Source organism: Canis lupus, chromosome 5 (genome assembly GCF_011100685.1).
Source record: "Canis lupus familiaris isolate Mischka breed German Shepherd chromosome 5, alternate assembly UU_Cfam_GSD_1.0, whole genome shotgun sequence".
Taxonomy (NCBI): Eukaryota; Metazoa; Chordata; class Mammalia; order Carnivora; family Canidae; genus Canis; species Canis lupus.
The window spans coordinates 66,583,955-66,655,137 of NC_049226.1; the positions used below are offsets into that span (position 1 = coordinate 66,583,955).

The following is a 71,183-nucleotide window of genomic DNA, read 5'->3' on the forward strand; positions in this document are numbered from 1 at the left end:
AGTATAGCGTTCACAGGAATCCAGCCTTTGTTGAAAGCTGGGCCTGGGTGGATGCTGGAAGCACACGAGCACAATGCAAACAGCCATAATTGACTTGCAAGGTCAGGCTCTGGGTAGAACTCGGGGACAGAGGTGAAGCTACAGCTGGTGCATAAAATGCTGGGCTCCTGGTTACCTATAACTGTGTAAAGAGAAGCCAAAGAGAAAGGTGCACATTTATGAGGTTCCCCGCTGGGCCTGCCCCTGTTGACATGTCTCACGCAGCTTTAGAATTGCATGGTTACTCTGGGTTCTTGTTGACATTAATCATAGTCATCATAATGATGACACCCATGATGATAATTATGGTGATGATGTTGGTGATGGTGGTGATGATGATGGTGGTAATGATGGTTTTGATGATGATGGTGATGAAGGTGATGGTGATGATGGTGGTGGTGGTAATGGTGGTGGTGATGATGATGGTGGTGGTGATAATGATGGTGATGATGATGGTGGTAGTGGTGATGGTGGTGGTGGTGGTGATGGTGGTGATAAGGATGGTGATGATGATGGTGGTAGTAGTAATGTGATATTGGTGATGACAATGATGACAATGGCGATGATGAAGTTATCAACTTCAGACAAGCTACACAAAGCACATGGAGCATTTCTACATCAAAGTGCTACAGTGTTAAAAAAAAGTGCTACAGTGTTAATGCTGTGAGAGTTGTAACCTCGAAAACATAAATTCAATAACTTTTCTTTTTTTCCTTGTGATTTATCTATTTTATTTATTTTTAAAGATTTTATTTATTTATTCATGAGAGACAGAGAGAGAGAGAGAGAGAGAGAGAGAGGCAGAGACACAGGCAGAGGGAAAAGCAGGCTCCATGCATGTAGCCTGATGTGGGACTCGATCCCAGGTCTCCAGGATCATGCCCTGGACTAAAGGCAGTGCTAAACTGCTGAGCCACCTGGGCTGCCCGTGATTTATCTATTTTAAACACTTTTTCCCCTTAACAAAGAAACTGGCATCTGAATTCTAGAAATGGAACATACACACTTGCCACCCCTAATCCCCTTCCTGTCTCTAATCAGCTCAATGGGTCCACCCTTTGGAAAATTGTGAAACATTAGGAGGGTCTGTAGGGTATTTTTAGCACTTGACACCATTCTACCTCTTTCTCTTCCTGCAGGGTTCTGAGATATGTACCTTGTTTAACAAATATGCTTTAATTTTATACATAGATTTTTAAAACATTTCTGCTAATAAGTTGAGATCCGCAGAGGGTTCATCATCATGGTTGGGACTGCCAGTCTAGACCTGGGGCCAGAGCACGCTCTACTCATTTGCTTTTACTAACTGTCTTACACAGAATCTGCAGCTAGAGTCATATTTCTTCTTGACATGGAGTATCTGGGATTCAGTACCAATTACTGGAAGTCAGTGAGATGAAATCGATCTATCATTCCTGGAGATGTTATAATAAAAATAATACCAGGTCTTTCCATTTCGAGCTCAATCCCTTGGCTTCCCCTGACCCTGTAATGCAAGTATGGAATTGATTAGGGTGCGTTACATTTCTACATCATGAACATAGAAAGATTTAACCATTCTCGTGGTTAGCAGTCTGTACTCTGCTCATTAAACCCATTCAGGAAAACTGCTGTTTGGAATCATACAGTGGATTCACTTATCTTTGGCTGTCGAGACGGCCATGTGTCTGCTCTGCTCACAGACTCTTGCTGAGAAAAACACCCCCTCCAGAGCACTACCTCTCCCTGGCATTGTGCTACACACCGCTTTGCTGTTGGAATGTAAGCTCCCTGAGGGCAGGGACTGCATTTGTCTCATTCCCTGCCATGCCTCATTGTCTTGGACAGTACCTGGTGCAAAGATGCTCAATGTATTTATTGAATCAATGAACGAATGGGGGGCACCTCCAGATTTCTAAGTCCCTGGTTAGAAGGGTGACATTCTCTTCAGAAATAGGTCCACCTGTGGTATCTCTTTGACTGTCTCCTTGCATATAGTGAGAACAGCATGGAGAGGAAACCCCAATTTCCAATAAGAAATACATGATTTTTAAAATTTAATTTTGTGACCATAGGGAGCCCCTTCTGTGGTGGAGGTACAGCTATGGAAATCAGGGTGCCCAATGACTACAGTATGAATTTCCATACCATATTTGGAGACTGCACCTAGGAAGAGGAGGTTGAGGGTTTTACAAGGAAATGCAACAGAGTGTGTCTGGGGTCTGACTTGCTTTCATGGCATGTTCCTCCTTGCTCTGCTAAGGCAATGAAAAAATCAGAGTTCCTGTCTCACGAGTCAGGCCTCTTGGCATTTTCTGGCTCCAATTTGGGCACAGTGTCCGGACCTGGCTCCATGGCAACCTGGAGAGGAAGGTACAGAGCCGTGTGTGTCTTCAGGGCAGCATGACAGGGACATAATGGTCTGTGGCTTCCAGACAGAAGGACAAACATATTCTTAGGCAGGGGCATGTCTCCAGCTAGTGGACAACCACTGGGGACCTCTTTACAGTGTCCTTAGGAGGACTTTCCTAGGCCTGACGATTACAGTGGGTTTCCTTGGCATGTCTAATGGATTCCAAAGCTGTGAATTTGGCTTGCTGAATGTTCTCTGAAGTGACAAGGGCTGTCTTCTCTCAATGAACAGGATGTGCTGGAGAATTTCCTTCTCATTAGACATGATCCTCAATGCCCCAGAGGACTCCGTGTTGGGGAGGGGGGTATTGAAGGACAACAGGACCCTAGTGGCTGAACCCTCATGAATGAAGGTCCTTTCCACACCCCCAATCCTACACTGAACTAGGAAAGGTATCCCAGTGGATCACTGCAGAGAATTTGGATCCCCACTTGGGAATGAAGAGGACTGCAAGACTTTTCTTGCCTTCAGAAAAGACACAGCTCTCTGTGTCTATACTCCTGACCTTCCCTCCAGATGTACTTTTTAATATCGTGGTCCCCAAAGGGAAAGTGAGACCACAGCCTAGCTCAAGAAGGCCCTCAGTGGGGAAGTCTGGGCCATAGTAATGTTAGACGACACAAACTGCAAACCAGCATCATTCTTTGACTGTCAAAAGGAGTATCAATATCAATGAACTCACCTCCATTCTTCCTAAAGGGATACAGGTTTTATGCAAAGGGGCAAGGTGCCCAGCTAACAGACTGTCATTTCCAGACTCCGTCAGCACCATGGATCTAGGGCCACCACCGCCATTCCCTTCATTAACCCTGTCTTGGGGGGAACCGAGGACAGAGTAGGAGGTGCTGACATAGCCCCTCAAGCTGCCCCATGGTGCTAAAACTGGTATGGAAACACCTGTGACCAAATGTGTTAGCCGTGTAGCCTGGATTCAAATCCCAGCCTGCCCAAGCTGTGGATCCTGGGAGGAGTTAGCCTTTCTGCTTCCCTATGTGCACGGGAGGGGCAGTAACAGTCCCTGGTGTAGGGATGATGGGAGGGTTAGAAGATCAGGTGATGGTGGAGCTACTGATGGTTTTATCACCGTGACCATCACTAGGAATAACAAAGTCACTTGGTCTACACTTAGCCTGTCACCCAGGTGTTCCTGGCAGGTATACCATTCCTTTTCTAGAGTATGTCCTCACCCTAAATCCAGGAAGATGCTAAACAGAAACCCATTGCCTAACACTGATCAGTGTGGGTCCGGGAAGGAAATGGCCCTGAAGCAAACGAAAGATTAACTTGTTCCAGATTAGCCGAGGGGAGCTGGGAGAGGCACCAGTTCCCGGAAGCTGCAGAGCACACACCATGTAGGCGGGTCATACTCTTCCCAGCACACGCACGCGCATACCTGCCAGATGGCCTTTGCTTTGTTTCACCCCACCACCTCCATTTTGCAGAGAAGAAAACTGAGGTATAGAGAAGGGGATTCGTTTGCCCAAAGTCACCCAACCCAGTATACAGCAGGCACCCCAGTCCCTTCTCCTCACAGGCTCCTTGAGGCATTTGAGGGTTCTTGGGAACCCAGTTTGAAGACCACTGCCCTAGCCACTCCCCGGGGCTTTTCTAGTGTGCAGGGCGGTTACAAGTAGGACTTTGGTCATCTTTTGTAGTTCAGTGGTAAGAGGCAGAGAAAATTCAGCTTGCACTGTACCCAACAGGGATCACCAGGTGCTCTGACAGCAAAATGTTTTCCTTCCTAAATCTGGAAATGGCTGGTCCTCCTCACAGGCGCATTCTTGCCCACCCACAAAGGCTGCAGCCGAAAATTCTCTGATGAACAAACCACCGAGGGCACTGTGCTGAGCGGAGCGGGTACTTTTCAGGCAGCTGGTTGGAGCCCAATGTGAACTTTCCACTGGCGCATCGGAAGGGGCAGCTTGGCTCGGTCTCCATGGTGACAGCATCAACAGGAAAAGGAGCAGGGGGCCTCTGCCGTCCTTGGCGGGACAGTTCCCCATTTCCCTTTAGGTCTGGCACTGCTTCACCAATGGAATAAAAATGGAACGCGGGATATATTTACACTTGCCGAGTTAGCAGCTGAAAAGTTCATGTGTTTGCTTAAATGTGCACAAGAGTGAAATCTCAACTCCACCACAGGCCCTGCCCCCATTCAAACAGGGTGTTTTCTGATCATTAAATGTGTATTTGATAGAAGATCTGACAGCTATCTGGTCCCAGATGCGGAGCTACAAGTTAATTCAGAGTCCCAGGTGATGCCTTCATATCTGTCTGTCGTCATTTAGTGGTGATGGCCCATCTCCCCTGGAGGAAGAGGTCCCCTCCTGATGCAGGAGGCGCAGAAGAGATATTTGCATGGAGACAGTGGGGGTGGTACTTGTGGGCTCCCCCTACTTCTAGGTGCTGCTGGAGGCTGGGCATTGGTCAAACCAAAGAGATATCGAAAATGGATCCTACACAGCCTTCCAGGACACCCCTAAGTATTCAAGCACAGACTAGAGCTGAAGATTCATGCATGGAAAGGAGCCAGATCCAACTTCCTGACTGTCCCTTAACTTACCAAAGTCTATGCTCTGAGAGGGGTACAGGTGGGCTGGATGGCGTTTATTGGAACTTTGTTATATTAGGGCCCTAGTTACTACCCTTCCTTAAGCTTAAAGATCACCCGGGAAGCTATTGGTGAGATGTAGGTCCGTCTCCCAACTGTCTGTAAAATGTGAGAATCTACCCCCGGCCCCAAGGCTCTGAGTCATTTGCACTGGAAAGGGGTTCAGGAATCTACATGTTCACAAAATCTGGCATTTCTAATGCAGCTGTGAATGAGTAATTCTTTGAAAAACAGCCTGTAGAGCTACGGTTCTTAAACTCTAGCACACTCTGGATCCCCTGCAGGTCAGGTTAGAACCAGATGCCCAGTTTGCTGGCTATCCACGACCTGGAGATCAAGAGTCACATGTTCCACCAACTGAGGCAGCTGGGTGCATTTCTGCATTTCTAGCAAGTTCTAAGGTGAGGCTTTGCTGCTGCTCCTGGAACCCCACTTTGAAAACTACTCTTTTTCTGTCTTGGAGAAAAAAAATCAGCTGGGTCATGTCAGGCCTCAAAGGAAGGGCAACCAGGCCTTACCCATGTCTGAGTCCCCCAGCAAGGATGAGTGAGCTTATCCTTGGCTAATTAAATTCATCTTGAGAACTTTTAGAAAGTTCTACTGATATTTTATTTCAGAGAAGGGGAGGTCCCACCATCAGTATTTTTAAAGAACTGTCCTCCCCACCATGCAGCCAGAACTGAGAACCACAGCCCCACCATCCTTAGCACTGAAACCAATTTCAGTTTTTGTGTTGGTGTTTGTCGAGTGCTCACTGTATCCTTTTATTTGGTAGTTATCAATAGTTATTGATAGTTATCACGTTGTCAAGTGCCTACTGTTTTCCAAGTATTGTGTAAGAGGTGGTGAGGGCAGAAGAAGGACCTGTCTGCTCCTCGAGCAGCTCACAGCCCACTGGAGATGACAGGTGTGCAACACACCCAGAAGCTGAGTTTGAAGGAAAGCAGGTGACGTCGAACCATGGAGCTGAGAGGACTGTTTTTGCGGGAGTTGGGGCAGGAGGTGAAAACCTTCCAGAAAAAGGCAGAGTCTGAACTAAATGGGGCAGCAAAGGCCAGAAGCTCATTCCAGGCTGATGGGACAGTATTCTGGTGCTTAACCCTGAAACGGTATAGAATATTCAGGAAATCTTAGTGGGGGGGTTGCTGGAGGATTGGAGGGTGAGGCAGGAGTGGCGGGAGATGAGGAAGGAGGGTTTATTTTATTTTATTTTATTTTATTTATTTTATTTTATTTAGTTCAATTTGCCAACATTTAGCATAACACCCAGTGTTCATCCCGCCAAGTGCCCCCCCTCAAGGAGGGTTTAGAACTGAATTGCCTTTGGAGATCGGATTATATAGTTCATGTCCCTGCACGGAGAGCTAGAGGTGTGGCCACCAGCCCCTTGTGGCCGCAGAGTGGGATGGGTCCTCACCACTCCTGTCTCCGGGGGTGGGGGGTGGGGGGAAGCCAGCTCTTTGAGTCTGCATTCCTTTAAAAAGCATGACTCTGATCCCTTCCTGTGAGCATTTGATGCCAGGGTCCCAGCTAGAGTCCCAGCTCCACCTCCTCCTTCGAGAAACAAATAGGAAGATGGGGAGAGATGGGACAGCTGGTCCCTGGTCCTGTTCCTGTCTCCCATATGGGTCCCCTCTCATGGCTGCATGTAAGAAGTGACCTTGGGCAGGAAGTCTGAAGGCCTCTCTAGCTCTTTCTTTAGAAAGTTGTCTTCAGGGAAAACCTGGAGGCCACAGGGTCCCATGGCTCTTCTCTGGGGCGCCAGGCTCTTGCCCAACCCAGCTTGTAAAACCCCCTCCCCAAACTCTGTCCGATGAGTCTGGGTGTCCCAGAGCAAGGCGCTGGCCATCTGCCACCTCCATAGCATCTAGCATAGACAGCCCCGCTCTGGGTCACCGATCCCTGAAGAGAAACCCATTTATTCACTAGTGTTTCGAAATTAAAACCAGGGCCTTGCTCTTGTCTTTGGCGAGTGGGATGGGAAAAGTCAGACTTGGAAGAAGGAACCTGGACATCTTGAGTGTGGAGGCTCCTGGGGGAAGGGGGCTGGCTTGAGAAGTAGGGGCCAAGCAGAGCCTTGGACCCCTGGACACCAGAATGGGGTTCTGGGGTGCTTAGTTCATCCATGGGCTGCCACACTGTCCTCTGGTTGCTCTCAGCAATATCCTGTCACTGGTGAGGCTAATTTCCTGTATTTATTCTGTTTTCAATATTCAGAGTATTTTTGGCTCTCCTGTTTGGACCCTAAATGGGTATCCTCTTGTGTCATGGTGGTAAAAGAGCACAGGGACATTCGGGGGCCGACGATATGTTCAGATTACTGGGGGAGAGTGGCGGGGGCAGAGCCCGATCAGACAGGGCCCATCAGCCTCAGGGAGGACGGTGGCCATGACCTGAGGGCAGGGGCAGCCCCTGCTCCACTTCCAGAAGGACTAGGGGTGGCGTGATCTGAATGTCCCCAGTAGGGGAGGCATGAGACTCAGAAACACACAGCAGATGCTGGAACGTGTCCTGAAATGAGGACTTGGCTTTTACAGGCCAGCACGTGCCAGGGGCCCAGAGAAATGTGATCCCAAACTTCCAGGGAGCTCGTACTCATGGACTCACAGATTTCAAAGGCCAATCTCTTTGGGGGCTCTTCTCGCCCCTCAAGTGAAACGGAACAGTGTATTAGGGCCTGGCTGTAGAGGGGAGAGGACTCCAGGAGGCAGCGAGGCGGAGGGGGCCGGGGGGCTTCGGCAAAACCGGCAACAAAGAGCCCAGTGACCCAGCGAAGCCTGAAGCAGCCCAGACATGAAAGGAATATGCTGGAAAAATTAACTCAGTGTTTGCTTTGGGAACCAGTCTGACGGCTCTTAATCCAGTGGGTGTGTGTGTATTGCAGCTCACGGGACGTCCCAGAGCCCCGGCAGGGCGACAAAGAGCCGTTTGTGAGGTTTCCATCCACACCCTGGCCGCCGGGACCGCGCCCCCGCCACCGCGCAGTGGTCCTGCCCCAGGGGGCTTCCAGGCTTCTCCAAGCGGCCTGCTCCAAGGCTGCCTCCTTGTTGACTTCCTCCTCTTCCCACCCTGATGTTCCCCCTTTGGAAAGATGGATGGCAAGGAGAAGTCACCAAGCCCGGAGGCTAAACATGCATGGCAAGTCTGTGATTCCAGAGTGCGTCCCTTAGATCCAGAAGGATGCCCTGGTCCTGGAAGGGGGCCTGGGGGCGCGAAGGGCCAGCGAGCCTGAAGGGATGGGAGCCGAGGCAGCGGGGTCACTGCCTCGTCAAGCCTGCTCAGTGGGATCCCAGTGCACACACGCGCAGACATTTCTCGTACCGGAATCTGATTAGATGTGCTTGAAAAGAAGTCATATTTCAAATTCCTTTCCCCTTGTTTTAACCAGACCAGCCCCAGGGAAACGGAAGCCATGGCCAAAATTCAGACAAACAAAAGAAGCGACTTAGATTTCTGAGCTTCCCGAGCATTCAAGTCCCGCCTTTCAAGGGCGTGTTCAACGTCCATCCAGGGCACCCTTGGCCACATGTGGCTTTTGCCTTACCACGCAATTTGGAAGGGACCCCGCTCCGTATGTTGACCCACAGACGTAGTACATACAAAGCCAACACCCATGAGGTCCAGTCTTGGGGCAATGCGGTCACTAGAGAAGCCGCATCTGGCAACCAGAGCAAATTTTAAAGCAACCCAAGTGCTAGCTTGCGTCTACCTGCCAACACGAAGGGCATAAGTGGGCCAAAGCAATCTGTTTTAGTGTCCCCTTTGCTCCCCAGTCCATCCCCTCCCACATCACAGCCGCTCCCCTGCCTCGCTCCCAAAACAGAAACAAGACCGCTTCTCTATTCTCTTGGTAACTGAAATGCTGATCTGGGAAATTGAGATCCTCCTTGGGGATGATGCTGAATCCTCTTCATCGGGTGCGTGTGGGTCAGGGTGAGCATGAGCAATAGCTACCCTAGGTGCCGTAGATTGGTCAGAGTCACCAAAAAGAGGGTTTATGAATGGCGTCTGTCTGGTTTTCCTTCCTCCTCACCCTCAGGCTGGAGCAGACGCTCCCCACTCAGCCGTCAACCCAACTCTTGAGTCTAATGTCCCATGTAAACCCTTGGACTCTTGTCTCCAGCCAGACAGGACATGCCCTCATCCCGCTCTTGCCTGTGGGTCCTCAAGCCCCCAGAGCATGCCTTTCATTCCTTCCCCACCTGTGTGCACAGCTCCAAACTCCTCCATCCTGCTCAGAAACCGGGGTATTGACAAGCATCATGGAGCCACCATGGCTGCCCAGGTGGGAAGAGAGAAGAGACTCTCAGTTCATTTCATCTAAGCCATTTTCATCTAAGACCTGTGTTACCAGCTGTAAGAATGCAGTTCAGTTCTAACTAAGGTCAGTTATGATTATTGCTTTAATGTAAATACGATGTTTGTAACAACTCACCATGGAGCAAAGGGGTGGTCTGGAAATAAGCATCGTCACTCTCCCAGGGGCCCTGTCCCCAGCCTACCGTGTCCCTCTCGATCTGCACGGCTCAGAGTGAGAAGCCAGGTGCAGTGGGCACCACAGTGCACGCATCCCTGTATTGTCCCTCCCTAGCTCCGCCATCTGCTCTTTCAGTGGGACAAGCATCTGGAGTACCACCAGACCTGCAGACCCAGATTTGCTCTGGCCCAGGTTTGGAGTGGTTGCTCGTCAAGCTCTTAGAGGTCAGCCTGGTGCTGTGGGGAAATGAGCCTTGGCGGTGACCTGGGTCCTTACGTGCACTTGGCTGCTCCTGGGCCAGGTGCCCTCCACACATTCTCAGACCTCTTGGGGCACTCTTGACTTCCTTTGTGCATTGGGGGGTTGAAGCAGGTGTGCCCTGCTTGAGACACAAGTTCATCAGGGGTGATGTAATGAATTGGGGCTTTGTGTTCGGAGAGAGTTAGGTTCAAATCCAGGCAGTATTGTTCACTTGCTATTTGATCTCAGGAAAGTCACTTAGCTTCATTCATTTCTACAGCCATAAAATTGTCTCTTTGGCACTCTATCCATCTGACAAATCACCACAAACTGGGCGGCTTGTGTAACGGAGCCATACCCTCCCACAGCTCTGGAGACCACAAATCTGAAATCAAGGCATCGCCGGGGTCAGCTTCTTTTGAAGGTCGTGAGGGAGAATCTCTCTCCTGGCTTCTGGTAACCTCTGGCTTGAGGGTGCCATCCAGCCCATGTCTTCACACTCTACCTCTATGTGTCCAAATTCACCCTTTTTATAAGGACACCTGTCATACTGGATCAGAGCCCACCCTGATGACTTCATCTTAGCTCCATCACCTGCAAAGACCATGTTTCCAAATAAGGTCTCACTCACAGGTGCTGGGGGGTTAGGACTCCAACATCTCTGAATGAGATGGGGGAGGGACACAATTCGGCTCAGTAACAGGAGCTGATGGAGAAAATTCAAGTCGAGAAAGCACTTTCCTGCAACATCTGCAAACACTCGCCTCTCCACCTCTCGGCAAAATTCGATAATGCTGCTATTTTGAGGTCATCTTACTTTTCCATGAACCGTGAGACTTTGCCAGGAGTTCAGTCCTGAGATTTCAGGTGACTGTTGGTGGGGAGCCTCATCGATCTGCTCTCATCATCCTGTGATCCAAGCTGACTGCGTGGGAGCTCAAGCTGACCTCCTCATGGCCACCAGTTGGACAGACAGACCCAGTCAAGGAGTCAAAAGTTTCAAATCTCCCCAGATTCCTCCAACCTCGAGATTGGGTTTTTACCACGGAATGAGATGCATTCAAAGGCATCTTCATTTTCCATAGAACTTGCCAGCAGCAGAGAGGCAAGGCAGAAAGTGTGGCTGGAAATTCCAGCTCTGCCGTCCTTGAAATCGGACCTTGTCTTCTCTCTCATTCTCTTCCTCTCCTTCGGTCTGTGGGAGAGAAATGCAAGTACGCAGGGCTCTCACCCGCTGTCCCCAACCCGAGGTTAAGAGCTCCCTGAGAAGTGCCCCAGAGGACAGGCACGGCAGGTGAGCGGAGAGAGTCCAGTCGTGTTTCTTTTACAGCTTGCTGAGTTTCTCCCACCATCCCTAATCAATAAATCTTCTTTAAATGAAATAATCTCCAAATAGCTGAGTGGTGACCTAAAAAATTAATGCTAATAGGAAATGGGAAACACATCCGACGCTGAGTAATAGGTTCTTTTTTTCATACACGAGTTGAATCTGTGTGAAATTCCTTCCCTCAAATTATAAATAGAAACCAATGTTTCGGTTGGGCTTTTCTCTTTTTGTGAGGTTTTTCCCACAGACAAAAGGGATTTTCACTTTCGGGAGAAGTGAATGCCAAAGGCAAGAGGGTTTTCAGTGGCCGTGGAGCAGGGTCCCCGCTTCCTCGCCAGAGCCAGCGTGATGGACCGTCCTCAGCCTGACACCCTGAGCTCTTTTCTCTCTTAAAGAAAAAGGCTCCAAAGCAGGAGCCAGAAGATGCAGTCCCACCCTGGCTGGCCGTGGCGTGCTGGGTGACCCGGCACGGGACCTGCCTCGGCTCCTGTGGTATCAGTTTGCTCATCTGGTGCTGATACTCGAAATTGGCGGCTCGCCTGGCCCTTGCACTCAGAGTCTGGATACCGCACAACATGCAGAGAGAGAGAAAACACATCTACAGCTCTCAGGAGCCCGGATGGAAATGTGATAGAGACGGGGAACAGAAGGGGTGCTTCAGCGGGAGGAGACGGCCCGTAGTCTCTGCCACAGGCCACAGAAACCAGACCAATGGCAACCGGAGCCACGGGCTGACAGGGATCTGCCTGGAAGGCTGAGAATCCCCAGCAACACAGACCTCTGATAGCGTTTCAGCAATTCCGATGTCCTGAAAGCTGAAAAACCTAAATTTGATCTTCCCCGAACATGCATGTGGCAATATTTCATCTCTGTTTAAGCCACTTTGTTAAATGCCTAAACCTGCTGGTGTGTGGTGTAGGCACCACGTTTCCTTTCTGAAATCCATAAAAGTTCTGAATTCTGCCTACATCTGCCCCCCAACAGTTTCAATGTAAGGGACTAGGGGACCTGAAATCATCTCATTTAGAATTGCCACCAGCAAGGAGATGTCCCCATGCAACGCTTGAGAGTCTACAGACTGGCAGCTAGCAGAAAGACCTGGAGATCTTTCCACTCAGCGGCCACCATGGAACCAACCTCAGTGTGTTTGGTTGGGAGCAAAGTCACGCCTAAACTCTTACTGTTTCTTTCCTTTGAGCCACCTGCCTGCCCCCGAAGACTTCCAGGCTGACCACCTGCCAAATGGTCATCCTCATGAAACAGTGTCCTTGTAGGAAGAGACTCGATGATGGACACGGGCTCCCCAGATTGCTAGACCTGGGCTCATTCATTCATTCATTCACTCATACATTCATTCAGCCAGTAACGGTGGAGCTTACGATATTGTCAAGGACAGCAACAGTTCCATAGTAAGTAACAGTGCGTTAGTCAGCGGTTCTCTAGAAACAGAAGCAACAGGACATTGGATCCATAGATACTAAGGGGAGATTCAATACAGGAAGTGCTCACACGGTTCTGGAGGCTGAGACGTCCTGTGGTCTGCCGCCTGTAGGCTGGAGAGCCAGGCAAGCCGGTGGTGTGGTGCGGTCCGCGTATGAAGCCCGAACGGGCACTGCTGAGGGTGTGCGTCACCATCGGAGCCCAGACGCCCGAGGACGGGAGTGTCAGCTGTCTGGGGGCAGGAGAAGATGGGTGTCCCAGCTCACCTGGAGAGCAGATATACCTTCCCGCCCATTTTCGTTCTGTTCCTCCTTCAGTGGATGGCCAGGGTGAGCCGTTTCACTCTGTCTCCGACCCCAGTACTAACAACCTCCTCCAGAAACACCCTCCCACACATGCCCAGAAATGACACCTCCCTGCTGCCTAGGCCCCCTGAGCCCCGTCAAGTGGCTGCACAGGCTTACCCACCGTAGGGAGTAAGCACCGGGCAGTGCTGTTACTCACATAGCTGAAATGTTCCTCAGCTGGTGTTTGCTGAGCCCCGCTCTGGTCCAGGCACTGGGTTATGCTTTAGCTTTGTCCTTGGTGCTCAGAGCCGCCCAGTGACATGGCACTGCCATTAGACCCATGTTACAGATGTGGAAACTGAGGCTCAGACACTTCTCTCGTCCCTTGTCCCGGGTTCTCCAGCCAAAACAAGACAGATTCCAACCTAGCTGTCTGTCCTTGGCTCCTTCATAGCTTGTGTGGAATAGCAGTGTCTCCACGTGAGACCCCCAGATGGTGTACGTGTCTTTGGTACTTATGACTCTTCTGGAGGGAGATGGACAACAGGAAAGGGTTCGCTCCACCTGGACCTTGTGAACTTAACATCCAGCAGAGTGAACCAGATGTGAAAGAAGCTATGGAAGGAATGAAGGAACTCATTTCAGATTGTGGGGAATGAGAATGATCCAGGTGAATGAGGAAGGGCACTGCACCCGTTTACCTTGGGAGGCCCCAGGAGGGCCTAGTAGCCCCTGAGAACCCAGGGTGGAGCCTGAAATGTGGGAAGGTCCTGCGGGTGAGGGGTGGCATATGCCAAGGCCTGGGGCCCAGGGCAGGTCTCCCAGGGTGCCCTCATCCTGCTGGATATGGATGTTTGATCTCACTCTACGAGGCAGGTAGGACAGGTATTACCCCTGAAACCCAAGCTATGCCCTTCCTTATGTTATGGCGGGAAATTAAAAAGAAGTGCTGAAAGAACTTTCCAAAGGAGTTCAAACGCCAAAGACACCGAGGACTCCAGTCCCGTTCAGCTGCTTACTCTGAACAAGTCCCTCATGGACATATATTTTTCAAGTGTGTTTCCTCTCCTGTAAGAGGGACCACCGACACCTCCTCACCAGGGTTCTTGTGAGAACTACTTTCATGAAGAAAGACCATCGTACGCCGTGAAGTACAAGATGGACAGGCCCATCAGTATTAGCGCTGTTGTTGTTGCTACAGATCATGACGAAAGGGCCCCGACAGTGGTATCCTGAGTGCTGAAAACAGAGATAACTGGACAATCTCAAAATGACATCCCAGAAACCACAGCAGTGATGAGCTCAGATGACAAACCTGAGCACCCACTCTGGGTCCACCTGACAACTATGGTTCTGAAGGTTCCCATGAAGAAGCAGATTTCCAATCAACACTTCGCCATCCAGATGTCATGGTGACTTTGAACAAGGTGCCAATGCTCGGCAGCAGTTCTATCGGTCTTCTGGCACGTGAGAAATGTGTGGAGGACCAGTTCCCGCCGTCCTGGCTGGCGTCGCATCTGCAGGCCGCAGCACAGGGTTGTCCCCAGCCATCCCCAGCCCTCTCCCCACAATCCCCGGGCCCCCTCCCCGTCTCTGAAACCACCTGGCTCGTAAGGCCCCGTCCTCGCCCCTGTGGACAGGAGCGCTGACCGCAGCTCGCCGCTGCTCTAGGTGGACTCCTCCTTGTGGGAGATGCCAGCTCTCATAAACGCAGTTCCTACTCTCCTGACCCTCTGCCCTTCTTCAAACGAGCTTTTAAACCTTTAAAAACCATGTGGTTTCACTTTCAAGTGTATCAGAGCTTAGAGCATGTTATTTTGGCTCAAGGACAGAGGCTGGGTGGGGGGCTCGTTTTCCCAGATGTGAGCTCGGTGATACTAATGAGCAGGCCGCTTGCAAAGGCCTCCGGGGCCGCGACCTACCCTGCGACCTACCCTCCGAGCTGCGGTGGCCCAGCCGGGCCCGCCAGGGCTCCAGCCCCCAGCGCCGCAGCCCGGCTACCTGCTAGCCGTCCTGCAGTGAATGACCTCGGGCTGGCCTAGAGGTACAAAGGTACGTTCCTGGCACCTCTGGTGGACTCGAGTTTGCTGGACTCAAATCTTACACAATCTGGAGACCTCTCTTTAAGAAAAATAATTCAAAATTGAAAAGATAAAAGCAGTTACAAAAGTGAGGATTCAGAAAAGAAACCCTAACAAATGCCAGATTTTAAAAAGCATCCCTAAACCCACAAATAGTGTTGCTCATGAGCAGCCCGACACACATCTATAATGCTTCTACTTTCCCGTCTTTCTGGGGCTGTGTATTCTTTGAGCTCCTCCTGCATGAGACCCGTTGGGTCACGTCTACAGAGAGGAGGAGGAGGAGAGCCAGTCCCAGTGGCCTCTGTGCGTGTGCTGGCAGTTCAGGGAAAAGTCTCTTCTCTCCACGACGGTGTCCTTTACTTCCACCTGGACTGCAGCCCGCACCTGCGACTGTGGTGCGAAATTTCAAAACTGTCGTCAAACTGAGGGAAACTTCTGTGGGATTTCCATCATATAGGAAGGAGCCTTTGTTACGACCTGGACATTGTCCATTCTAACTCCCTTCTCAACCTCCGGATTTGCTCTCTTGCCTTATGGGTGTCATTTGTGTTCCAGGTGTCAGTATCTTAGCTCCATTTGTCTCCTGGTTCTTTAATAAGGGAATTTAACCACAAAGAGGAGTGTCCTTTAGATCTGTCCAAATTAGGAGTTTGTAATTTCTTACTTGTTTTATTAAAATATTCCAACATGCTTTTCCAAACTCCAGTTATAATGGCATGCTCGGACTTTACCGACTCTACCATTCCCACCAAAAATGATTTAAAAGGCTGTGGTTCACGCATAAGGTGTCCACAGTACCCCTGGTGGAAATGAACCTTCCATTTGACTGTGAGTCCAAGAAAACTGAATCCTCCACCCACAACCACGTGCCTCTGTTTGGAGAGATGTTCCAGACTGGCATCTGGGTCTGTGCGTCCCAAACCTGGGATGCCCTCCACCGCCACACTCATCTTCTGTGCGGCATCACGGGCATCTTTGTCTCCCCGGTCCAGCCTTTGGTTCTGCACCTCCAAGTTGCGGAGGCAGGTGACTCAGCACAGGGCAGCGTGCATATCCCAGGAGAATGCCGACGCCAGGAGGCCAGATATGTCCCAGCCGTCCCCTGTGACGCTGGCACCTCTGTCTTTCACAACACAGACACCACTCACCGACTCTTACTTAGCCACATGCCAAGACTGCCGTGCCCCCAACACCGGTGACAGGTGGCTGGTCAGAGGGGGAAGGCAGAAAAGTAAATCCTCCGTTCTGCCTCGAGCACTCTTGCTCACCCCTTTATCTGACAGACTCCAGCTCCACTTTCAGTTTGCCCAGCACCTCCTCCAGGAAGCCTTCCCTGACCTGCCCATCCCCTAGACTTGGTTGACAATCCCTTGGATCCTGGCCCTGCCAAAGGCTTCAAGCCAAAGCCTGTCCCAGCTTGTTAACAGGGGCAATCTGTGCATATTAGAGATGCCCTCCACCACTGCAGGCATGCTCCTGAGGTCGTATGTTAGTTAGAAGAGCAACACCAGGTGACTTTGTCTGACCCTGGATGTTCCAATAACGTCGTCTCATTGGTGGGATGTGTCCCAGCCTGGGCATCACTGGCTGGAATGTCTCAGGGCCTCAGCTGGGAGCTGTCGGGCTGATGGCCTCCGGGTGGGCATCCACTCTGTGTGTCATGGGCTAAATTCTCAGCCACATCGTGAAACTCTGTCTGCTAGGAGCTCCCCTCCTGCCCCGGGACTGCAGTAGAAACTCCGCTTCCCACCCCTGGCATCGGAAGAGCTGGACTAGCCCCTGACTTTCTGGTTGTCCTGCTTGGGTTCTGTCCTGCGGCTGTGCTATGTTCATCCCCTCCGGGGGGGAGAGAAATAGCCCATCCCTGCACTGCTGTGGCCTCAGACAAGGCGGGATAGGCCTGGGTGTCCTGCAAATGAAGGGAAGGGCATGGCGGGGGCGGGAACAGGGGCGGGAGTGTCTGGGAGCTGGGTCAGCTCCTGCTAGCTCCCTTCTTCTCTGTTTGTCCGAAGTCTCATGTTAGGTGAAAAATATGCTCTTGCCAGCCCGATTTCTGATTCTGTAAATGAACGTCTTCTTACCATTTTGTGCATGATGGGTTTTGTTTCAGAAGGAGAACTTCTTCTTTCATAGACGATAGAGCCAATCCGCTCACCATCCCCTTGGTGTGTGGGTCCCAAGGCCACCACTTCCCCATGTCCACTGCCCTGAGACCCAGGGTGCCTTCCCCACGTCAGAACCAGGTTCCACCTTCTTGCTGAGCATGTCTGCCTCACATGTGTGACTTCGTTGGGAGTCGGGAAAGGCCGTCATCAGGGCCAGGGCACTGTGCACTGGGGCTTCTTTGGGCATCGATTGGTTGACATTGTTCAGGTCCCAGTGAAATGCAGTGCCAGCCGCCAGGTGGAGGCAAATGCCATGTGGCTTCCTGCCTGGGGACGAGGAGAAGGTGGTGGGAAGGGAGGGCCATTGCCTTCAATGTGCCTGGTATGGAGGGTTGGGTGGTAGGCAACCCAAGAGAAGAGGAAGAGGGGGCTTTCCCACGTACATCCCCAGCCTCCACCATCCCCGGATTCACTCTCCTCCCTGGGATGCCCACCCCTGTACCTAGAAGACTGGTCTCTGCTCAGCACTCAGCTCTGGCTCTGGCTCCCAGTTGGAGGGCGAGAGTAGAGAGGGGTCAGGACGTTCGTTGCTCCCACTTCTTGCCATGGCAGCTCCCAGCTGTCGCCAGTCCCAGGGGCATCATCCCTCACTGCCCTCCCCTTCCTGAGGGTTGGCCTGACAGACAAGGTGAGAAACACCACCATGCTCTCCTCCCACCTCCTCTTGGTCTCCTTCTTCTCCATCACCATCAGCAATTATTGAGCACTAACTGCATGCCTGAGCGCTTGCTGTATGCATGACCTCACGTAACCCCATGAAGCATGTGTTTATCTGATCTCATTTCACAAATGAAGAAATGGAAGTTCAGAGACTCAAGACACCTGCCCGAGGTCACACAGCCCAAAAGCATGAAGGCTCTGACCTGAATTGAGGTCTGATTCCAGTACCCAGTTTCCTGATGTCCTGGGCGAGGCTGAGTAGGTGTTCCCAACTAAGATAGAATTCCAACGTTTCTTCCGGGTTAAGGCGCTGCTAGCTAAGATGTAACTATCCTACCAGGGAGATAATCACAAATGTCTGGCAAAATTGAAACAAAATCATTCAGAGGCGATGCTGCCAATCAGCTAATCTGCAAAGAGCCTTTCCCAGCTTGGAGATGGCTGTCATGCTCATTGCCCCGCTGAGCAATATTACTCAGAGCTCTGCTGTACGTATATTGCTTTATTCCCATTTTGTAGATGGCGAAGTTGAGAGTCAATGGTGAAGCGCTTGCCCAAGAACTTGTGTGGTAGAGAGGTCGGAGTAAGAGCATAAACCTAACCTGAGAACGTGCCTCCCCACCAGGCCCCACTCTTCCCAGGAGCATGGCTCTCCCAGGTGTGGAGCTGGAGGCAGCATGCAGGGGCTCTGGGGATGTGGGAGTTGCAGCTGGAAGGCTAGGGAGATGCTGGGGAGGACACCTGCCTGCTCCTTGGATTGTTCGTTTGAGAGTCTTCGATGTCACAAGGGCAATGGAGGGAAGTGCAATGTCTAGATGTCAAATTACCTGGCTAGGAAAATCCCCAGAGGAACGTGCTCTGCATGTGTGATGACCTGACGCCGTATTCACCTGGGCTGGGCCTACAGCTGGGTGCCGGGCTGGTGGAGGTGGGGGGGTAGACCTGGTCTGGCCCAGATGTGCCGCCTTGCAGCTGGAGAGCCTGGGCGGCCGTGCTGGTTTGTTTTGGACCTCCTGGAGTCTCCGTGTGTCGTGCACAGAACACACTGCCCATACTGAGCGTCTGCCGTGCTTGCAGCTTAACCAGCAACATTCAAGCAGCACCTCACTTTGTGTCCTGCTCCCGGGATACACGTCTCCCAACCGCCCCTTGTGGAGCCTGAGCGTGTGAAGGAAGGAAGCAAGCAAGCAGCGTAGGAGGGGGGCCAGGCCAGGGCACTAGTGGAAGGTCTGGCTATGGGGGCAGTAGCATCACACTTTCTGTCCCTACCGCCCAGCGCTGGCCTCTGAGCTGAGGTACCATCTCCCGGAGGCCTCAGAGCTGAGCTGCACATCAGGCTGGTTGCGGGGCCTCCAGGCCGGATTCTGGCCCTCCCAGAGTACAGGAGAGTTCTAAAATATACTCCCTTCTGCATAGCTTCTAAGATGGGCGGTGTTGTCTGCATCAACTGTTGACTTAGATACTGTCTTATAGGGTCATTCCAAAGACTAAAGCGTGACATTCAGCACATAGTAGGTACTCAATATAAAGTTACTGAGTGATGGGACGCTTCAGCTCAGGGAATGATCCTGGGGTCCTGGGATAGAGTCCCGCATCGGGATCCCCGCAGGGACCCTGATTCTCCATCTGCCTGTGTCTCTACCTCTCTTTGTCTCTCATGAATAAATAAATAAAATCTTTAAAAAAAAAAAAAAAGTAAAACTACTAAGTGAGTGAAAGAATGGATTCGTGGCACACACACGGCCAGGAATTGTACACCTGATAACCACCTGCTAAATATGTGTTATTATGATCATGACTTGAATTATAAAACAGTAATACTGTGGCCGTGGCAACAGCCTCCGGCCTCTGTGCATCTGGGAGCCAAAGGAAAGGCCAGTGAGTCTGGGGAGGGGGTCCCAGCTTCCAGGCGCATGCAGGTCTGTAGCTCTCTGTGTCCCCAGGGAGAGGTCAGTTAGATGGGGGCAGGTGTAGCGTATCTTCCGACTGTAAGCTTTAAAGTCCGTAGTGAGCGTTACTGTGGCTCCTTCTTCCTGGGTGGTGGAGGCTGATAACAAGGGCAGTGGGTTCACAGTCAGCCCCTGGGGGATTACACCGCCTGGAAGAGACACCAGCCTTTGTCGTCTATGTCACCAAGTCTCATCATGGCAGCAGCCCTAGCCTGTCCTGCCGGCTGAGTGACCCGAAGGCAACTGGCATGTCAGGTGGAGGGATGCAAACTTTGTCCACGATCTGCTTTCCTTTTCTCTGATGTACGTGGGTTTTGAAAGGGGATCTGTCTCTGGTTTCCGCCAGCCAGCTCGATGTCTGCGTCCGCTTTGCTGGGCTGGTGACCCAGAGCAGAACGGGCACTGGGGCGGGGCATCTCCCCAGTTGCACGTGAGCCGGCTTTGTGGGGCTGCCTCTAACAGCCCTGAGAAAGCTCTCAGGACAAACCTTCCTCTGCTTTGCCCATTCCTCTTAATCACCAAAGAGCACTTTTCTGGGGCCATCTGTGATGGCTTACATGGAACTCAGTGCAACACCAAGTCGAGGCTCTGTCCCTTTAAACTTTCTATTCATGTCATTTTGGTGTGAAGGATTTACTCGTGAGAACCAGGTGGTGCAGATAAGGGAGCTGCTATCTCCACTGGGTGCTTTGGCCACTTTCCAGATGTGTCAACTTGCAAGCGGACGAGGTGTTCCGTCCTGCTCCGGGGACTGTGTGGGCAGTGGGGTGGTGGCTTTCGCCATTGCCATGGCTGGGTGGAGGGAGAGCTTGCAGGGCGCTGTCCCATGAGTTCTGGCAGGGCTGTTTGTGACTGTCACTCATCTAGAACCAGGTTCCCATGCGATGGCAGACCTCCAGGAGCACATTGGTTAGTCTGTTCATTTCGTGCCTTGGAGGCGCCATGGCCAGACTGTCCACGAGTGCTGGTGACTGCTTTGCCCGAGCGCATTTGTTGAAAGGCCACAGGGATCTGAAAAAAATGAATTTCAACCTCATTTGGGAAAATGTTTGGGGATTTTGCAGACAAACCCCATGGCCAGTGAGCAGTTGCCTTCCCTACACTGCTGCCCCTGTGCATGTGAATGGGTCTTCTGAAGCAAAGGAATGGGTCAGAAGCAGAAGTCTCATTCCGGAAGGTTCAGAGCATACACCGGCCAGTGGGAAAGCCTGTCAGCACCCATCAGTACCATCATCTGTGTACCTCTGGTTTCTCCCATTCACCTGCTCCCACCCCCAGTCTATCTTGTCTCAGAAAATACCACCTCCACTCTTCCCACTGCGTCAGCAGCCCTGTCAGCCCCACCCTCAGACTCCATCTGGAGCACCTCACTTCTCATCACCTGCAAGCCACACCTGGCCAAGCTCTGCTGTGTCCCCCTGGACTGTTGCTGTCATCTCCTCCCTGACTCTCCAGCCCCATTCTTAACCTCCTCCTCCACTGCCTTCTCACCTGGCAGCAAGAGATGCTGGGAAAACGCTAGGTACGCCCTGGTCCTCCCCAGTTTCAAATCCCATAAAGGCTCCATATCACTGAGTTGACCCCCAGGTTCCTACAGTGGACCACACCAAGGGGCCCATGTGTCTCCCCCAGGGCACGTGTCTGGGGACATGTTTGGTTGTGACAATGGGGGGAGGCTGCTACCAGCATCTCATCTCATGGGTGGAGGCCGGGATGTAGCCCAGGATCCTGCACGGGGTGGTCCCATAGGCCCCCAGGTCACGAATGCTGAGGCCGAGGAAGCTTGATGTCACTACCGTTTGCCATCTGTCTGGAATAGTGAATAGGGAGGGCACTTTCATGTAATCTTGCCAAATTTACCTGGCTTTATCTCTGCCATCGCTACTTTGTGACCTGGGGCAGGAGTGTGCCTGAGTGGGCAATAGCTTTCCGGTAAGAGTGCCAATCCGAGTTCTAGTGTGCTCGTCTGTTGGTGTGTCTTGCACACAAATATCTGCAGGTAGGTACCTCAGGGCCATTGCACCAGCCTCAGAATGCTGCCCTGGTGCAGGGGTGCTTGTGTCTTCCTGCTCCACCACCTTTGTGAGTGACGGTCATTGTCATGTACCTGCATGGCTTCTGTAATTGCAGGCATTCAAAAGGACAAAAGGTGAGGAGCAAAAGAAGAGCAACCATGTCTCTGTATTAAAATACCCTCCAAAAGTCCACCCAGTCACATCCACTAACAAGACGAGATTTTAGTTGGGCACGTGGACACCCGAAACAAAATCCCCAGTGAAAACAGTGGGCAGGAAGCAGCGGCAGCATTGGCAGCATTCAAACACTGAATGGAGTGGGTGAGGTGCGTAATCTCTGGTCTTGGTTGTTGTGGACCAGTTTGTTCTTGGGGTCCCCTAACTTCTTCAATGGCACCCGTCATTCTCCAGGTCAACTTCCTACCAAAATCGGCTCCACACATGAGCTTACAGTCAGTGCTTGGTAAGAATTTGCCATTTGCCCAAGGAATGGTCCGTCCCAGAAGCTCATGGTGATGATGGTCAGGCTCCCCCAAGCCCCCTTCGTAATGTCTCGGGAAAGTGTTTGCCTAAATGGTCAGCAGTGATGGAGGCTCATTCCTGAAGACATCTCCAACTCCAAGAAAACCTCCATTTCTTAACATTCCACTGGAATGTTCCAGACTTTGGTTCCAACTGTACCCAGGAGGAAACCCAGTGCTCAGTGTTGCCGGCCATAGGACCCCTGGGATGGCCACAGGCCTGGGAGGTGTTTCCTCTCCATTTGACAGATGAGGACCCCAAGGTGCCAACCGTGAGCTTGACGCGAAAATGTCTGGGTGGTGACTCCGTGCTCTTTCTACTAAAATCACACAGGAAGGACACCTGGGTGGCTCAGCAGTTGAGCATCTGCCTTTGGCTCCAGGGCGTGATCCTGTGGTCCCAGGATCAAGTCCCGCATCGGGCTCCCTGCATGGAGCCTGCTTCTCCCTCTGTCTATGTCAATCTCTCTCTCTCTCTTTCTGTGTCTCTCATGAATAAATAAATAAATAAATAAAAATTTAAAAAATAAATAAATAAAATAAAGTAAAATCACGGAGGATAGGTCCAGGGCCACACCCTGCCCATCTCCATCCAGACTACGGCAGAGTGGAGCCTCAGAGCAAGCTCTCGGCATGTGGGTTCTCACTGCACCCCCTGTGCTCTGGGGGCCAGGTGTGGGCTACAGGAGTGAGACCAGGCTCTGCCTGGGGGGGCCTCCAGCTGGTCCAGAGGCTACAGGGTGTGGACGATAAGAGCACCAGAGGAAGTGAGGGTCATCTGGCCTGGGGGCTTCCTGGAGGGCTTCAGAATCAAAGATGCTCAGCCTCGTCCGCCTTCCCCGCCTCCCCCTTGCATGGCCAGCTGCCCTGCCTCTCCTCCTCCGGGGCCTGCGCGCCCAAGCTCTCCCGCCGCAGCACTGGCCTCCCAGGAGGCAGGAGGTCTGCAGTGGCACCCGCGGGAGTGGGCAGCCCTAGCTCTCCCTGGTGGCGGAGGCCACAGCACTCTGGGACGTGTGTGCTAATTGGACACTTGAAGCAGGTGGATGTTATTGTTTGTGAATTCTGTCTCAATAGAGATGCTTTTCAAAGAATCTTAACCCACGAGATCTTACTCCCGGGCCCATATTAGGTGATTGCCCACCCATCCCAGCCTTCCAACCTGTCCTGTCACTCACGGCTGCACTCTCATCCCTGGCTCTGAGCTCGGCTTGTCTCTCCCCCATCAGCAGCGACTTGGCCATCACGTCTCCCACAGGAGAGAACCCCTCTCCCCATCTGGTAGCTTCATTACATACTGGGGGGGCTGGTCCTGGAGGCATCAGGGCAGCAGCCATCTGGCCTTGCTGCTCAAGATGTGGTCATGAAGGGTGTCAGGAATGCAGAACCCGAGGCTCCACCTGGCACGTACTGAGTCGGAGTCTGCATCTCACCCAGGGATCCCCAGGTGCTCGGAGCCAGGGCTTGCACTGCCCCGGGGGGCAGCCAGGAGCTGCCAAGGTGCCCGGTCCGACGTGCGGCCAAGCCTGGGAAGCTCCAGACCCGTGCACAGCGAGGTTTCGCTTCACCTGGCTGTGTGTGCGGAGCCAAAGCGGCTCATGAATCCGCACTTTGTCCCCCGGTGTCAAAGCCCAGCCCGACCACCGGCAGCGGACCTCCCTTGATGCAGCGCCGGCCCTGCCCACGCGGCCCCATCTTCCCCGAGCAAGCCCCGCGGTCTCGGTGGCTATTGTTAAACTTGGCCCCGACCGCGCTGGGACTCGCTGCGAATTGTCCAAACACAGAACTTCAAACAAACAAAGAGAAAATAACACTGGCTAATCCTTTGTGATAAGCCGCCTTTATCAGACCCCATTGCTCTCAGCTGGCATCGGCTGGTCAGATGGCTCTTTTACACGCAGTAAATAAACATCACCTGTTTGTGCAGGATGACACGGGGGCGGCTCCTGCTGCTGCCGTTATCGGGGAGGAAGCACTAGGTTGGGTGTGTGAGTATTTGGACGCGCACCGCCACCAGAGGACAATACCCGCGCGCTGGACGTGCCCCGCGGTAGCCGGACCGCGGCCCTGGCGGGCTTTGCCGAGCCCTGCCTGGTTATTACTTCCTGGAAGGCCACTGCTGAGAAAAGGGGACTTTCACTTTTTCCTGCCTTGGTGGCTCCCTGTCGGCGTCTAGACTTCGTGCTCACAATGGCAGGGCCTTCCGGATCCCACTCTCTCTGTTGCCAGCTTCCAAGGTCATGTATCTAAATTGGGATTTCCTGGATTCCCAGAGTCTTCGGGTTGGAAGGGCCTGGAGGGCAGCAGAGCCACCCTGTGTCTGTCTTTACAGAAGGGAGGATGGAAGCGCAGGTCAGGGCGCGCTGGACCAGAGTTATTCTAGACTGAGCTGCCCCTCTGCTCCGTGGATGAGAGCAGAAGCCTCACATCTGGGGCAGATCTGGGGGCAAAAAATTGGGCCTGATATCCGGGTACATCTTATGTGGTTTGCACAGTGGCGTGGCTTTTGCCTGGACCCTGTGGTTTCTTGGAAAATCTGGCTGTGAGTCCTCCAAGATAGCGTGAAATCTAGTGTGGTCAGAGTTTCTCATGCCTGGTGGTGTATCAGTGTCCCCCCGAGGGTCTTGTGATGATGTGATTCTGGTTCACTGGGCCTGGGAGTCTCATTTCTAACCAGCCTGCAGTTGATGAGGATGTTCCTAGGGCTGGCACTTTCAGGAAGGGGTCTCTGAATTCATTGTGTTGAGGCCAGAGCCATGAAAGGTGGGAAGTAGCATGCCCTCCCCACTCACTGAGCTCATGGCTCTGGCACGGGGCGACCGAGGCTCATGTTTGGGCTCCAGACAGCAGGTGGTTGGGTCACCTTGATGGTGCACTGGGAGTCTCACCCAGAGCCACAACTGCAGAGACCCACAGCCCTGTCTGTCCCCTCTCCTTGAACCCGGGCCATTTCAGCTAAATAAAAGTGGAAGGAAGGCTGTGGTCATCACAGGCCTGTCCTTTAAGAGACTCTGGCAACCTATCCTTCATACTGCTAGGAACCCGGAGTTGGCACTTAAGAGGTCCCACCACTTGCTGGAGAGGCCATACAGAGGGGCCACATGGACAGAGGGAGGTACAGCCATCCCAGCACGCCGATCCAGGGCAACCTGCCAGCTGCCACAACAAATAACCACCTGAACCCAGCCTGGCCTGTAGAATTGTGTGCAAATAAGACAGTGGCTGGGCTCAGCCATTAAGTTTTGAGGTGGTTTGTTACACAGTGACAGGTAACTGGAAGAGCAGCCATATGGTTTATCATCCAGCCAGGAGGTAAAGGGGGCACTGCTAATAATTACACCAGAACCACGGTGGCACGGGGACCACCCCAGGAAAACGAGGATGCACAGTGACCCTGAGAGGAATCACCCTGTGACCAGTGAGCACTGCCTACATGTGGGTCCCTGAGAGTCTTCTAGTTGCAAGTGGTAGAAACCAAACCTGAGCCCGGTTTAAGGCAAAACGACCACGTGTGGAAGGAGAAAGCCTCGGCTGGTCCTGCCACAGCTGTGCTTCCATCCAGCGGCGGCACACTGTGTCCTGCAGGCTCCGGCTCTCTTCATCTCTGCTTAGCTTTGTTTGGTCTCACTCTTTTTCCAGCTCTCCCCAGAAGGAGCAAGGCTATCTCCGAACAATGTCAAGCTCTGCACAAGTCCTGGACCGGAGTCTGTGGCGCTGATCGGCCACGTTGGACCACGTGCCATGAACCAATCACTCTGGCCTGGATGATGATACCCTGAGGGGCCAGACCTGAGTCATAAGAGCACTTCAGATCCATCCTTCCATTCAGAGCAGAGAGGGGATCAACCAGGAAGACCTGGCCCCTGCTCTGGAGCATGGGAACAGAGGTGGCGTGGGTGCAGAGGGCAGCTTTGCAGCATGCATGGCCCCCACGTCCTGAGTCAAGTGCGTCTGCATTTCACATTACTGCAGAGCTTCTCTGAGAACACCCAGCAGTCACCATGGATGTGGCCAGAGGCCGATAAATGATGCTGGTGAGGGTCTAACGTGCCACCACATCGGGGGCCTGGCTGGGAGACAACTCACAGTGTGGCTACTGAGAAGGGAGACTGTCGTCACTGGACGTTCACCGAATCATAAATGAAATCTGCAAGGGTAAGTAGGAGAAACAACCTTGAAAAGCAATGTCCCAGCACCTTCTAGAACAAAGTTGACCCCGGCCTGTCTCTGAGCCCAAACCTGCGAGGCAAACAGCTGGGTCCACCAGCCTCTGCAGGCATGCATGGCGAACACTAGGCTCTCCTGGGGCATAGCGTAGGGTGCAGGGGACACACACCTGAGTGCAGGCTGTCCCAGGGGCTCAGTCACAGGCCTGAGCAGGGGCTGTTCAGCTTGGTTGCCAGCAGGTCCCTAGCTCCCCTCCTCATGGCTGCTGGGTTCTGAGCAAGAGTGCCCCAGCGGGTCCTCCTAGACATACTCCTTTTCTAAATCACCTGTGATCCAAGAAGTCTCAAGAGACACTTTTTAAAACTACAGTGACCTAAGTGAAAATGAAAAAAACCCACTTATCAAAATCAAAAATGGTGGGTCCAATAAAACCAGTGGCTGCAGGAAATGTGTAGACAGAAGCCGCCTCGAGGAAGCAGAGCCCAGGTAAGGACAGGGAAAGGCAGCATCCCATCTCCATCAGTCTATCAGCCAAAGCAGTCGCAGGGCCTGCCCACTTTCCAGGTGGAGAGAGGTAGACGCGAGCACATGATGAGCAACATGGATGTCCCTTCCCCGAGGAGCCTGTGGGATGGGTGCTGCTGCTGTGCTCTGGGAAATGCAGCCTGCCACCTCTTCCAGGAAGGCCTCCTTGTCACCCCCCTTGACAGTCCCATCTTGGTGCACAGAGGGATTCAGTTGATATCTATGAAATCCACATTTCTCAGCCTTGACTGCATAGTAATCTCATCCGGGAAGCTGTTGACAAATATCCAGTCCAGGACCCTGCCTTGGAGATTCTAATTTGAGTGGTCTGCCCTGGGGCTGGGGTATGTTATAGAGGTTTCCCAGGTGACTGTATTCACAGCAGGGCTGAAAACCTCTGTGCTGAATGAATGAATTTACATGTGACTTGTTGGAATGAAGTGTTCTGGCTAAACAGGACAAGGACAGCAATTTAGAAACTAAATATTTAGAAACTAAATATTGATAGAGCAGCACAGCAAAGAAAGTCAAACAGGAAGAGATGAGTGTAAAAGTATAAAATCCCGGAAGAAGGAGGGGTGGGGAGGTAACGAAGGAGGCACCTGCTGTAGTGGAAGGTCTCCTTGTCAGCAGGGCACATGAGCACCTTTGGCCAGGTGACCAGGTGAAAAGCAAGGAGGGAAAACCTCGTGGCCACCCTCCCTCCACCCCCTGAGGAAGGCTGTCCCAGGCTTTCCTCTTCTCCATGACACTGTCACACAGGACACTTCACAACAGACATGGGAAAATCTGTGCTCAACCACGCTTATTTTTTTTCCCTTCTACTAACTCACCAAACACATTAAAAATATTTCAAGATGCTTCAAGATTTTTTTTTCCTCAACTGACCATCTAGAACTCGGGCTACATTTCTGAATGTAAAATGTTGTGCATACAGACATATACAAGTGCACACGTGTGCACATATTCAAATAGGGTGGCAAAGTTAACATGGAGAGAAGTCTCTAGTAGCTGGCCACAGAGCTCTGCACTTAGCCCTGTCCTACTCACTATTCTTTTTTACTGCAAAAAATAAATAGATAAAATAAAACAACTACCCTAGGGGGTACCTGGGTGGCTCAGTTGGTTAAGCATCTGCCTTCAGCTCAGGTCATGATTCCAGGGTCCTGGGATCAAGTCCCATATCGGGCTCCTTATTCAGTGGAGAGTCTGCTTCTCCCTCTCCCTCTGCTCCTGCTCTCTTTCAAATAAAGAAATAAATTTTTTTTTTAAAAAACCACACACCATAAAATCTACCATTTTATCCATTCTTAAATGCACAACACAGTGGTGGTAACCATATGCATGCTGTTGTGTAGCAGACCTACTCATTATTTTTATATATCTACTTGGCTGAAGACAAACCATTTCATTAAACTGTAGAAGTCACAAAGCTCAGAAACCGTTCTCATGAGATGCGTGAGGAAGTAATAATTCAAATGATAGTAGACAGTTATGTCCAAAGCACCTCTAAAAACCCGCAACTTAGGACCTGGCATTTAGCAGGTGTCATTATAAATGTTTATGAACTAAATTAATTGTACTAAGTTGGAATGAAGGACCCAGAGGGTTGACATTCAACAGAGATGTGTAAAATCCTCATTTAGATCTACAACCGGAAAGATCTATACTCTAAAGTCCAGCTCAGGAAACAAGGAATGTCTGGTCTTTTAAAAATCTGAAACACTTGGAGCATACAGATGAGTACAGAGAATAAAGTAACCAATCACCATATCTGTGCCCCCCAGACTTAACCAACACTAACATTTCCCTGTGTGTTTGGACATTATTTTTGTGAAAGAAAATGTTACTGATGCATTGGAGATCTTCCATGTACCTCTCCATGGTCCCATCGCCCTGTCTTTCTTGTCTAGACTTGACCACTCCCTCGATGTTGACGTCTATCATTCCTGTGCATGTATTTCTATTTGGCCACATGTGGATTCATCCAGAACACAGTATGAAGGTTGTTCTGCATATTCTTAGGCTGCATATAAATGGTTTCCTATTGTACTTTCATTCTACAAATTGCTCTACTGGTTTCGCACGATGCTTCAAGAGCCGTCTGAGGCAATCATGGAGCTCTGTCGTCTGAGTTGGCCACTCTGCAGTGCGCTCCTGAATGAAGCTCCTCCGCTGCCCGTTGATGGACGTGTGCGTGGTTGCAGAGCAGCCGTGGCGGGCCGGGTGAAGCTCCATGTGCACGAGAGCCAGCCGGGTTCTCATGGTGAGTCACCCCCTGGAATCTCTTCCATTGACAGTTGGAGGCCAGTGGTGGTTGGTTTGACCTTTGTGGGTCAATCCCTCTGGATAAACTTTGTATTATTTTTTTAGTCAGAACATGACTTGATCAAATGACAGATTTAGTTGACTCATTTCTCCCTGATTTGAACAGTCAAGTTTGTTGCTCTGCGTGATTGATTAGCTGACTAGCCCTCACCCCTAGCTATGCACTGGCATAACATGGGGAGCCTCCAACAGGTCCCAATGCCCAGCCCCCAGTGCCAGAGATCCTACCCCAGCATCACCAGGATGGGGCCCGGGTGCAGGTCCTTTCTGAAACCTCCTCGGGTGGTTCTCAAATGAGAGAGAAGCCGGGGTAGAAAAGGTTGCCCTGGGACCAGGCAGCTGCCATGGGGGGTTAGCAGTTTTTGGGCTCTGGGCTGTGTGCTGGGGGCAGGGTTTGGCTCCAATCCTCCCAAGGCCATTTGGTCTTTGTGGGGGAGGAGAAGAGTTGGCTGCTGCAGTCGTTTAGATGGATTGGGCTTCTGGTGGTGGGTCAGATGCTCCAGCCTGTGGTGGGGCTGCTGCCACTGAGACACTGGTTGAGTGGGATGGGGGAGGATGCTCACCAAGGCCCCAAGGCACTGGATGACCAAGGGACCCTTCACAAAGGCCCGATCGGGGTAGGGCATTGGCACGCCTTCAAAATGTGCATGGCAATCTCAGTTGGGTCTTTAACCCCGAGGACAGCGGGTGGGAGGCTGGAATTGCTATCCTCATTTTGCTAATGACTGAATGGGAGCCTGGAGGAAGTGAGTCCAGCAGCGTGGCCCAGTTAGCAAGCAACAGACAGGCGAGAACTCAGTTATCTGTTAGAGATCCCACGTGCTGGAATCGAAATCCAACTTTCCAGTCTGAAAACCAAAGTCAATTCTGGACTGTTCTCCCCCTGAACAGCCACCGCCACCTTCCTGTCTCCTCCCGTCTGGCTCCAGTTTCTCTCCTGGGACGGCTCTATGGTGGGGGTGAGGGAGGTAGTAAGAGAAAAAGAAACCCAAGCCTCTCTGATGGCTTCTCTTTGCAATTTCCACCCAGAGCATACCAGGAGGGAGATGAGGTTTTAGACCAGTTTTTTGTCGTTTTCATGAACGATGTCATAAAATGTCACAGACCCCCCTGCCAGGATAGCCATTGTACTTGTAATATCTGTGAATTATGGAAGTATACCTCTGTCAAAAAAAAAGCCCTTTGTGAATTTGTAGCACTTTTAATATAGAAAAACCACCATTGCAATAACACGCGCTTCAAATAATAATAATCCAAGGCACCCGGGTAGCTCAGTGGTTGAACGTCTGCCTTCAGCTCAGGACATGATCCCAGGGCCCTGGGATCGAGTCCTGCATCAGGCTCCCCACAGGGAGCCTGCTTCTCCTTGCTCTGTCTCTGCCTCTCTCTCTCTGTCTCTCATGAATAAATAAATAAAATCTTTAAAAATAATAATAATCATCCAATTCCCATGGGTTAGACAGTATCTTCTGTAAAGATGCTTTTGTTATTATTATAAGAAAACATCTGTATTTTTTAGAGGTGCATATTTAAGTATATAGGGAAGAAGTGACATGAAGCCTGGGGCACATGGTGAAGTCGTATACTATGGGACGTGGTTGGCAGGTATACAGGGCCTCATCATACTATTTGCCTGCTTACTATAGAAATTTTCATAATAAAACAATTTAAATAAAGCAAATGAATTCACAGACCCCTTGAATTCACAGACCCCTTAAAATAATTTTGTCTCTTCCTCATTCTAACATCTGTAGCCCACAGACTGGAACCAGTGGTTTTAGGTTATTAGTGAACGCCTGTCATCTAGGGTTTTGTTTTGTTTTGTTTTTAATCTCTTACGTCAAAAAGGCCCAGAGTGGTGACTGTACTGGTATTTGCTCACAAATCCCACTTTTCCCATTCCGTTCTGTGCAGACCGTGTTAACAGCCGATCCCTACCATGTGTAAGCCTCCAGGATGGGTTTAGTGAAACCAGGAGACACAGACCTTCCTCCAGGAAGCTTTCGTCATGTGGGAGACGAGTGCTGAACAAGTTAAAACAGATGGTTAATAAAATCGGTGCAAGAATCAAGAGTGTTGGAAGAAAAGGAGCAGATACTGCCTGAGAGTGCTTGACGGGGAGCCTCATCTGGCCCAGGCAGGGAGGCTTCCTGGAAGAAGGAACATTTCAGCTGAGACCTGAATGGTCAGTAGGAGCCTGTGAAGGCCAGAGACCACTGCAGAGTCTTTTTGGGGCATTCCGGAGAGCCCCAGGCCCCCCGCACCCCACTGTCTGTGGCCCAGGCTCTGGGGTGAGGAAGTCAGTGCTCAGCATAATCAGCTCCCGGAGAAAGCAGTGGGAATCCCGGCCTGCCCCTTCCACCCTCCTCTGTCAGCAGCCGGCCCTTAACAAGTGACTAATCTTTGGCATGTTTGATATGAAGTGGGACAGCAAAAATAATCACCTGTCAAGGATTCTATCTTCATAAAGACACGGTAATGATCAGGTTTCAGAGTGCACAGGCGGTGTGAACCCCGGGAGCTCACCCTTCAAACAAGGCATTGATCTTTCCTGACTGCCTGGGATGGTCCTCATCGAGCCACAGCTCATATTTCCTGGACCTTTCACCGGGAGATAAATGCAAGGAGGCCGCCAATGATAAAAAGATAGCGCTGCGCAGGCTGCGTGGTGCGGAGCCCCGCCCACCACAAGGTATTCCAGAACCTGCCAAATGGTTCATATTTCTGAGTATTTCCTAGGTGCCAGGCACCACGCTCTGCACTCTATCTGCGCTGTCGGATTTACTCCTTCGGATTCTTGGATTTGGAGATTCCTCCGTTGAAGCCTGAACTCTGGATTCCCAGCCCCAATGTCTGCTCTCCTTGCATTCTTGCCAAGTCCCGCGGGCCAGTACGGCGCTGGCCACCTCCAGGGCTGCTCTGGCCCTCCCAGCCCAGCCCGGTCGGGGACCAGGCATCGGCTCCCGCCTGGGTGCCTACCACCCTGGACCAAACCTGCACCCTCTCTCACCTGCACTGTGTGGCCTTTGTCTCCCCGCTGCCTTCCCTGCCACCGCTCTCGCCTGCTGCCATGGGCTCCCAGCCCTGCAGCCAGTGACACTGCCCACAGCGAGGGTCTCACAGCCGTCCCAGGGCCCCGCCTGTCCTTCAACTCTGCACCCTTTCCTTCTAGATTTTTCTCCATGGTCACGCTGTGAGGTTATTTCATCTGCAGCTCAGTATTTGTTTTCTTCCTTGGCTCCTATATTTCTCCTGTGTCGCTCTTTGCTGGGCGCCCAGTGCTAGGCCCTGGACTGCGATCTGGAACACATGGTTGGAATCCAGGCTCCAGGCCAGACCACCCGGGCTTGAATTCCAGCTCTGCCACTTTCTGGCTGTCCTCACTGAAAGGTTCATGATACTCTACGTGGAAGACTGGCTGGCTCACCAGCATCTAATATCCGTGACCCCTGTTGTCCTAGCGCACCCCAGCATCACTCCTATAGCTTTGAAGGTGCCATGCGAGGGGGGTTCTGGCCGACGAGGGTGCGGGCAGAAAGGATGGAGCAGGAGGTCCCTGGGCTCACGGTGGGCCAGCACGGGCTGGAGCCAGGAACCCCGGGGGATCTGCAGCAGCCACACTCAGAGATGGCAAGGCTCAGGGCAAGTGGAGCCCTCCCACCCAGAGCACTAATTCCCAGGACTTGCTGGGGGTGATCTGGACCCAGAGACTTAAATCCCTCACTCCTAGATCCAGTAATTCTGCTTCTAGCAGCTGAACCCAGAAACAATCTGAGACGCACACAAAGTTCGTGCAAGGCTGTGGGCGATGTATCACCACAGTTGTAAGAAGAAGGTAAGGTTAGGAGTAATGCCAGCATCCAAAATGAAGAGATTTGATCATAAGTTAGGAATAATGAGCCGTTGATTTGAATTTCCCTGACCTTGTGCAGAACCTGAAGACACAACCTCCCTCCCTGTGGCTGTGAGCAGTGTGTGGTCTGCCATTCTGGGAATGTGTGCTCCTGTGTGTGTGCAGAAGATGAGGCTCCCGTGTAATTTAAAAATATATCAGTGAGGGCAGCCCGGGTGGCTCAGCGGTTTAGCGCTGCCTTCAGCCCAAGGTGTGATCCTGGAGACCTGGGATCAGGGTCCCACTTCGGGCTCCCTGCATGGAGCCTGCTTCTCCCTCTGCCTGTGTCTCTGCCTCTGTGTGTGTGTGTGTGTGTATGTGTGTGTCTCATGCATAAATAAATAAAATCTAAAAAAAATATTAAAAAAATATATATATCAGTGATCACTCCTTAGCAGTGACCTTACTGGTGATTCTTATTTTCTCCATATTTGTTCTGTATTTTCCAAATTTTCTATCATAAAAAGTACATTCCTATAATTGATATAAGATAGTAAACATTACAAACTTCTCACTTCACTGAAACATGGGTCACCCTGGTTAAAATGCAGTGAATTAAACCAGTCCTCTCACCTGGTATCTCCAAAGAGCCTTGAAAAATATGATTGTGTCACCTTTTAAAATAATCCTGTAGATGCATGAGACCCATGACATGTTGGAATGACAGTACATTAGCAAATGACTAATGTCCAAGGTCCTGAGAGGAAAGTAATATTAAACACATGAGTAAATGAATGAGTTATAGTCAAGAGCTCTTGGAAGCAGAGGCTCTCCTTCATGATCAGCTGTGATCCCATTCTGGGCCAGTGGGTCAGGAAGGATGCACCATGCTGTCCTCAACGTGGAAGTGATAAAAGGGTCCCTCTGAGAGGCCACTCACCCAGAGTCACCCAGCTTGTGAGTGGCATCTCCACAGGCTGCCTTTCTTGGCATCACACTCTAGAATGGAAAGTGGGATCCATAAGTATTAAGTAAAGAAAGGTGTTTCTAGCTGGAGCAGCAGGGTAGGGGAGGCCTGGGTACTGGGAAAGCTGGCATTTGCAAAAGCAAGGCTGTGAGCTCACCTACAATGGGGATGCTATGTCCTGGTCACACCTACTTAGGGTACATGCCCACAACAGCAGGCAAATGGCATGCCCTGAAGATCCAGGGGGGCTGACCAGACTCAGAGATGTCGTTCATGCTCAGCCTGATGGCCCCACTCTGAGCCCTCGTCATGCCCCCTGCCAGCACAGTGAGCCCTCCTCTCTACACGTCCACCCCTCGGCTCTGCAGCTCCCATTTGCATGGCCGTCATGTGTAGGACATTCTGCCCCCAGGATGAATCTCAGCAGGTGGCACCAGGTCACATTTATCCTGCTGTCTGTGCCAGGTGAAGTCAGCTGATTCCCCCTGGCTGACACCGTTGTGTTTACCCAGTGTCCACCTCCACCCTCCAAATTTCTTATCACTCAAAGTGCCAGTTCCCCTCCCCAGTTCTGCCAGTACTGAAATGTTACCCACCCCTTTCCCATAGATTCCTATGTTGAAGCTTCGACCTATCATGTGGTGGTCATTTTGAGAGGAGTCTTAAAGTAGGTGATCAAGGTAAATGAGGTCATAAAGGTGGGGCCCATTCTGATGAAGTTAGTGTCCACAACTTCAACCTCTCGCCAGGAGGTACCCAGCCAACACCTAGATATTGCATTTGAGGCCTTCAGAACTGTGAGAAAATAACTGTCTGTGATATTCTGTGGCATTTTGTTATGGCAGCATGAGCAGACTCATACATCTCCCAGGCCAGTGAGGGGATGTGTCATTCACTCTCGTGGGGCCAACCTGACGGGCTCTGCTCTCCCTGGATTTCAAATCAGTGTTGATTGATGCCCAGGCTAGAAACAGTTGGCGTTCACTCACTCTGACAGCAGCATCTGAGGACAGGCCACCCGCTGGGCCCTCAGGCTCTCCCGGTTCCCCACCACTCTGGGACCTCATTCTAAAACTCCCCTCAAACCCATGGGCTATCACAGAACAATCCATGAATTCCTTCTTTTCTTAAGTTAGAAATGTTTTCACTGTAGGGAAAAATCCCCAAGTAACAGAACTTTATTTTTATCCTTCCTGGTAGTAGAATATTAGTTTGAATGGCCCTTAAGATAGCAAAAACGCTTTCACTCTTAATGTATCAGGACGAGGAGAAATAGCATGGGTTCCCCAAGTGTGACTTTTCGCCTCCTTTTATCTGCCTGCCTGCCTTTGTTCATGAAGACGGGAAGAGAAATTAGAAAAAGATTCATTCTCCAACTTAGCCTGGTTCCAGCCTTGATGGCAAATGCATGGATTTTATCCAAAACTAGATGAACATGAGGGCCTCACATTTGGGAGGCAGCCTGGAATGCCATTGGAATGGGGTTGTTCTGCACTGTCCCTAGGTCGTGGGGAAATGACCATTGTTTTTATTTTGCCAAGGGCTGGTCACTTATCCTAAGGCCTAGAGGGCCAAGGGAAGTTCATTCCTCATTGCTGTTTTGCTTTGCAGTGCTAAATTAGTAATGGAACAGCTTGGTCCAAGGGTTTTCTTCCCAGAATTTAATAAAAGGCACAGGTGTGGCTGAGGGGCACTCAGCCATATGCAGCTCGGGGCAGCAAGGAGAGCTAGTTCCAAGAGTTCCTATCTACGCAGAATCAGTCTTGTTCTGATTTAAGATGAGCTCGCTGCCAAGTAGCAAAACACAAGGAACCCCTTTCTTTTACAGTTTGGATGCTTTCTTGGGCTGCTCATGTTTGTTGCTTTGAAATAAAGGTCTAGTTGAATGCTTATTCCAAAACCTTTAGCCAAATCTAAGGGAAAGAGTTGAACTTGAGAAAAGAAAAAGTGGGCACAGTTATGGCATCCATACACCCCAATTAGGATCATTGAAAGGTTGTTTCCAATGAGAAAAATAAATGAAGGAAGGGATCTGGTGTGCCAGGGAGTTTCAGGAACTACCATCATCACCACTGACATCACCACCATCATCACCACCACCATCATCATCACTAATTTTATTTGACCATTATTATGTGCCAGGCACTGTGCTAAATCCTCAACATCATTAGCACCTACCTCTTATTTTTTTTCCTTACACTCTATTCAATTTTTCTTCATGACACTTACCTCTCCTGGGCATTGCATCATAGACTTTTTTTTTTTTAACTTTTATTTACTGATTCATGAAAGACAGAGAGAGGCAGAGACATAGGCAGAGGGAGAAGCAGGCTCCCTGCAGGGACCCCAATGCAGGACTTGATCCCAGGACTCCAGTATCATGACCTGAGCCAAAGGCAGACGCTCTACCACCCAGCCACCCAGGCCCCCCACATAATAGATTTGTTTGTTGATGTGTGTTTCCTTGGCCCTTTCCGGCCCAGAGTGTAAACTCCACAAGGGCTTTTGTTTTATTGGCAGTGAGATTCCCAGAACCTAGCCCAGCGCCTATAACATGGTAGGTAACCAGCAAATTGTAGTTGAATGAAAGAATAACAAGAAGGACAATACCATGAGTTGATGCTGTCACCCTGTTATCACAGAGAAGCTCATGGAAGCTGAAGAGCTTGCCCAAGTATATCAGTACAGAATAGAACTCAGAGTCAGGTGGTTAATATAAACCTCAGGCTCTTGGACCTCTAGAATAAGTTATGTTTTAATCTTTGCTTCAAGACTTTTAAACCTCTACATATCTGGTTATTTTACTAAAACAACTGAAATCCATCTCCACTCTCCAAAAGAAGAAAAAAATGTTGCCTAAGAGTGGACAACTACCCACATCTGCTTCTCTGCTTGACATAAAAACCTGAGCTGTGTTCTCCAAAGACTTAATTAATGAGTTGACAAAGTAAGAACCATTTGCCCCAAACCAAGGCAGGGATAAAAGTTGATTGACAAGGCTCTAATTAAACCCCAATTTATAATCTAACAGCCTGAGATCTTTCAGGTCATAAAAGACTTTGATCCTAGAAATTGTGCTAATCATACTTCCCCACCCCCACCTCCTCCATCTCTGTCTGGCTTCCCTAACTTCTGGATGGGTGCTGCTGCAGAGGCAGGGCTGCAGGCCTTGTTGAAAAGAAATTAGTTCCCTGCAGTGGCCGAATGAGCTGTCTTTAAAAATAACAACAGCCCAACATGGGGTCTTGAGATAGCAATCTGGCCATGGGCTCCCTCAGTGAGGACATCGTTTGCATAGTGATGCATGCCAGATGGTTCTAAGACACATTCCAGTATCTGTGATGATGGAGGAGCTGCCACTGCTTGGAGTGGGGGTGGGCTGGAGCTGGGCTGATGGGGGAAGGGGTGCTCTGCTCTTGTGGGACTCAGGGAATGACCCTCTCTAATGGTCTGTGGGGAGGGGATCCAAGTTAAACACTAGCAACAGACAATAGGTAGGAAATGATGCAGTGTGACTAGAGGAATGGGTGGTTCCCAGAAGGGTGTGGGTGTAAGGCAGCCAATGGGCAACACGCTGGGGTATCTTCTCCTTGCTCAGGTAGAGAGGTCCAGATAAATGGCTCCATATTTGGTGATTTCAGTGGCCAGGAAATTTTTTTGTAATGAGGTGGACTGACTGACGTAGGCTTACCATCTTTCATTGTGTCTATTAAGTTCTTGAAAAGCAACAAGGAAACAAACAGATGAACAGAAACAACAAATTCCTACCATTCACGCCATAATCAATTAATTTATTTTGAAAAGAACATTTTAACACACACAAAAAAGTGGGAAGAATGTCATCACAGATGAAAGATAGGCCTTCCCAAGAAAGGGTAGTAGATAATCATGAACAAATTCATACATACTTTCTTGGCCCTCATTTCTATCACTTATCCTTTGGTGAAATTTGTTATAGATCTGCTGAGCCCATGGCCTGAGGTTTGAAGGATGATTGTAAGTCCCTTTGGGCTGGGACAGTTAGGTTGAGGTGATTGCTAGCTAACATCTACTAATTGGCTTTAGTATCTCCTTTCATTCTTAAACGGGATCCAGTTTGGACAACCAATTATGTGGTCACCCTGAGAATTTGGGGGCCTCTAATGCAGACACGGATCAAGACTTTGATTTTACTCCATGACCCTGGGGACATATTTTTAATGTTCTTTCAAAATACTTTTATTCTGTATATCAGTGAAGGAAGGGAAAATCTGGCATGCTGAGATTTGTTCTCTCTTCACCACCCCTCTCTCTAACAGCTTTGTTGAAATATCACTGACATAGAGAAACTGTATATATTTGGGGCGCCTGTGTGGCTCAATCTGTTGAGGGTCCTCTTGATTTCAGCTCAGGTCATGATCTCAGGGTTGTGAGATCAAGCCCCCCATCGGGCTCTGTACTCAGATCAGAGTCTGCTTCAGATTCTTTCTCCTTCTCCCTTCCACTCTGCCCCTCTCCTGGCTCATGCACACATGCATTCTCTCTCTCCCTCTCTCAAACATACATAAATAAATAAATAAATAAATAAATAAATAAATAAATAAATAAAATCTTTTTAAAGTGTATATATTTAAGGTGTATAACTTAATGTTTTGATATATGTATACATTGTGAAATTTCTTCCTTCTTCCTTTTCTTATTCTACATGATAGTCTGAAAGGTCTTTGTATAGATGAACAAGCAGCGGAAGAGAGATTAAGAAAAACATTGTGCACATAATTCTGTCCAAATTTGTCATCTGGCTTAGGAAAGAGGAAAACTCAAACTCTCCCTACTTGCCCATTAGCGTGCCAGAAATTTACTGGATACTCAGCAAATGGGGACACACCACAGACAACAGGACGTGGTCAAAATGGGATCTACCAGTCTCTTCCCAGACTGTGCTTCAGGTACTTACGTGTTGCATCCTCCCTCAGAATCACCCCATGCAGCGACAGAAGAGACACCTCGCTCCAGCACCACTTTCCACGCTGTTCACGCACTGTGCACACCATGAGCTAATGTAGAAGGAAAGATGGGGAGTTTGATGCAAAGGGATGTTATCAAGATGAAAACCAAAAGAGTCAATATCAAACACGGTCTTTATGTTCATGGAGTGAAAGCCAGTGTGTCACCTCTAAAAGGATCACTAACCATCCTGAGTGTTAGCTACATCAAAACATCACAAACGCTAGGTGAGTGAGGACAAGGATGGCTGATGATAGTGATGGTGATGACAGCGTTGGTCATCTTGAGGGCCCTCGGGGCATCCCTGCCTGGGCAGTGCTATCTCCTTGCACATATGCTCCATAGACTGTCTGGGGGAGTAAAGGCAGCAGACATGTGTTGGTGCCCATTCCCTCCCCCACCTCCAAAGTGACCTACTTGATTCTAAAAGCATTGAGTTTGATGTTGGCTTTCAAGATTTCCTGGCCCAGTTCACTCCACTGACACATGAGAAAATACCTCAAGGCCAGAGAGGGGAAGCTCCAAGTGTTCGTATTCTTGCCCAAGTCTGTAGGTATTCAGCAATTTTTCTTTAACCTATAGAGAAGGTGGTCATTGGATTTGGCCAACCAAATGAGTTCCACAATGATGTATTCTTCATCCTCCTCTGCCCTGCACGGGGTTGGGACTCAGTAGGCCTGTGTCGAGTTTAGCTAAGCCTGTCCTCTGCCAGAACATTACACGGACCAGACCTTTTGCCTCAGGACCCCCGTGGCAGCCACCGGTGCTGGGTGGTTGATGGAGTCAGGCCCTCCTCAAGGGGAACATCTGGGCATACAGGCCTGAGTTCTCATTTCTGAGTGACCAGATTGTTGAACAAAAACAAATACCTGCTTTGTGCGTATTTCTTTCCTTTTGGGGGGTTCAAGAAGAGTTGACGTTGGAGCCACGGTCAAAGACGTTGCCAAAACAATCAGAAGCTCTCTGAAGGAAAGGAGAGCCAATTGCCAGCATTCAAAGCAGCAGCCAAGATTTAAGAAGCTTAGACACCTAACCTGCCTTGATTTAGAACCCTTTCAGGCTGACATTTAATATCGCCTTGCCTGGTGGGCAGGTTTCTTGCAGTGTTTGGGGAAGGCTAAATGGGATTGGAACAGCGATGACCTCACCCGGAGCTCGGCGCCCCTCGGGTCTGCTGCCTTTATTGAGCTCAGAGCAGCTCAGTTTGTGGCACTCCCAGGCTGGCCCCACATTCCCGGTGGGACTTGGAAAGCCCAGTGTTTATCCCTTAGGGCGGAAGGGGGTGTTTTTGCTGGGGAGGGGTGCAGGCCCACCAAGGGAGATCTGTGCAGACTACATCACAATCACAGGTCTGCCCGTGGAGAAGACACATGCAGAGCTAGGCCAGCTAGAGGCAGACCCAGGACCATGGGGTGGATGTTCCGGGAAATTACGTTCCACATATTGTTTGATTGATGACAGCTGGTTAAAGAAAGGTCTCTCCACCACAGGAACTGTTCAGAGGGCTTAGAGGACTGCTTGGCTAGGGGCATTGTAGGAGGGTCTCAGAGGCTGCGAAAGGCAAGGGTGGGCTAGATCACATCTGAGATCTAACAGTTGGTCTACCCATGAGAAAGAAGACATGGCCACTGGCTTCTATTTAAGGGCCTCTGGGATATGGTAACACCTCGCTTAACTGCAGTTTCAAATATTAAGCACTCTTAACTAGCTGAAAAATAACCAAGATTAGCAAGAAAATACAAAATGACTCAAGATTTTGAAGTACTGCTATAGAGTTCACGATTTCTGAGTAAGAGGGAGTGCAGGCCCTCATCCGTGACCCAGTGACTCTTATTTTACTCATGATTCTGACAGACTCAATGGACTGCCCAGCAGTAGCTGAGAGAGAAAAGTACTGAGTACTGAGAAAAGTACTGAGGAAATTGGGGGAGAAGGGAGAAGATAATTTTTAATACCAAGATAACAAAGTAGAGAAAAGTCATCGGAAGTATAGCGAAGTGGGGCCATTTAATGAGAGGACCAACAATTGTACAAACTTTGGGAACATGTAAAGAAGAACCAGGTTATGAGTAAGGAGCTAAATTATGTTCAGTGGCGTCTGTTAAAAAAGAATAATGCACACTGCATTTCACGGAGCTCAGTAATGGAAGATTGAGGGGTAACTCAATAACTGGGAACTTGCAATACATACAGCAGACATATGATTAAGATACACATGATGAAAGTACATCTGCATATCAATATGAAAAAATATAAACAGGGGTCCTTGGGTGGCTCAGCGATTGAGCATCTGCCTTCAGCGCAGGGTGTGGTCCCAGGGTCCCGGGATCGAGTCCTGCATCGGGCTCCCTGCATGGAGCCTGCTTCTCCCTCTGCCTGTGTCTCTGATTGTCTCTCTATGCCTCTCATGAATAAATAAATAAAATCTTTAAAAAAAAGAAAAAATATAAACAGCTAAAAGAGAAAAATGAGCAAAGAGCGGGACATAAATAAGCATTTCATAAACATGCTGTACAAATGGCCAATCTACGTGTAAAATATGTCCGTCATTATTAGTAATCAAATACAGGCACACATTGGAAAAGGATACTTGATTTTTGTCTGCCAGATTGTCCAAAATCAAAAAGAACCAAAATATTCCAAGTTATTTGGGATGTTGGGATGTAGGTCCTTTTAAGCATGATTGGAATGCATTCGGAAAAGTCAGTTTGGTATTTTTTTTTTAAATCATCATCTTAATCCCTCATCAATTTTATCTAGAAATTCCACTCCCAGCAATTATCTGCCCCCCCATAAAAAATGAATATGAAGACTTGTGTTCAAGGATCCTCATCGGAATCCAGAATTATAAGACGTTAGAAACAGCCCGAAGTCCACTGGGCTATTCATGTGGTGGAATGTTCGTGGGTGCAATATCATGAAAACATCTAAAAATGGCATATCTTTGTAAAATGATGCAGACAAGATATTGTGAATCAGGTAGTATAGGTGAGATATATCATTGAGGAATAAAGGAAGTTGTAGAATTGTATACGAAATATGATCCTTTTGGTATAAAAAATTATTGTTACAATTAAGCCATATTTATACTGAACTCTGAGGCTACTCTCAATCCTTGGAGCCAATGTTCTCTCCTGAAATGAGACCAGAAAAAGGGGTCTTTTAACTTGCTGTTGTTTTCAGCTTAGAAAAATCAGTTGTTTTCTTTGGGCCAGGCATTCTCCTGGGTTCTTATGAAGATTATTTAATTTCATCTTTACCAACACCCTCTAAAGTTGAACCTTTACTTTACCTTACCATACCTGAGGCTCAGAGTCATTGCAAAATCTGTCACCAGTTAGTAAATGGCTCAATCAGGATTCAAATCCAGATCCATGTGTCCTCAGAATTGGGGCTCTCAGCAGTTCATCCATGCATCCATCCATCTACCATCTATTCATCTATCCGTCCACATCCATCCATCTGTCCATCTGTCCAGCCACCCGACCACCCATCTATTCATTTATTCATCTGTCTATCTATCCATCCATTTATTCATCCATTCATCCATCCATCCAACCATCCATCCAGCTAGCCAATACTTATGAGGGTCTTTTTGAGACAAATGATGCTACACCTTTTTGGATGAAGATGTGATTAAGGGCAGAAAGTTTGTATAATAGGATCACATGCAGAATGCACAGGAGTTGGTCCCTATTTGGATATTCACAGGGATAAGGATGAAAACTCTATTTTTCAAACCTCAGACATAGAATCCTCAAGCTGGAGCTATTGTGCCTTATGACATCCACTCATAATGTAGGGAAAGTTCTAGGATATATAACCATCAGGAAATGGAAGTCCAAACCAGGGGGTACTCTGATCAGCGAGAAGCCCAGGTGGGGTGGGGAAAGGTCAACATGAAGGTCTGAAAGAAGTTCAGGGAGGCAGGGGGACACCAGGGGGCTTCGAGTGGGGTTTGGGGGGGAGAGGAGAAACTAGTTTGGGAGATGGGAAAGGACAAGACTGGGAGTGGGCCAGAGGGGCAGGGTATTGGGAGACCCAGGGTTCCACTGGTAGACCCGGAGAGCAGGACGACTGTGCTCTCCTCAGGGCAGAGGCCTGGAACTTGGTCTTCGGCTCAGAGCAAATCCATGCTGGAGCTCGTTAAGCCAGTCATCAGCTCTGCACCTCAGGCCACGAGTTCCTTCCTCTGTGGCCACCAGGCTCACAGCAACCTCTTAAGAAGGACTAGTACACAAGCACCACCTCTAAGTGGCTCTGACTGGATCCATCTGGAGAGAGGCCATCCATCTCCTTCCTTCTTCTTCTTCTTCTTTTTTTTTTTTTTTTAATAAATATCTCCAGGTAATTCTAAGGTGCAGCCAGGTGGAGAAATAGTATCCTAAATCCTCTGAAATACAACCCTTTTTAAATACAGTTACCTGTTCACCCATTTTGTAGTCCTAGGGGTGCAGATTTCTTAGGCGAGGTGCCATTGGGGAAATCCAGGAGGGGTAGCTAGGCCTCAGGATGAGAGATGCTTATCCAGATACAGCCACACACTTGGGCACGACCTTGGCTGAGTCACTGCCCTCCCTGGGCCCGAGGGGCCTTCTGCAGAGGATTTGTGCCTGACCCCACGACGGCTGGCTGCCCCAGTAGCAGTGGGAGCTTGAAGAATGAATGAATGCATGAATGAATGTGAGGCCTACTTCAAATAACCGAACTTAATCCTGAAAAGGCAACATCCCTACCTGCTTTATCCTTTATGGATGTAAGAATTTTATTTTATTTTTTAATTTATTTTTTTTTAAGAATTTTAAATCCAGACTCCTGAGAATGTCTATAAGTCAGCTCTTCCTACTTCACCATAGGGTTAGAGGGTGAGAATGTGCTGCTGCCATATTTTCAAAACTTTATTTCATTTCTGAAAACCTCAGAATTTACAACCCTAAAACCACCCTCTTTTCACCACTAGTTTGGAACATCACCAATCTGCCTGCTTGAAACTCCCGTTTCACTTGCCGATTAGACCAGCACAGAAACAGTAGGCATCTCAAAAAGGTCAGCCTTCCCAGACCAACCCACACTTGTAACGTTTTGCAATTTTGCAAGAAGGGACCTGGAGCCTGACCAAGTCACAAACTGTCTGATTTGAGCTTTTTTCCCACTAATTAAATTCAAACCATTAATCAGATGAGACACTGTTTCCTTTTTGCCTTTGACCTCCATTTGCTTTGCTCTTTGCATCTGTCACCCTGGAAATCTTAGCCTTCTGGGAGAGGGCTCACTTGAGCTTTTGAAGTTGGCAGAGAAAAGATAAGGCAAAGGAGGCAAACAAGATTTGCTTTATGCAAAGTGACCACAAGGCAAGCCTGCAGAGCCCGCCGATGGATCTGTTACCCTCCAGCCAAAGAGATGGGATATTATTGTTCTAGTTTCATTTGTTTGCTTAACCATACAGTTTTCGTGTAATGTGCCCGGGGATGGGTGCAATTTGTCTTTTAAAAGTCTATTACTCTGCAGAGTGCACAGCCCTGACTTGCTTACCCTGATTGGGTGAAAAAAAAAAAAAAATACTGGACAGAGTTCAGTAGCTGTTCCTTACCCTTATCCTTATCTCAGCACTTTAAGATCAAGTTCTGCAAAGTGAGCTGGAAAAATAGGCCCCAGCCACTTGCAGTGTGTCCTCTATTGTGCTGAGAGGTGGCCCTGGCCTAAGTGGAGGTGACCCTGTGTGCCACCAAAAAGACAAAAAAAAAAAAAAAAAAAAAAATCTAGAACCACAGTCAGCCTCTGGGATTTGAACCCAGGCACTGGGGAGGGTTCGGGGTACAGCCTCCTGCCTGACTTTGCTGTGTAATGATCTACGGTGTCTGGTTTCCAGAACGTCATGGTTATTAACCGCTGGGGCTTACTCAGATTAACGTCTGAACGCCAAGGCCAGTCCTATTACGTGGGTTGGCTTGGTCTGCTCATGTAAACTCTCACATGTGCTGACACATCCAGAAGGGACTGGAGCCTCCATACCAGCAGCGAATGTCCCCATCTCGGAGCTAAGGCAACAACTCTGGTGAGTGCTGTCTCTTACTCCATGGTGCACAGACTCTTCTATAGTCCTGAACCTTCTAAAGCCCTGTGGGCTTCAGGTCTGAGCCTCCAGAGGTTCCATTAGCTTATTAACCAGGCAACCAATGGTCCTCTCCTAGTGAGAGCTTCCCGCTGATGACCCTGGTCATTCCGAATGTGGAGCCTCCATCACCAACGTTCCCTGAACCATATGCTGTTGGTGGTGCTGAAATGTGGTCCCTGACCTTAAGGGGTCATCCTCAATTGACTTTGTTTTGGTCCCAAGTATCAAATGAGCAGACACAAAATGACACATTTTGAGGGAGACTTGCTGGTGGGCTGAGAGGATTTCATGGACATGCCTGAGTTCAATGAGCCAGTGTTCTCAGCAGGAGCTTCGTAAATGCACAGGTGCTAGGGACCTCACCCCAGAGGCTTTGACCCATGGTCTGAGCATGTTACCTGTAACAGCTGTGCCAGGTGAACCTGAGGCAGAGCCTGTGTTGAGAATGGTGCTTTTGGTGGAAGCCATTGACCTCATATAGTTAACAAGACCACGTTGTCTTGATTATGAAGGGCAATGAATAAATACTCAAGGGTGGATGAGGAAAGCCTCTATAGGAAAGACTGGCATTGGGAATGTCAAGGTCTACAGTGGGCCAGCCAGCTGGTAGTCAGGCCTGAACCCCATGCACATGATCAGGAACATATCCCTCACAAATCATGAAGACAGTCTCCCTTGTGACCTCATACTTCACTTGCATTTATCCAAGGCCAAGAAGGGGCTCCTGGCATGAGACACAGGTAGTAGTGCAGGGGTTGGATGCTGGTCCAGCCCAACTGGAAGGCACAGGGCAGACCACATGTCTGTATTTTGCCCAGCACCAAAGGCTGGCATGGGCATCCCTTCATGGGAGAAGAGAGGGTGTGGTCAATGCTTAGAGAGAAATCAGTGTTTTTTTCCTATGATTTTAGTGCAGGCACCTTCAACAGCAGCAGGCTTATTTTGTTGGCCCACAATGTCTGTTTGTTTGTTTGTTTGTTTGTTTGTTTGTTTTTTGACCCACAATGTCTTAAAAATGGGACATTTCACATATAAATGCAGAGATGCTGTTGCTCTTGGCAAACTCAGCAGACCTGGCTACACTGGGCCAGTGTCCCCATCTGGAGCCCAGCCATGACTGTCATTGTGGCCAAGGTCTGGGCTGTCAGTTTGCCACAGTCCCCACCATCCCTTATTGTCTGCCCCCAACCCCCTTTGCCAGTCCACAGCGTCTGCCCAGTTACTGGAGGCAGTGGGTTTGAAGTGCTCCAGACAGTTGGGGGAAATGTGACATCGTCACAAATAATGTTGAGTAAAGTCATCCACAGTTGAAATTCCTTGCAGAGAGACTGGATCAGGTCACTGATGGGGGAAGCCGATAGCCAGTCACAGGTTAACGAGCCTTTTGCTCTGGGGAGGATATATAAATATACCCCAGAGGGGATCTGAACTTTCCCCCACCTATCTGATCCGTCTCTAATTGTTACCAATTGGTATTCCCTTACGTCCATGCTTTCTTTGTAATAGAGACGTTGTTCTCATTCTCCGGCTCAGAGTGACCCTATATTCCAGCTGCCCATCCACAGGGGTCACTGATTTCCTGGGACAAGAATTTTTAGGGTTTTGGTGTTTAAAACATGCTGTTTTCTTTCTTCCCTAAACCGGTTCCATTCATCTTAAATCAAGTGCACTGACATCCTTGAAAGCTACTCTTCCTGGATTTGTATCACTAAGCAAAGTTATAAGAATTTCACCAGACATGAGACACGCTTTTGTATTTTGTTAGTGCGTTTCTAAAAGATGACACATTAGCAGATGCCTGTGGCAACTGCATTCTGTCCTTGTTGGCCTTTCAGCCTGCAGAGAAGATAATTGTCTGTAGAATTGTGAGCTGGTGATGCCGTGCCCTCCGACCTCTGACACCGCGAGCTTGTTGAGGGTAGGGATGAGTTCACTGGCCCTTCCCGGGACTGTCCTGACGTCTGATCTGGAGCAAGCAGGACTGTTCCCAGAGACTGTAGCCCCAGCTGGAGCAGGTGCCTCATGGCGAACTCCGTGGTGCTCGACTGGCCCTGATCTACTTGGGTGAAGCTTGGCCTCTTCAACAATGAGCAACAGTGGACAATGGTAGAGTGAGTCACCTTCCTCCTAGAGCTTCCTCCTCCCTGGTCCCACTTGGCCTGCGGGAACACGGTACGCAGATGAGCGGGTGCCATGCACTGGGGAAGGGAGTGCCACTGAGTGACTGCTGGAGGGCGCACATGAGGTGCAAAAATGAGACAAGGCCAAGGTGGTGGCTGCACACCTGGTGAGTGTGCTTGATGCCTCTGAGTCGCACAGCTTTAGGTGGTCACAAAGGTAAATTTTATGACGTGTATTTTACCACAATAACAAAAAAGGCAATGGGAAGGAAAAAGGAGACTATTCAATGAGAGATTTTTAAAATGAAAAATGAGAGGATCATATGGTTCTCGTCCTTTCTTTTATTAATGTGGTATATCACGTGGATTGATTTGTGGATGTTGAACCACCCTTGTAGCCCAGGAATAAATCCCACTTGGTCATGGTGAATAATCCTCTTAATGGATTGTTGGATCCCATTGGCTAGTATCTTGGTGAGAGTTTTGGCATCCGTGTTCATCAGGGATATTGGTTCGTAATTCTCCTCTTTGGTGGGTCCTTGTCTGAACAAGGTAATGCTGGCCTTAGATAAAGAGTTTGGAGTTCCTTCCATTTCTATTTTTTGAAACAGCTTCAGAAGGATAAATATTAAATCTTCTTTAAATATTTGGTAGAATTCTTCGGGGAAGGCACCCGGCCCTGGACTCTAATTTGTTGGGAGATTTTTGATGACTGATTCAATTTCCTTGCTGCTTATGGGTCTGTTCAGGTTTTCTATATCTTCCTGTTTCAGTTCTGGTGGTTTGTATGTTTCTAGGAATACATCCCTTTCTTCCAGATTGCTAATTTGTTGGCATATGAATCACGAAACTCTACCTCTGAAACTCATAATACACTATATGTTAATTGATTTTTTTAAAAGTTAAAAAACAACAAAATGAAATGAAAAATGATCATGATTGCCCCCCAGAGAGACGAGAGAAAGACTTGTGCTCATGGAACAAGATCGTAGTCTTTCACCTTCCTCATGGGAAACAACTATATGTGCTCATGTGTCTCTGTCACACACATACTTACACACCTATGCACACCTACATGCTGTCACACACACCTGTCTCTCACATACCCACTCACACACCTACACAGTCACATGCAGATAGACACACACCCCTATACCCTGTCACACACAGATAGATACACACACCTACACACTATCACATAGTCGTGCATACACACTCACTCGAGCACACACATGTCTGTCTCTCACACATGCAGGCATGCTCACACACTCACATCCTGGAGCCCGTCAAGCACACATCTTGTAACCACTGCTGCCAGCTTGTCACTGGGCTGCAGACATCCTGGTGTGACCTGGGCCCATCGGTTTCCCCACCTGCAGATGGAGATCAAGGTCCCTCCAAGGATTCAGAGAAAAGTGACCCAGGATATTGATTTGTGAGCACCACAAACTGTGTGTCTTGAAACCACAGACACTTACAGTCTCACTGCTCCGGAAGTCTGGAATCAAGGTGTTGACAGGGCCATCCTTCCCCGCTCTTTGTGTCTCGGTCCTCCCTGGTGTTCCTCCTCTAAGGACCCCAGTCCTATTTGATCAGGGATCTGCCCCACGCCACTGTGACCTCATCCTAACTAATGACATCTGTTATGACTCTGTTTCCAAGTAAGGATGGTTTCTTAGTGACCCAGTCTGCCCCTGGCACCCCAAGTCCCTCTCTGCCCCAGAGCCTCTGAGAACCTCTTGACTTCTTCTGGAAACCCACAACTGTTTCTCCTGAGCATCTGTGATTCTGAAGGGACCTCTCCCGAGCCCTGGCTTTCACGGTTTAAAGGAAGTGAACGTTGCAGCCATGGTTTTAATTAAGGGTTGATGGGCCATGTCATGACATCATCAATAAAATGAGCATAATAAAAAGAAATAATTTGATAGGAGGCGTGGGAGGGCAGCCCAGGCTTTGCCATAAACCTACATTATGTAGCAATAAGAGGCCGTTTTAGAGAGCACGGGTGAACTTCGGGCTGCCCTGCCTGTCCTTTGTTTGCTAAGAAGCTCCGCCCAAGCTCACCAACACTCCGCAGCCCCAACCAGCCCAGAGACTGCCCGAGAGCATGGCATTTGCTGTGCTGCTTAGAGGGGTGACCTGACCAGGTTAATTCCAAACCACTGAGTCTGAGTCAAGTTATCTTCTGGAAATCATGCACCAGGAGATGCAGTGTTCTTGCAGTGGGGGCCATGATGTGACAATGTCTTCTTGGAGCTGTGTGTTACTGTGTGGCCTGAGACTGCAGGAAGCCGGAGTGGGGTTCCAGTGTTTAGAACTGAGCTCAGCCTTAAATATGGGCTCAGGGAGTCCTTGGCTGGATTTGTCCATGGCTGTCATTTCCTTAAAATACATGAATGAACCAAAGTCTCCTATTACTCTTAAATTCCATGTTCCTATATTCGTGGTTTAGAAAATTTGCTTTCTTGGGCACTGGGAAGATTTGGCATGCTATGTTACCTTCTGGGTGTTGCCATTTGAGGAACACTGATTGTTGGAATGGGCACAAAGATCACGGGACAGTTGTTCAGCACTATAGCCAAGTGTGTACTTACTGGGGCATCAGGCCAAGAGGGCTGAAGGCAGCCTGCAGCTGGCTAGTCAGGCTATGAACTACTGCTTCTAGTAGAGGGGGTGGCTTTCTGCAATTTGCCCAGAGGGGGTGTCCTTACCTCATTCACAGGAAGATACCTCATTAGCTAACATAGCTCTAGTTGAAAGAATTGGAACATCAAAGACAAGAAGAGAGTGGACACACTACTTTCAAATCAGACTCCTCCATTGGTTCATGCAACAGATTTTTGTTAAGCACCTTTTATGCTCTGGGTGCTCTGCTCTCTGTGGGGAAGGGGAGTTGGGATGGAAAGGATCTTGGGAGTCTGAGGACACAAACTGAACCAATGAATAGAAGTCACCTGGATGCTGATTGTAACACAGTAGATGGAAGCATACTGACCAGGACATCTCTTGGAGAAGGCGTTAAGAACTGTTTGGACGTGGGAGCTGGGTACACCCTGTGAATGAGTCAGTCCATTCCTAGGTGTACACCTTGGAGAAACCCATGTCCAGGTGCCGTGGTAGATCTGCAGAAGATGGAACCCAGCTGCACTCTGTTTAAGTGCTCCCAGCCGGAAATAACACAAATTTCTATCAACAGTAACACAGGGCGATGACAGTGGTGACATCTTAGAAGAAAGCTAATGAACACACAAATTAGTGACGAATGAAAGAAGCAAGTCACAAACTACAGATACACTTAGATTGTGCTTTTGTAAAGTTCAAAAGCATGCAAGACCTCCTTACACATTCGTGGCCATACACAGGTGCCCAGTGCAGAGAAGAGCGGGCCACGGTCAGCTCCTGGGCCAGGAGGACACTGTATGGTAGGGGAGCTAGGGCTCCATTGTGTTTCATGGTCCCAAAGCTCACCTCTGGGATTAGTCTGAACCAATCCTAAGAGCATCTGCACCTTTGCTTCTTGAGGGAACTGGCTGTGAAGTCCAGCTCTGCAGCTTTCCAGTAGAGCGGGCCTCTTGGCTTTCCTGAGTCTGTTCTCTCATCTGTGAATGGGAATAATAGGCCCACCACCAGATAAAAGTGTTGAAAACCTCACATGCAGCCTGGTGGTATGACCCTGGCATGGACAGATGTCTGGAAAGTACTCTGGAGTATTGCAACAGTGCTTCGGAAGACATAGACTTCTGATTTCCGGGCATGTGGTGGATGTTAGATGCCTTCAGAAAAGGGCTTAAGTTGAGACAGAGAGAAACAGACATAGACACAGAGACAGAGGGAGAGAGGGAGAGAATGTTCCGCCCACCCAGGGGTGACGCCACTGTGGCTTATGCCAACGGGGTTCCAGCTCCTGACCTACTTCCTGTCTGCCCATTGCATGAGCCTCAGATTTGCTGAGTCAGTCCTCACAATCCTGTGAGCCAATTCCCAACTCCTTGCAGCAAATCCCCTTAAAAATCCATATTTGTACACTGCTTCCCTCACTTATTAATTAGATCATCTTGGACCAATCGTTCTGCCTCTTGGACAGGAAATAATCACTTCACAGAGAATTAAAGAAGAAGAAATAGTATAAAGTTCTTAGCCCTTGGCCATTTCTATTAAGAAGTTCTCCAGAAATGTTAGACATTATCTTCATTATCATTGCTCAGCACAGTACTTTTGAAGAATGTTATGATTCTCATGGGAAGAGGTAGTGGAGCTCCAGAGAGAGGGTTGCTCTCCCAACCCTCCACACACACACATACCAGGGGAGGGATGAGAGTGCTCCCAGGTGACCACAGCCAAGGCCAGAGAACAGGTCACAGGAGGGCTGGTGCTTCCTCTTGGGTCCCTCCGGAGACTCACCATGGAAGGTGAACCTAAATACCATGTGGTGAAAATTCCCAGCCACACTCAGTGCACAGTCCTGGGTGGTGTCCAGGGGACACCATGCGTGTGTGACATCTTAGATGCCCATTCAACATCTGAGGACATTTGAAAGCACCTGGAGAAGAGCCCCTAGTGAGAACCACCCAACTGAGCCCTTCCTGAATTCCTGACCCACAAAATCCTGTCCCCACTGGGCATGCTGTCCCCATGAGATGAGCTGATGCTGGCCAGAGTGCAGGGAGGGCGGCCTGGGCAATGTTTCAGACTGCAGGGTTGACATCCTGGCCCCACTGCTCCCTGCTGGAGGACCCCAGGCACGTTATTTCGTCTCATCTGTTTACAGTTTCCTTATCTGTAGGTGGCTGCGTCTCCTGGGGCTGCCCTGAGGAGGGGACGCAGAAGTGCAGACCGAGCCCTCACCAGCTGAGAGCCTCTGGCAGTCTGTGGATCAAGGACAGACACAGGGGCCGGTGATGTGGCAGGAAAGTCTGAAACTGCCTTCTTGGCTCTTCGCACAAGGGAGGGCCCTGGGCCAGCCTGGTCAGGGACAGGCAGAGCCATGACTCAGAGCATCCTTTTCCTCAGCCTGGCTTGGAAAGGGAAAGTGTGATGCCATCGTCATCCTGGGGAATCTGCGGCTTCATCATCTCTGTCCGGGGGCGGGGAAGGGGACCACCATGGAATTCAAATGGGGGCAGAGGGGTCAGCGAGGAGGCAGGGCTATGGCTGACATGCCTGCTTCTCCGGATCTTCAAGGACAGAGAAGTCAGACAGAAAACATACTATCCCAATTTCACTTGCGAACCTACTCCCTGGACCAGCTCTCGAAGTTTCGCTGCTGTGTAAGTCCCCTCCCCCACTGAAAGTCTTTGCTCATCTGGCAAGTGAGAACATAGATTAGCCCCCTCAGGCCAAGCCGGCCACTAATAAGACATTTGTGGAGAAGGAGAACACAGAAGACACCCAGACCAGGCCCCCAATGCACGCTACATAGATAACACCCAGGGTCCTGGGGCCCCAGTGTGTCACCTCACGAGCACCCACAGTTACTGGCTGGCATCATGGTGTTATAAACCTCAAAATACCTTTTCTCACTGACCCTCCGTCATGCCTGAGATCCACTCTTATTTTGGGCATTGGAGTCTTGAAGCCTCTAACTAGAAATCAATATCCCCATGGTGGAGTCGCAGCCACCATCTCTCTGACATGATCCAAAGTGATGGCTAATATTTATAGTGTCCACAGCATGCCAGACTCCCTCTTGTGTGCCTTATGTACACAAGCTCATTTGAACCTTAAAAACATCTGTGGGATGAATTCTGCTGGATCCCCATTCAACAGATGGGGAAACAGGGATACAGGGCAGTCTGGGAGTCTGGTCATAGACACAGCTGGGCATGGAACCCAGGTCTCTCTCAGTGAGGAATCTGGGCTGTGAACAATTACGTCATCATCCTGGTGTGGTTCCCCAGGTCCATGTGGGTGGCCATGGTAGCCATCAGACATGTATGGCCATTGAAACCCAAATACATTAAAATCAAACCAATTAAAATTCATTTCCTCATTTGCACTAGCTAGCGTAGGCACAGCAGCCAGGGGTGGCTTCCCTGAAGTGGTGACATGGGAGCGATGACTGCATGGTGAGAACAATCGCTTCTGTGAATCACCCCGGAAGAGCGGGTGGGTGACCCGGCCAGCATTTCTGGAAACCCCCAGCTGGAAAGGAGCTGAGGGTGGATGAAGAGCACAAAGGACATAGGACCTGGCAGGGGTGGGGGGTTAAGGTCAGGCCGTGCAGGTGGACAGGACCAGGCCCCGGACAGAGGGCACTGGGGCCACAGGGAGGAAATGCACACTTATTCATAGTGCAGAGGCATGATGTGTTCATAGCACTAGCAGTGGGTACATGGGAGACCATGCCCCCTCCTCTTTCTTTCTCCACTTCAGGTGGAGCTGCAGGTAGGTGCTCCAGACAAACAATCAAAAATGCTGCAGCTTTGCCCATCAGCTTCTCCTCTGGGATGTGGGGAGGTACTGTGTGGTCTGAGTCCTTCTTCAGTCTTGGTCCTGGGAGCTGGACTCTTGAGTTCCAGAGCAGAGTGTGAAAGGGATGTAGGCCAAGGTGTCTATTTGAAACAAGCAGGAGCGGCTTGGGAACGTGGTTAAGACCCTGTCTGGGCTCCACATACTCCTTGGGTGCTTGGTGTGCACCCAAGCGCCTTTGCTCACTTTGCAAGGACTGACAGAGTGCTGCGTTTGTCTCCTAGAAGGGGAGCTAGGGGGCGGGGAGGTGGGTGGGGTGCTTTGTCACTGAAAACCCTCTTGTGCCTTATACATTTTGTGCTGGGTGCATGTGTTACCCATTCAAAACGCAGATAAATAGCAACCTAGTAGTTTTCGGTAGAGGCTGGCAAGCGGCTGGCATGAGGTTCCCTGCTGTGAGAATATGGCATTTCAGGAAGATGCGCCAGTTCCTAGTGGAGACTGCATAACCTTAAAAAGTCCTGGATCTAAAAAAGAATGTTAGAGATCTGGCCTGAGCACAGGCCTGAACTCCCTGAGCACAGACGAACACATGGAAAGCTGAGAAGTTAGAAGTTAGGAGACACCTGTGGCTGCACAGCTGGATTGGAGCACATGTAGGATTAACATCCAGCCTCTTGCTCCCAGGAGGTGCTTTGTTGGGACAGATTCTCTCCCTGGAGCTCCCCATTCCTATGTTTTTATAATCCTGAGGTGCAAAAGAAAAAAAATTGCCCATATGATGGCTTCTGTGTTTTCCAAAAGAAAATTGGAGCTCTATAATCCAACTGGGGTCCATGGGCGGGTTTGGTGCTCAGAAAACCTGAGGATTCCATGTTCTGACAGGTGAGGTGGTGTTGTCTGGGGTCTAGAGATGGTTTATGGCAAGACTAGGGGCTAGGAGACTTTCTGGCAAATCCCGAACATGGCCAAATACAGAGAATTTCATGCAAAACAATGAACCAGGGGATGCCTGGTGGCTCAGTGGTTGAGCATCTGCCTTTGGCTCAGGGCATGATCTGAGAGTCCGGGGATCGAGTCCCACATCAGGCTCCCTGCATGGAGCCTGCTTCTCCCTCTGTCTGTGTCTCTGCATTTCTATCTCTGTGTGTCTCTCATAAATAAATGAATAAAATCTTAAAAAAAAAAAAACAGTGGACTAGGATCTGAGGTGTGTATAATCCAAGGTATATGTGTATAATGAATGCAATGAGTACAAAATACTTTACTAATTTGTTCTTACTGAACCTTGCTTATATAGCAGTTACCTTGCATCAAGACCCATCCTAAGCACCTCACAAACATCAATCTGTAACAGAAGTGCTATATCATGATCAATTCAAGTGCAGATCCTGGAGTCATGGATGTAAGTCCCAGCTCCGCTGTTCTTATGAGTTGTGTGTCTGAGACACAGACACAACTTAGAGTTGACACTCTAAGTGTCAACCTGTCCATCTGCATGAGGGGTATGTCACCGACTCTCATAGGCCTATGAGAAAGAAAGCTGTGTCTTGGTTTGAACCATATGCAACTCCTGACTTTTGACCTGTTTACAAAACAGGCAGTTTCATATGGTTCAAATATATAAAGAGCTTAGCCCAATGCCAGCCCTTGGAAAGTATTCAATAAATAATAGCTTTTTTTTTCTTCCTTCTTTAGCCAGGGAGGAGCTTAAACTTCCCACCCAGAAGGTTCTGTGTTTCTCCATTCATCATCCGAAGTCCTTTGACTGGCTCCTTTGCCCTAAACTACTCTTCAGCAGAACTCCCTTAAGTAACTAAATGGCTTTCACTGGGCTCCAGCCTTTTAAAAGAAAGAAAATGTCGATGATGATTCTTTGTCTCCATAAACTCTTATGTCTGATGACTTCAGCATCCGTGCAACACAGTTGCCCAACACAGGTATCTTGAGGTCTGTTGAAGGAATGAGTCCGGGAGCAGAGAGCTCCCAAGGCAGGCTCCTGGGGATGCAAATTCCTGAGCCATATGTCACCCTTGCAAGGTGGGGGGCCCCATCACAGCCCCTGACAAATGCATGGCTCCTGAGCCAGTGAACCACAGGAGGTGAGGTTCACATGGGCTGATTGCATCAGAAGATACCTTCACGCGGAGAGATGCCCTTTCTAGTCCCTTTCCTGCCAAAACACCATAGCAACCAACATGGAAATGCCATTCAGTCTCTGAGGTCCGGCCCCTCGGATGTCAGCGCCTTTCTCCAGGAGGGAGAACAGATGTGTGTGCAAATTGCTAACTCCTCCCTGCATGGAGAGGGGGCCCGCATGCCCGAATCCCACCGTTCACTTCGTGGAGAAGCTGTCAAAGAGCACTGAGGTGTGGGCTGTGGAGGGAACTGAAAGGGTGGCCCCAGGGGCCCGTTACTGCCGGCCAGAAGGGGAGTCAGAAAGCCTTCTGCCCCGCCGAGAAGACGCAGTCGGCCTTACCGGGAATATACGGCTCCGTTATCAACACCAGCTATGTTTTCACATGTTTTAGAGCGACAGCGTGAATCCAAATCATCATCGCTGAATTATTTACATATCCACACAATGTGCTGACTATGTTGAGGATGGCGTGAAGAAGGTTTAGTGGCTGGAGTCCCTAGGGGCTCGTATTTAACAGTCCGACAGGGAAGCCTCCCTGGGCGACTGCGTTGCTCTCACTGAGGGAGTGACCCGGTCAACGGGCATCAATCACACAGGCGGGAATATCTGCTCGCTCAGCCACCACGGCCCCCAGCCTGCCACCCCCTCGCTGGCCCCAGCATTACAGGTCCTCCACCACAGGGCGCCTCTGCCTCGCAGCAATCCATAGATACTTTACAAATAAGCGTTATTGGGTAAAGAAAGTTACCCAGAAAACAGCTACCTGATTACATGGCCAGGATACAGCCTCAAACATACACTCAACAGGTTGTGGAAACAAAATATGTTACATTTACCTTTGGAAATCAGAATATCTCATGCAGCATCCCCCACTTGTACGTAATCACTGTAACGGTAGAGAAGGGAGGAAAGAAACCTGGCTCAAGGCTCCTTAGGATGCTGATTCAAAGGCTGGGCAGAGAAAAATACAAGGTGAGCCTGGAATATCTTGTGGTGCCAGAAAGCAAGAAAAGCAAGAAAGCTTTCTTTTTTAAAAAGAAAAAAGAAAGAAGAAAGAAAGAAAAAGAAAGAAAGAAAGAAAGAAAGAAAGAAAGAAAGAAAGAAAAAGAAAGAAAGAAAGAAAGAAGAAAGAAAGAAAGAAAGAAAGAAAGAAAGAAAGAAAGAAAGAAAGAAAGAGAGAAAGGAAGAAGGAAGGATAGGGCCATGTCAAAAGGACGCAAGAATTAATCCAGAAGAGATCTTCCAATGGCCAAACTGGGATAATTTGAACAACAAAATAAATAATGGGAGTGTTAGGTTATTACCCAAATAATAAAATAAATATCTATGAGCCCATACTAATATAAATAGATGTCTGAATAAATAAATATGTGGGAAAGAGATAAATCTTCCTTGTGGAAGATTTCCAAATACTAAATGTACAAGGAGTGAGGACAACGAAAAGTCACTGTTAGTAAGAGTCCCTGTGGCAAGACCCAGCGACCAATGTGAAGATTACCTCCGGGAGCGCTGAAGCAGCAGAATGGTGGAAATCCATTAAGATTTCTCCCCTAAAAGATCTCCTGGTGAAGGGGACAGGTGTCCACATGTCCTTCAATCCCGTTCTCCCCCTGCAGGGGGCAGTGCAGTGGGCTGGACTTAGTGACGCCCTCTGACCAGAGAGGGTAGGGCAGGGGGGAAGGTGGCCGACCCCACCCTAAGTGGCCACCACCCCCTGTGACAGCACACGGCCCCTGGGAGGATGGGATGAGAAGGATGCAACACTTCTGTGGTGTTCTTCCCCAAATCCATAACCTCCTCTGACCATGAGCAAACATTAGACAAGCCCAACTTGAGGGACGTTTTGCAAAACGCCCACTCTTCACAGAGTATCGCAGTCGTGAAGGAGAAGGAAAGTCTGGGAAACTGTCACGGACGGGGGAGCCTAAGATGTGGCACTAAATGTGATACAAAGAGAACCTGAATATCTTGTGGTTCCAGAAAGCAAGAAAGCATTAAAAAATAAATAAAATTTTTTTAAAAAGATGGGCCTGTATGGGGTCCTGGAGCTGAAGGAGGACCTGGTGGGAAACCGGGAAAAGCACACAGAGTCTGTCTTCTTGAACACGAGTGGTGCAGCTGTTGGTTTCTCACGCCTGATGGATGTCCGTGGGTCGGGGTGGTGTCAGCACTCATGGGGAGGTGTATTCGGAAACTCTCTGTACTAACCTTGCAACTCTTTGAAAATTAAAATTATTTCAGAATAGAAGGTTTTAAAATGCACCTGGTTCCTTGGTTTTCTTCCCTTCCCAGTAACTCGCTCTGTTGAGAAAGGGTCCGTGCTCCCTTCATGGAACCTGCTTCTCTCTCTGCCCATGTCTCTGCCTCTGTCTCTCTCTCTCTGTGTCTCTTATGAATAAATAAATAAAATTAATTTTTTAAAAAGATGCCTTGTTTGCTGCTGGTGGGGGTATCCCTTGGAACAACCATGCTTGAAAACCCATCTACTAAACCTAACTACACAGCTTCCCCGTGATGCACGAATTCCACTTCTGCCTAAGTACCCAACAAAACTGCTCGTGCACCTGTGCATGTGTGTGTGCATGGGTACATCTGTGTGTGCGCCTACCCAAAGTCATACAAAAATGTCCACAGCAAATTCATTCATCATAGCCCAAAACTGGAACGAGCCCAGATGTCCGTCGCCATGGCAATGGAGGAAGGGTGGTGTGCTCCCACACTGGGGACAGCATCTAGCCGTGCTCAGAGTGACGTCCGGGGTCCCCGAGCCTCATTCAGGGGATCTGAGAGATCAAAGCAATTTTTATAATATCACCAAGATGGTATTTGCTTTTCCACTCTCATCACATGAGCATCTGGAGAATTCCAGAAGTTACATGACATAACATTGCCGCAGACAGAAGGAAGGAGCAAATGTGAGCCTCTAGCTCTCCTCTGCTAAGTGAGACACAAAGAGATTGGTAAAAAGGTAAAACAATGCCACTGCACTTGTTTCTGAACACATAGTTATTTTTTTATCTAAAGCAAGTTTCTCATAATAACACAAGTGAGTGTGTTATTCCAAATGCACCGATAACTATGTTTCTAGATTTCTCAGTTTCATATTTCAGTACATACTCATAGAATGAAACAAAATATATAAATAAGAGTTGCTTGGAGTCCTTTAAAAAAAGATTGAATTTATTTATGAGAGAGAGAGAGAGAGAGAGAGAGAGAGAGGGAGAAGCAGGCTCCATGCAGGGAACCTGACATGGGACTCGATCCCAGGTCCCCAGGATCACGCCCTGGGCTGAAGGCGGCACTAACTGCTGAGCCACCTGGGCTTCCCTTGACAGTATTTGGGGAAGCAGGAGTGTTGAGAATCGGTGCGGTTCCGAGACCCTGCATCTGAGCCCCTAGACAGGCCGCTGGGTCTCCCAGATCGAAGCTGCAAGGAGGGGGTTGGGGGGGAATGGCGGACATTGTCAGGGGTGCATACCGGTGGCCCGGCGACAAGCAGAACTGCATCCCTCCTCCATGCTGGTAGCATCTGGGAGGCGGCACAGGGCAGCTTCTGCAGTCTGGCCATAGCCTCGTTCTCGAGATGGGTGGTGGTGATACAGGCGTGTCCACTTTGCAAAATTCAGAGAACTTAGGGTTTCTGCACTTCATCCTGTGTCTGCTATCCTGCCATCAAAAGTGCCCCCAAAGTGGGGGACAGGATGCTATTGTCTTAGTATAAGGCAATCGCACTGTTGGACAGAGCCCCACGGTCAGGGTTTTGAATCAGCCAGCCCGAGTTCAAATTCTGACATTTTCACTTACTAACTTTAGGTCTCTTGCTAGTGAAGTAGAAACGCGCCCACCTGCCAGTATGTGGGGAGGATTAAATGCAGTCGTGTCCAAACCCTGCTCAGCACAGGCCTGGTACAGAGTTTATGTGCCCTTAATGCTGCGATTATTATTGATAGCTTCTGTAGACTTTAAAACTCAGTTTTCACCCCCGGTCCCTGCAACGTAGGTGATTTTGCGGGCACACCCCTGGTAATAATAACACATCCTCATGCTTCCCGTGCGAGCCCTGGCTTGTCGTAGGCATGTGCACGAATGCGTGTGCTCGACGCTTCCAGCAATTCCAGGAGCCAGGCGCTTATCGTCGCCATCAGGTTCCACCGCGGACGAAGCTGAGACAGATCCGCTAAGTCAACCACCCAAGGCCCTCCGTTGGCAAGTGGACCCATGGGTGCTGACCATAAGAATGAAATCCTGGCCTCCCCCCCCCACCCACCCCACCCTTGGCTCCTTCCTCTCCATCCTGAGTAAGCATCTCGCCTGTGAATGTCTCTGGAGGATGGGGTCCCCTGACCCACCACAGGGTATAGATTTCCTGCCCACGCCACCTCACCCAATCACGCCAGCCCCCTTGCATCACTGTGTCAGGACTACCTCAGAGCAAACAGCGCCCGACTCCAAGACCTGCATGTGCCAAATTGGCCTGGTCCCCCGGACGAAACTTGCCCCTCCCTGTGCTCACTGAGCTCAGGAAATGTGCTCCTGGATCGTTCCCCTCACTTACCAAAAGATGCCCCAAGCCCTTTACTGGCGTCCCTGCCTCCCTCTCAGGACACAGCCCTGAGGCACCTCCCCATGCCTGGAGGGTTCAATCAACTCATTAGCACACAACAGTCACCCCCCTGTCTGCTGGGGGTTGGGGCGTGGGGGTGCTCCTCTCAAGCCAGGGGCCATGTTTCAAATAGCAATTAATTGACGACAAATAGTAATTAATGGGCCACATTCCTACTTCGGTGAAGTGCATAATTCCATGCTCCTCAAGCCAGGGATGGGCCACTGTCTTGTTTTCTTTTAATCTGGTTTGAAAGACAGCGCTCTCCCAGGCGGCAGGGCCGGCGCCCAGTCAGGCCCCGTGAGTTCATCAGTGTGGCATGTGAGGCCTGACTGCTCAGAGGTATGAAACGCCAACTGTCCCGGCCCCTCGGGGCCTCGGGGGCGTGGCTGAGGAGCCTAATTAGTTGTGGTCCCCATGTATTAAAAATCATAAATATTCTTCTTGGAGGCAGGGTAGGAGCTAGAGCAGGAAGGAGGCAGCTTCTGACTGATGTGTGTGCATGCATGTGCCTGTGAGTGTGTATGTGCGTGTGCATGTATACACGTGTGCCTAAGTGTGCATGTGTGCATGCACATGTGTGTATATGTGGGATTAATTTCCAACAAGTCTGATCAAGTGGGCAAACCCCACTTTCAGACAGAAGTATGCTTGTGGTCCATGTTTAAGAGCATGGCCCGCTCCTCGTAAAAAGGAGGCCTCTCGCTTTGCCTTCCCAGGGAAAGCTGTGTCATAAAAACCACCGTGCAGGGGCACCTGGGGGACTCAGTTGGTTGAGCATCCGACTCTTGATTTCGGCTCAGGTCGTGGTCTCAGGGTCCTGGGATCAAGCTCTGTGTCAGGCTCTTTGCTCAGCGGGGAGTCTGCTAAGGACTCTCCCTCTCCCGCTGCACCTCCCTGCCTCTCTAAAATAAATAATTAAATAAATCTTAAACAAAAAAACAAACAAACAAAAAAAAAACAAAACAAAAAAATCTGTGCATCATCATTATCCACTAGAGCCAATAGGAGGTAGGTTCCTACTAGACTCTCAACATTGTGCTCATGCTGGAAGTGAGAACGGAGCACCCATAGTCCTTCTCACCAAGAAGCTTGCAATCTATGTGGGGAGACCATCAGGGAAATGGGCCATAATAATAGAAACAACCACAGCATGCAAGGGCCAACAAGATGTAAACAGCAGGGATATGGTAATGATCTATTTCTTTACTAACGCATTTAATAACCAGATGTCAGAGCCACTCTAATTTCAAATCAGAACTTACAAAATTTTGAGATAATCCATAACACCTGGAATGTGGTATGAAAACACCTGATTTCTACAGGCCAGAAGTCTCACAGGCACTGCTAACGCTACTGCTGCCCCTTGTCACCTACATCTGCAATGGACACAAAACCTATATTCCAGTTAGAAATCAGTGAAAATACTAGTTGTCTTTCCCGTCCTGGTGCGTGACTGTCCTGAGCTCCAAGTGGCTCATGCCGCAGCGTGTAAGAACCACGGGATGAGAGAGGCCTGGCTCCCTGAATCACACCATGGAGGGGAGAGCTGCCTGCCAACCTTCCAGCTGGACGCCTCACCTTTGCTCTCAAGCGGCACATGGAAAGGTGGAAAAGCAAGTCTTAAAATTTAAACTGAACACAACCAGTTCCCAATTTTAAACTCAATCTTGTAGCTAGTGTTCAAGTGCCTCACTGCATTCCAAATGGGTTAGTGTCGCTTATTCTGTCTCAAGGGAGAAATAAAGGCATTGTATTAATATTTCCCAAGGCATGCAATTACTTGAAAAAGCCCCAAACAGTCCAGACTAATGAGTGTTTATCCGTGAGCAGTCTGGAAATCTAATTTTTGATGGTGTCGTTGAAATTGCTTTGAATACAATAAAGAAGAAAGGAAGGAAGGCAAAACTATTAATTTTTATGGAGCTCCTGTATGTGTTAAGTGCTGCATAAATACTGTTCATACACTATCTCATTTAGCTGGAAGGCTAAGGATGCCGAGCTCTGGCATGGTGTGACCTTAGAACAGCATTTCAATGAATTAGTTAGGGTGCAGGTAGCAGATATCCAAACTGGTTTAAACAATTAAGGGAATTTATTGGCTCATAGAACTGAAAAATCTAGAGATCAGAAAGATCTGTGTGGGCTTCAGGCTCAGTTTGTTCCCGCAGCCATGTGTTCTCTTTCTCTGCTGGGTGTCACAGAAAATCATGACCTATTGCAGAGCTCCTGACCCCCATCATGATGCTGAACTGCTGCCCTGGGAGCCTGGTCCTCTCCCTCAGTTGACCCATCTTTTAAATGAGTTGGAGTGACATTCTTACCGTGAAGGGCCTTCACTGCTCTGAGGTTCTAGGCTGCTTGGATTTCACCCTTCCTGGGAGTCAGGAATCCTCACCTCTGTTGGAGCTCTTTACTCAGCTTCTGTGTAATCTTTAGCATTCATGCTTCTCTGGGTCCTGGCTCCTGGCCGCTGACATCAGGAGGTCAGGAGGTCAGGAGGTCGAGGCAAGGGCCCTGTTTGTGGCTGAGGCTCATGAGCACACATACATGGCATATTTTGGGCATGCCCTGTTGGAGGGTACAGAATATCTGCACCCCTTCCCAGGAGTGGGGGTGGGGATGGACTCTCCATCTCAGGAGAGAAGGCTCCTAGTCTGACACAGGAAAGAAGGCCAGGCTGGAGGCTGCCCTTATCTGTGGCCTCCCCAGGCATGGGTCATTTTCATCACCCTTTTCCAGGCAGAATCGAATGACCCGGTCACCCAGTGGGTGGGTGGGAGACCTGGCAGTGACCAAATCCAGGTAGCTCTCTCTCCAAGAACATCTGTGCCCCGCAGTAGTTTGGCCAACCCAAGGGTACCCATGACAACACAGAGAAGCGCACTCAAAGCCAGAGGACTCTGCTTTCCCAGTTGTCACAGGCTCTGAGGGCCCAGAGGGACCCAGGGCTCAGGGGACTTCTTTACAGTTCAGTCTCTGGAAGAGCTGAAATACGGGCACCGACTGCATTGTCATCAGAGCTTTCCAGGGTAGGCTTTGTTACCCAGGTTCACTCACCAACAGCCTGGCAGTGAGTGCAGACGCATATGCAGTGGCTGCTGACCGTGACAGCGGGGGTCTGGGGTGTGCTGTCCATGTTAACAACCAGCCCTCGGGGTATGCCCGAGGTGCAGGCTGGGAACCCTCCTGCTGTGGCTAGGCTCACTCCCGAGCTCAGCCAGCTGGAGGGACATGTGGACATTTTCGTGCAAATGGAGACACCTTGAAGGGTGGAGGGGAGTGCAATCCGTGAGCACCCCAGGGCAACTGACACGCGCGGGGCCCTTCCCAGGCAAACTGTGGCACTGGTCGCCCTTGTCAGAGACCAAAGGCCTCACATGCCATCTGCCCGGCCCCCTCCTTTCTCCGATGGTAAAGCTGAGACTCTGGAAGGGACATAACCTTTCCAAGATGTTGAATCTCGTTACCTAAATCACCATTGTAATGTCTTTATCAAGCGCACCTCAGATGATAAAATCAATCTTAATACCAGCTGCTTGCATTAGGGGAAGAAAGCCCAGTGTCTGCCAGAGCCAAGGAGATCCAGGTCACCCGTTCTGTAGCTCCATCTGGAAATGGCTTCGTTGTCTCAAAAATAAAACGTGCACAGGCCATGCCAGGTCCTTCCTGAAGCTGTTCTTTCCTTGCCTGGTTGTTCATTATCTGCTCTTTCATAGGTGGGGACGGTGTCTGAGGCCACACATCGGGCTGCACACAGCCTCCAGTGTGACCCTGTGTGGGGGACATTGGCCTGGGGGTGAGGACACATGGGCTCTAGTTTCCTTGGCCTGAACTTTACTGCCTTCCCTCCTGCCTTTCAGCTTCTTCACTTAACAAGAATGTTAGTTTAGAAGATTTTTTGGGGGGTGCCTGGGTGGCTCAGAAGTTGAGCATCTGCCTTCAGCTCAGGCCATGATCCCAGGGTGTGGATCAAATCCCACACTGGGCTCCTTGCAGGGAGCCTATCTCTCTCTCTCTCCGTGTGTGTCTCTCATGAATAAAATCTTTTAAAAAAGATGTGTTTTTATTGTGATCTTGTTTTCTTTCCTTTTTTAAAGAAATGCACTTAGGACATATGCTCACTGATTTTAAACCTTCCCCACTCCCCACCACTCCCTATTGTCTAATGGCTTGTTTCACTCAATTTAAATTCCACGACTGGCACACTTTCTAAAGCTGAGTTGCCACATTTAGCAAATTGAGTATTAACCGTGTCCCATGTAATATTTGGGATACACTTTTACTAAAAAAGCATCCATTTTTTAACCTTAAATTCAAATATAATGGGGCATCTTGTATCTTACCTAGAAATTTACAAAGGCAGGTGAGCAGCAGAGCCCAAAACCAGAAGGTCTCAGGAACATTCTAGTACCAACTGCTCATAAATATTCACATCCATTCATTCATTCAATAGCATTGACTGATTGCTGACTGCATACACGCTGTGCCCTCTGGAAAATACAGTTGGAGCCCTTATAAGCCCAGAATCTCTGTGGTTCAGTCTCAAAAACACTGTTGCGATCAGAGACACACAGTATGGTAATCAAAACTAATTTCACACCAGCTCCCATCCTCTACATACACTTTTCGACAGCCACGCAGGGCTCCAGGCTGCAAGCTCAGCAGCGCTCCTCACATGCATGGGACCCCCGGCTTATCCATCCCTCCTTTGCACACCCGGGTGCCACTGTGGAGCTTCTCACATCGTAGTGGCGCCTCCCAGCCCCGTGGGCTCTGAGCCCCTCGTTTCCACCATTATGCCATAGACGTGGCTGCTCGTCAGCTGAGGACTTCCCTTTGGGAGGAAGAAGGAGTGAATCGTGGAATATTCTGCAGTGGCCCTAAGGGGCGGGATAAACACACGAGCATGTCTCTCTACAATTTGTGTCCTGTCTCCTGAGACAGGAGATGGAAAATCACGTTCTTGCCTGTAAAAGAACTTAGCATATCCATGGAGCACGAGATGCACCCAGGACAAGAAGTGGAAAATATAATCACAGGGCAGCAGCGTGCTTCCATTTGAACCCTGGACCGGTAAAGACAAAAGGAATAAAAGCAGAGGAAGACACCAAAGCTAGAACAAGCCAGAATGTTTTTCTTGAATGGCGATGGTATTCAACTGCCTGTGGCAGATGCCATCAGGCCCTGCCCATGCCCTGCTCTCTTCCAGCTTCTGACACCACGTCTCCTTGTTGGAGGCTGTCCAAAGCCCCAGAGTCTGTCCTGCCTGCACACGTGGCTGGCCACTGGCACAGGGAGTTACTGCCCCTGGGAGCAGCCCCAGCTGATGGCCATGAGCCTTGGCGTATGAATGCTCCAGCTCACTCTCCTTGGGTGGGATATTTCTCAGGTCTTTGCTCCATGGCATTTCACAGCCTAACTTGCTTGATAAGGACCCCTAATCTCCTCCCCAGGTGGCTCCTTCCTTTCTCTGGGTCACTTTCCACTTGCCAACCACCCTATTGCGTTCCTGAGACCACCTCCCAAATCAACGGGTCATGCTAGGAACCTCACCTCAGGGGACCCCAAACAAGACAGACTAATATCCCTGAGGAATGGCAAGGCTGGCCTCTGAGGTCAGAGGGGACACTAGCCCAGGCAGGGAGCGGCCCCAGCGGCTTGCCTGATGAGCACGCTTCCTGCGGCAGGGCCCCGGGGTGGATCCGGCCCTCTTGGGGCTCAGTGGCCCCAAGATTAGATTAGATGCACCAAGTTTCACAGAAAGACTTTGGATATTTCCCCATGAATGTCCCTCCCTGGTTTTGCCTCTTCCCACTTTGGGCTCTTTCTGGTCCACAGGGAAAAGCTGGGGCAGCAACAGAGCCTTCCAGCATTGCTTATTAGGGGCACCCTCCCAACAGTGATAATGACACCCGGTAACAGAAACCTGTCCCCGGAGACTGCTTTCTCCGGCTGGCACGGGTGGGGCGCCTCACGCACACCCATCCCGTTCCAGCTTCACAACCATGGGACGTGGTGCTTCCAGAAACTCTGCTTGACATGGAGAAACGGGGCTATGGAAAGGTCAGCGGACTCTCCGAGAGACACAGGGCAGGGAGGTGGAAGCAGCCTGGCTCCAGAGCCCAGCCCCTGAGGACGCCAGCCTGCGACTGCGTGGACACTGTAGGTGGCCCAGCATCAAACAGCAGCCACCGGAGGGAGCGCACTCCAGGCTTCCCCGGACGCGGCCTCGGACAGACGCAGCAGCCGAAGGCTCCTCACCACACGCTCTAGACCTCTTGGGGCTGGACACACACCCTGAGGGCGTTCTTGCTGCTCCCCATGTTTCCTCGCTCCTCCGGCCCCGAAAGGCCGTGAGTGAGGCGGGGACAGGCTCCCGCTGCCAGTGCCCCCTGAGCCGGCGGCGGGAACTAACGCCTCCTCGGGTCCTTGAGGGAACTGATTCAAGCTGCTTCTCATTTTGTCCCCATCTTTCCACCCAGTGCTGGTAAAGAACGAGGCACGGGACATTTTTAAACCTGAGGACCCTGTAATCGCCTGATGATACATCTGTGCGCCGCCCCGCCGCGCCCCGCCGCGCCCCGCCAGCCGTCAGTTTCCCAGCCCCGGGCTCCGGCCTCCGGGGACACTCCTGGGGCACTTGCAAGGCGAGAGGCGGATTCAGGAACTGGTGAGCATTTTGCTCACACAGCTTGGCCTCCTGGTGACCCCGCACTGGCCTGCGTCACTGGGACACGCCGAAGGCTGATTACAGCCCTGAGCGAGGGCTTGCAGCCACAACCGCCCGCACGCCGCGTCCTGGCCAGGTTGCCAGGGCGAGCGCAGAAAAGCCCTGAATGCCGACAAGACCGTGTGGCCAGACTGGCTTCCCATTCGGTGGAGGAGCAGCGCGTGGGATCAGAAGACCCGAGGCAGGGTTGGCCTCCGTGTGCCCTCAGAGGATGGCCACAGGTCATTGAGACGGACAGGAAGCCCCTGGTCGGAGCCCACACGGAGTTCCACTTTGAATAGGACTCACACACTAAGGGAGCCCGCAGATCTCTGACGGGGGGACCCTGAGACTCTTTTCCTGCTGAGAGCAGGGGAGAGGCCACCCGGGTAGGGTGTGTGGGCCTGCGGGGAGCAGCAGTGGGCGGGATGCGCAGTTAGGGGCCTGCACCGTAGGGAGGCGATAGTAGGGAGCCAGGAGAAGGGGGTTCCCCTGGACCTCAGCTTGCTTGTCTCTGGTAATAATGACAGTGACAGATCACAGAGCTTTAACATCCCTGATTGCACGTGACCCATCATTTGCCCGAGTCGCCTTATCTGACTGTGCCAGCAGTAACTCTGTGAGGCAGGCATTGGTGCTGATGGGTCTTTGTGAATGACAGGTGACAGCGGAGCCGGTGTGACGGAGACTGTGCTCATGATTATGAAGCTGGGACGCGAAGCAGGTGATTAAAACCCAGACTTACATTCTTGTCCACCGTGCTGTGCGGGGGGTACCTGTGTGGACTGTCCGTGGTGCCTGGAGCCTCCTGAAGCCCACCCCACTGTGGCCATACACAGGCATCTGCCCCCCGCAGACTGCATCAGGTCCTCAGAGAGGTTCCTAACCCCAGATCCGGGCACGAACCGAGAAGTGCAGGCTGGTGATCCACGAGCACCCCCTTCCAGCGTGGAACACCCTGGCTGATATGTGGCTGAATGTCCCAGCCCGTGGTTGCTGTCCCACTCGGGCTGTGTGTCCCCGGCATCCAGCATAATGCCCCCACCCTGGCTGAGCGGTCACAGCCCCAGGCAGGTCTGTCACTACTTCCACGGCTGAGACGGGGATTCAGAAGTCCGGGTTCCCGTGAGAACAGGGACATCCCAGGCAGGTGCGTGGCTCAGATGCTACTGCACTCGGTGCCTGGCTGGCAGGCTGCTCGTCCGGGGCAGCAGAACGGTCGTGGGGGTGCAGGCCCCCTCCCGTCATGGCTCTGGCCAGTGAGGTGGGTGATGAGGATGCCGGCCGCAGGGGGCTGGGAGGTGCAGAGGACAGGAACCCTGGCACCCGGCCACTGCTGGCAGACGGTGGCCATGGAGGTCACTGTTCCTATGCTCACCCCCCTCCGTCGCTTGCTCTTCTGGCTCTGTCCACACCCACCCTGCCCAGGGCCCTCCCACCCTCACTTGCAGCCCTTCCTCTCAGGCTTCTCCCAGTTCTCCTGCGCCTTCCTGACGTAGCTTTCACGCTGCTCTCCAGAAAGGAGCATGGGGGGGTCACCACAGGCTTCACGAAGCCGCCACCAAGTGCGTCACCCTGGGTGTAGTTCTGACTGTCCCTGCGTCCCTGCTGTGGACCCCAGGTGGACACCTGGGCTCCGGCAGGTGAGGACCGTGGCAGGTGTTCAGAAAACCAGACTCCCCCCAGCAGGTGCGGTGGCATTCCGGGTCCTGGCGCCCAGAACGCCTCCGACCTGGCCCTCCCACGGCCCGGGCCCCGCGCAGCATCCCCTCCTTGCCGGGGCGATGACGCTCCAGACCCTGGCTCCGGCAATGTGGTCACCATATGCACGGCCCCCAACCCGGGGATGCCAGGCAAATGTTATTACAACGATAACGATGATTCTGCTTAGGATAACAATGATGAAAATCTGCATTAACCGGCTTTAAGCTGTGGATAGGCCTCCCCTTCCCCACTCGAAGAGAAGAAAGAGATGCAAGTTTGTCACTTGAACCGGCAGCTGGGGTTCATCTGGACTTCATCTTTTCTGCTAGCGTCTTTATTAGCGGGATTTTTTCTTTAATGAGTAAGTTTCAAACTACCAGGTGTTTTGAATTTTTGTCTTGTTCACTTGCTTACATGAGGAAATTCAAATAGAGACCAATGCATTCATAAAAACCCAGTGGGAGGAAAGAGCCTCCTCTCCCCCATGGGGGACCCTCTGCCCTCCCCCGGGGTGTCCCCCAGTGCTGGCTGCAGTGTGCAGCTCCGCCACTAGGAGTCCATCTCCGGAGGCTCCCCCAACCAGGTCCTCTGTGTGCTCCGGTGGCCTTGGCGGCACTTCTCACCTCACCCTTTTAATTCCCAATGGGGTGGACCCCTGTCCCACCATGGCCAGCTCAAGGGAACAGGGACCCCTTGACACTTATCACCAATACACAGGACATGTGTCAAAGACACAGAGAAGGTGGGTGATGGGATGGTATCTCTGTGCAGCCCAGAAGGAAAAGTGAAGAAATTGGCTTTTTGCAGGGAAAACCCCATGCTTTCTCCATGGCCCTGGAGCCTGCAGGTGACCTTTCAGGGCTCACACTTATCTCTGCAAAAATCTGGGCAAGGGCAGTTAAGTGAAGTGAGGTCCAGCTTGTTTTGCCTTTTGTTGGAGGAAACAGTTTGTGCAGGAGTTGAATTAACAAAAATGAGGCAGGGGGTTACTGGGGGTTCCACTCCCCACTCCCCCAGGCAATCCTGGGAAATGCAAAGAGACCTGGGTGCACGGACCTGTGCCACACCTCGTCTCCAGGGCAGAATTAGTCTTAAGCAGCCACTGCTGATAAGGACTAATCCATGGCTAGAGGTACCAGAGGTAATTAACATTCCTTGACTCAGTTTCCCTTTGGCCATACTACACTTCAATGAGCAAAAATCCCCACTTGCTGTAATGAGCCCATCAGCCTAAGTCTTTCCATTCAGCATTGTCTTCACAGGGCTCATCTGGCTTGTGGGGCTGGTTTAAGCCTCGGTGTTGGTGGGGTGTGTAGCGGGGTCCATGCGAAGTGCCCCACCTCCCCATCTTCCTGCCCTGAAACAGTTAATCCCGAGCCACAAAGAAATGCTGCAAATCAGCAGAATGCACTGTTAGAGGATTTTCTATGACAGTCTCCAAAACAAGACGAATTAAGAAGCCATTTACATGGATTAAGATTCTGTGGATTTTAAAGGGGAGACAATTCTCCTGTGCTTTTTTCTTTTTCACTGACATTCAGCTCCTCACTTCTCCCAAAACAGACCCCAAACTTCTTATCAAGAAAATTCTTAAGGGTGAAGGAAATGGCTCAACTCGAAGCATCCATGATGCCCCAGATAGCAATGAATATTACAGGGTTGGGGGAGGAGGGGGAGCTTGGCTCGGTGTTAGCACCCTTCCCGGGTTCAGGGGTTCAGTTTAGCATCCTCCTGAGGCTCCTATTCCTTAGTCTGGGGAGCTGGGGAGGGAGGATCAGGGATGGAGGGGAGCGTGCTGGGAAGTGAGTTTTTAGCTGTGGGGAAAGTAAAGAAGGTGGCGTGCTTTTTGTTACTATAGGTCATATTGATCATTTATTTCTTGTAGATCATGTTTGAGCCCCTCCTTTGAACAAGTGAACTCCTTACATTGCCAGCTCCAGATTCTTCTGGGAAGGCGTTCTGACGGTGCAGGGCACAGGGGCCCAGCTCGGCCTCCAAGACCCGCCACCTACAGCAGCAGCACCTCTCCCAGAGCCTCTCGCCTGCCCCCATTGCCCCCCTTCACACTGCTGTGTCCACCCCGCATCGTGGCACTCCCTGATACACCCCCACCCCCAGAGACAACACACTGCCCGTGTCTGCCCCACCAGCTTCATGTAACTCACCACGCAGACCTGTCTTGATTTCCTCGGTGTGAGCGTGTTGCTGCTCAGGTTGGACTCCCCCTTTGCAGGATCCATTCCCCCCACCCTCATCACCCATCTGCACTGCCAAGGGAGGCCCCACTTTCCCCGGAAGGAGGAGGTGCTTCTGTGTCTGTCCACGCAGAGCGCTTACCACATCGTGATTCCAGACGAGAGGTGTCTGTAGGC

General features: G+C 50.2%; 2 long non-coding RNA genes across 7 annotated transcripts; one reads left to right on the forward strand and one right to left on the reverse strand.

Moving 5' to 3' along the window:
- Positions 1–19,510: 19,510 nt before the first annotated feature.
- LOC111096005 lies at positions 19,511–48,824 on the reverse strand. Of its 3 annotated transcripts, XR_005359942.1 has the most exons (6): positions 48,723–48,824; positions 39,879–39,972; positions 39,427–39,585; positions 38,960–39,059; positions 33,997–34,055; positions 19,511–20,682 (listed from the first exon to the last, which is right to left on the reverse strand). It is a non-coding gene; the product is annotated as an uncharacterized LOC111096005 (long non-coding RNA). The 3 variants fall into 3 exon arrangements; XR_005359941.1 differs by lacking the exon at positions 19,511–20,682 and having other exon boundaries at positions 33,512–34,055; positions 39,508–39,585; XR_005359940.1 differs by lacking the exon at positions 19,511–20,682 and having other exon boundaries at positions 33,520–34,055.
- Positions 24,098–56,839, forward strand: LOC111096006. 4 transcript variants are annotated; one of them, XR_005359944.1, is made up of 5 exons: positions 24,098–26,359; positions 28,810–29,162; positions 44,879–45,064; positions 46,790–47,461; positions 55,351–56,839. It is a non-coding gene; the product is annotated as an uncharacterized LOC111096006 (long non-coding RNA). The 4 variants fall into 4 exon arrangements; XR_005359945.1 differs by having other exon boundaries at positions 24,109–26,359; positions 46,960–47,461; positions 55,351–56,837; XR_005359946.1 differs by lacking the exon at positions 46,790–47,461 and having other exon boundaries at positions 24,114–26,359; positions 55,351–56,834.
- Positions 56,840–71,183: the final 14,344 nt, after the last annotated feature.